Source organism: Rhyacophila brunnea, unplaced genomic scaffold (genome assembly GCF_057557595.1).
Source record: "Rhyacophila brunnea isolate RB1 unplaced genomic scaffold, BYU_Rbru_1.0 scaffold_13, whole genome shotgun sequence".
NCBI classification, from domain to species: domain Eukaryota; kingdom Metazoa; phylum Arthropoda; class Insecta; order Trichoptera; family Rhyacophilidae; genus Rhyacophila; species Rhyacophila brunnea.
The window spans coordinates 33974779-34046867 of NW_028232785.1; the positions used below are offsets into that span (position 1 = coordinate 33974779).

The 72089-nt window shown below is 34.0% G+C and overlaps 4 protein-coding genes and 1 long non-coding RNA gene across 6 annotated transcripts; 2 read left to right on the forward strand and 3 right to left on the reverse strand.

The window, feature by feature from the left end:
- Positions 1-659: 659 nt before the first annotated feature.
- LOC147077346 (uncharacterized) lies at positions 660-3937 on the reverse strand. Its single transcript, XM_085941061.1, has 3 exons — positions 3749-3937; positions 3318-3473; positions 660-665 (listed from the first exon to the last, which is right to left on the reverse strand). The coding sequence occupies exons 1-3, from the start codon at positions 3893-3895 to the stop codon at positions 660-662; spliced, it is 309 nt and encodes a 102-aa protein (XP_085797187.1). The 5' UTR covers positions 3896-3937.
- A 2743-nt stretch (positions 3938-6680) lies between these two features.
- On the forward strand, positions 6681-17308 carry LOC147077347 (uncharacterized). The gene is made up of 4 exons (XM_085941496.1): positions 6681-6872; positions 7171-7329; positions 12533-12689; positions 14316-17308. The coding sequence occupies exons 1-3, from the start codon at positions 6681-6683 to the stop codon at positions 12536-12538; spliced, it is 357 nt and encodes a 118-aa protein (XP_085797622.1). The 3' UTR covers positions 12539-12689; positions 14316-17308.
- A 9288-nt stretch (positions 17309-26596) lies between these two features.
- On the reverse strand, positions 26597-31359 carry LOC147077348 (uncharacterized). Its single transcript, XM_085941062.1, has 3 exons — positions 30909-31359; positions 30499-30651; positions 26597-26767 (listed from the first exon to the last, which is right to left on the reverse strand). The coding sequence occupies exons 1-3, from the start codon at positions 31020-31022 to the stop codon at positions 26597-26599; spliced, it is 438 nt and encodes a 145-aa protein (XP_085797188.1). The 5' UTR covers positions 31023-31359.
- Positions 31360-32485: 1126 nt separating this feature from the next.
- On the forward strand, positions 32486-39484 carry LOC147077349 (uncharacterized). The gene is made up of 3 exons (XR_015069811.1): positions 32486-32689; positions 33001-33153; positions 37900-39484. It is a non-coding gene; the product is annotated as an uncharacterized LOC147077349 (long non-coding RNA).
- An 18110-nt stretch (positions 39485-57594) lies between these two features.
- Positions 57595-65081, reverse strand: LOC147077350 (uncharacterized). Of its 2 annotated transcripts, XR_015069812.1 has the most exons (5): positions 64865-65072; positions 64456-64602; positions 62363-62500; positions 59624-60563; positions 58076-59539 (listed from the first exon to the last, which is right to left on the reverse strand). XR_015069812.1 is itself a non-coding variant. In XM_085941497.1 (4 exons), the coding sequence occupies exons 1-4, from the start codon at positions 65054-65056 to the stop codon at positions 60264-60266; spliced, it is 777 nt and encodes a 258-aa protein (XP_085797623.1). In that variant the 5' UTR covers positions 65057-65081; the 3' UTR covers positions 57595-60263. The 2 variants fall into 2 exon arrangements, 1 of the variants encoding a protein (XP_085797623.1); XM_085941497.1 differs by having other exon boundaries at positions 57595-60563; positions 64865-65081.
- Positions 65082-72089: the final 7008 nt, after the last annotated feature.

The window sequence follows — 72089 nt, forward strand, 5'->3', positions numbered from 1 at the left end:
TTACCGGACAATATTTTTTCAAAATTAGGCTGAAGATTGCGTTGTGGAACATTAATCAATAATATTTTTGAAAAATATAATGACAAGAATCCGGACGAAATATGCCATACCACAAACAGCACTCATCGAATATAAATTTAGGGGATAAGTTTGTTCCATAGATGGACCTGTTAATTGATTTCTAAAGTCATGCGATATTTTCTGTGGGGATTTAAGAATTCACTGGCTGATGCCGATAGTTAACCAACAATTGGCGCATTGAAAGCCAACATTATTCGTGTTATACAACAGGCAGTGCACGAAAAATGTGTTCTAAATAAGGTGACCAGTATATGCTTCGATGAGAACAGATACGGTGGCAATATGCCCTAAACCATTTAAAAATGTTAATGCCATGCACGTGTCTTTCGAATTAAAAAAACTATCAAAATTAACTAATGCTATATTTTTACAATTCATTTATTTAAAGTTCTATCGGGCTAAAAAAACAACCTTTATAAAAAATTGAACGAACCTATTCTAATAACATGTATTACTACTCCACAGGCCATAAATGAAAGGAGTTCTCGCACGTATTTTAAAATGACTTCATTAAGAAGTAAGTGCCGTTTCACACGAGACACTAGTATCTGGACACTGGTGTTTCTCTCTGAATAGTCTCAACACTGCACAATTTATAAAAATTCAAATTTATTTATTTTACATATAAAAAACATAACAAATTTTAAATTTAAAACGTTCATGATTGACATAAAATAAGTGTTACAAATGAAAATACAGAACAATGTGAGTTAAAAATATAATGAATAATAAAAAAAGAAATAAAATAACAAAAATATAAAAGTAGAGTAAGCAGCACACAGAGTGAACTATCGATAGACACTATCTTAAAAATTGATATTACAACGTCCACCTAAATTCACTCACACGTAAGTGGAATATATCAATATCCGAAGCAATATCATTAAACATGATTATTGCCCTCTCAATTGGCATTACTAAAGGCAGGTTAGTTCTGAAACTTGGGAGAACAAACAACGGATGCCCTCGACTCCAAAGATAATCATCAGAGACACACAAGCCAACACCGTCAAGAATGGCAGAGTTTTCATTTACGCTGCGTATATGTCAGAAAAAATATGTAGCTAATTAAAGAACCCTTCTAAATTTTAAGTTACAGTATGAAAGCATTCCTAAGAGAAAGTCAGTCGGATAGACTTACGGATAATATCCATACAGCCGAAAGTAAAGGAGTCTAAAATTTTTCTTCTAGACCCTCTCCACCATAAGGCTGTACGTACAACTGATGCGCGGCCCAAACGATAGACCCACTCTCAAGTCTGCTTCTACTATATAGAATTTTTAGTACCATAACATCGGAAAAGACCCAGGAAGTACGCAAGACAAAGAACAGTTTTAGCGCCTTTTCACAAATGGTATCCATATGACCACTAAACGTAAGTTTATTGTCAAATGTAATGCTAAGATCCCTTACAGATGATATTTCCGAAAAAACTCTGCCATGCACAAATACTGGAACAACAACACTCGCGAGGCTTTAGTAAACCATCTCCAATCTAATATATTATCTATATCAAGTTGGAGTTGACGAAAATCGTCCAAGGTGACAACTTTCATGAAGAGTTTCAAGTCATCAGCAAACAACATAAACATAGCATTTTGAATTACGAATGCTATGTCATTTATAAAAAACGTGTACAGCAATGGACCCAACTTTGAGCCCTGAGGCACACCAGAAAATGTTTTAAGCGTCTGTGACTGATAGAGGGTTTACGACACGTATTGTTGACGATTCCTAAAATAACTCCCGAATAACGAGAGAAATCATTTAACGGCCTGCTCTAAATTCATGCTGCTCATTCATTATAGATGACCAGCGCCATCTAAAGATTAATACTTGAGTCAGCAATGAAATGACTCAATCCTCGGAGAAATCATGCTGTGCATGACCATCTCAAGAACTTTTGCTGGTGCATAGAGAATGGCTACCGGCCTATAGTTTTCCACTGATGACTCCGTACCACCCTTATGAATTGGAGTAACCTTCGACATCTTCCATGCTTCCGGAAAGATACCCGTCCTCCATTGTCAGGTAAAATATATATGAAAGTGGCCCTTGACAAAGTCAATACGGCCCGTTAAAAAAAATCTTGGGACATATGCGGTCCCTAAAGGCCGGGTACACGCTCATGCTTCACTACGGTGTTGCTGCTCAAACCGGTTTGCGTACTGTACACTGCGAAAACTGTACACTGCGCAAACCAAAAAGTGCGGCCTGCGTAAAATTCTATTTGCTTGATATTTTAACTGCGCAAACCGAGTTTTACAAGCCGCGATCAGTTCGTCGAAGGGTACGGTCTTTTCTCATTCATACTTATTTGTTTTCGTTGGATTAAGAATTCATAATATTACACATATTATTGTTAGTACGTTTTTTAAATTCATTAAACTCTGCCTAAACAAAATCACAATAGATAAAAAAAATATTATATCTATAAAATATTCATATTATGACTATTATCTATTATGGCTTGGTTTCGTAGGGATTAATTGAATTTTAAAAACTAACCAACACCATCTGTAAATTGGAGTCTTATTTCAATGAAAACAAACACGTGTGACTGACAAAGTTTAGTGTGCACCATTTATGGCGGATCTTAACAGCGTAACTCCACCCTTCGCCACTAGTATATATTATATTTAAGCAAAAAATGCTGATTTATATGCGAGTGTATGTTTCTACTCCAAAGACATTGTTTGGTTCACTTGGATCTGGAGGATTTATGTCTCTTTTATTAACCAATAAACAAAAGAAAACGCTTGTGACAAAAACAAATCGTCACTTTGATGACATTGCTGCGATTCCGAAGAACAGTGTTATCACGAAGACGACTTCTGTCGTAAAGTAATAAGGTTTGCGCAGTTTTACTTTTGCCGTGTGGCCATGCGAATGTTCCGTATTTTTTTTTTGCACAAGGAAACCCGAGCAGGCAAGTCGCCCCCGTGTAGCGCATAAGAGCGGGTATTCTTATTTTTTTTTTTAATAAATCTAAACACGTCACCCTCATTAATTGGGAAGATGTCAACGGATTGGCACCGCATGATCGTTTTCTCTACATATATATGAACGCCACATACTTGTTTCTCCATCGTAACATTCCCATTCATGCAGCGTCTCGAGACAATGGTGTCGCGTGTGAAACGGCTCTAAGATTAAAACATGTTTTGCTAATTCCAACCTTCGATATAAGACTGCACCGAGGGAAAAAAAATACACATTATACAATTGAACGAACCTGATGTATTGGCCTGTATTCTGAATAAGAACAACCCGGTTTAGGATCTTCAACATCACATAATGGGTCTATTACATCTTCAATAATCTCGCGCTTGATGACGAATAGTTGATCACCCGTCTCAGGTTTTATATTAGAGAGGTCAGCTAAAAGATACTGAAAGAAACATAATGGTTAACACAGTAAAACCACTTTCACTTTCAATGACTAATTATAGTCAAAATGAATTAGAAGATAACCTGCCCGAACCTAAATCACAAATGTATCGTAGCTGTCAAAATGTATAATCGAGTTATTTTTTCAATCAACGTTTTATATCATTGTATGTCTCTACGGAGTTTATAAAAAAGCAACATATTATATTAATATATTAATCGTTGTTAGTCACAATACAGAGTGATTGTAAAAGAAATCAGTTTCCAAAAACTAACCTCGAAATTGCAACTTGAAACGTCGGCATACTCCTGCTTTATATGAGTGCGAACTTCCGGGCTGATTTGGTGGCTAGTCTGCGTATCAAACAAAGGCTTGCCTTCTGTATCAGATTGTTCTCCATCACACTCTTGCTTTACATCCATTTTAATGGAAGATATGTCAGGAAGAACGTGACAAACAGTATCCATTCAAGGTACATTAATTTACGAGAAGTGTTGCCACAATACGTAATTATTTATTATGTATGGCCGAATTACTGAAAAGTGTATTCCGTGGAAGCGATCAAACAATAAACAGTGTATTAGTGAATTTAAGTTTTGTATTATTCTATTTGAGTAGGTAGTTTTATTCCACTCGGATTTTGCCTTTCGATATTTTCAAGCACTACGAGTATTCACCAATGGCAAATTCACACTAACAGCGTATATTGTTCCACCCATGACTATTGGACCTCTCCCGATAGTCCAAATTACAATTATTACCTATTAGGTGTAACCATGTCACCTGACCTCCTAGTCAACAATGGGCGTACGTACGTCCAAAATTCCTTGATGAACTGTCAAAATGTTCAACATGTAGGTACTTAGCACGTAGGAATTGTCACTAATTATATTAATAGTATGTCAGGGAAGAATGTGACTGTGCCGAATAAAAGAGCCAAAAAAGCCAAAGAAATTTATTATTAGGGAGAAAAGAAAAGATGGCATCGCTGCTCAATATAAAAAGAGTGGAAAAAAATGCATAGGTAGTCGCGAAAGGACGTGGTATTGAGTTCGCATATTCCCGCGCTAAAAACTTAACAATTAAACGAATTCAGAGGATTAATAATAATTAGAATATAAGCGATATAATTAACATTAGGAACGTAACAATATACGATTAATTTGGATACTGTTACATATTATTATATATCTTTTGTAAAAATAACCGTTGAAAATATTATAAAGACACGTGATCAACAAAGAAAGACGTTTCATTTATTAGGTATTTAATTTTTTGAATCCCAGCTCCAACCAACATCCCGAGCTAGCCACAGGACTTGGGATATCTCAATACCTACACTGTTATTTTTAACCTATATAATAAAATCTATTAATTAATACAATTAAGTAGGGACACTTAATTGCCTACCCATTTAGTCAAGGATCAAGTAGTAAGCATAACGAACAAGTCATTGTCAAAGGACCATGTCTTTTGACTTTGCCTTGTCTATCCGTGCATGGTGCAAAACACACCAAAAAATGTCCGTGTGTCTGGCTCAAAATACGGGTGGCATTTTGTTTATATTGCACTGACAGATATGTTCTTTTGCCACGTTGAAGATTAATAATGTATTTAATAACGCCTGTAGAATAAAACTTGAAAAAAAGAAAAAATGCAGATGGGCTCTTTTGCCATTTGAATACCGAGATGCGCGAATCTTGTTATGATTGAGGAAATGCTGATTTTCATTTTCACTCCATTGTTTTATTTTGACAAAAAACATACATAATTATTATTGAATCGTGTGGCCTTGTCAAGTGTTAATGTATCTATAATAATAATATTAGTTTCGACGGAAAACTCTTTTCAGAATTGTGGCAACACTTTTCTGACATTAACCTGAATCAGTGTTGCCAACCGTACTATAATTATAGTATTTGTACTATAATTTTCGTCTGCGTACTATGTACGATATAAAACAGGTATAGTACGCCCAAAATACTATAATTTTGAGAAATCGGAAAAAGGTGCCAATAGAAGAAAAACAACGTCAAAGTAATCCGTGAGAAGCAAAAAAAAAATAATCCCCATGTTTAAAAAAGGGTGACGTTAGCCACAGGTTTGCAGTTTGCAAAAGCATAGTTCATAAAACGGCCGCTAGTTATAAACTACATAAAAAACAGTCCTATAAAAGGTTGTTTGCAAACCTTTCTGCAAATATGGAGACTAATTTTATAATTCCTCACTTCTATACTATTGTGAAGCGCAATGGCTATCTCGTAAAAAAATGAAATAAATGGGTGAGATTAATCATAATTTAGGATAATTAAATAATTAATTAATCATAATTAATTTAGCTTAGGAACGATAATTTTGTTGTTTAACTTGTCTATTTGGTTGAAATTTAAAAAAAATTGAGTGAATAAATCAATCCAAGCACCACTAATGCATTCACTGATTTAAAACGACAAAGTGAAGGCATTCATAACAAATTGGAGCTTAGGAAATCAAAATGACAAAAAAAAAGTTCGCCATGTCTCCACTTTTAAATGATTTCTACGCCAGATATATTAAAGCAAACAAAAATCTATTTACTGAGTTCTTGGTTAGTTTGCTAATGCACTTTTCACATTGTTTTATTAATAGCAAAAAAAGTCGCCTGCGGCGCTGCTTTGTTTCGGAACTATTAAATATTTTAAATATGTGGTTTAAAAATCCTGACCCGGGGGTCTGCTTCAGGATGTGGAGTCCATGATAGAATCCATTTGTCAATGAACGAAGTGAATTTGGATTCACTTATATTGAAATTGATTGTGCTAATAATGTAATATAAATATAAGTAGTAAAACCTTGTTATTTTTTTTTTGTATTCGTAAGTAGGTACATTGTTGACTATTTAAAAAGGTGTCTATATTATTTAATGAAATACGGGGGGAGGGGAGGCGCCTAGATTAGATTTATTTAAAGGGAGGCGTAGTAACATAAAGTTTGGAAACCACTGACTTAACATTTGAATTTTGTCTAAAAAAACAAGACGTTAATTACTTACCCTTCCTGGATATTTTGTCTAAAAAAAACAAGACGTTAATTACCCCACGTTTAATTTTTTGAAAATGCAGAATATTATTGGTCTTTCAACGCGTACTATATTTTTTGCTGAAATACTATAATTTTGAAGTCACTGTACTATAATTCCACTTTCAAAATATGGCAACACTGACCTGAATGTATCCAGTCTGTCACGTTGTTCCTGCCATTTTTACACTTAACATGGATGTAAAGCAAGAATGTGATGGAGAACACTCAGATATAGATGGTAAGCCTTTGTTTGACACGCTGACTAGCCATCCAAACAACCCGGACCCTCGCACTCATGTAACGCAAGAGAATGCAAACGTTGCAAGTTGCAATTTCGAGGTTAGTTTTTGGAAACTAAATTAATTTAAAATAACATTAGATTTAGAATAACAATGATTAGTTTAACATTATAAACTGCGGCTTTTTTACAATTTGTGTAGGAACATAAGGTGGATATTAAACTTTGTTTCAAAAAATTACCTGTTTATACAATTTGACAGCTATGATACACATGTGATATAGGTTAGGTTATCTACTAATTCATGTTAAATATTATTATTACACATCGCTGCATGGACGTTACATGAACTGAAATTGGTTTTATGGTGTTTATAAAATATAATAATGCTTTTTTCAGTACCTTATGGCGGACCTCTCTGATAAAACATCTGATAAAACATCTGATAATCAACCAGCTGTCGTCAAGCGCGAGATTATTGAAGATATATCACACCCATTATATGAAGATGATCCTCAACCAGGTTGTTCATATTCAGATTACAGACCAATACATCAGGTACGTTGAATTGTACGTAGGTACATGTGCCGTTTTCTTCTCTCGATGCCGTCTTATATTGAAGGTTTGATTTTGTAATGCATCTTTAAAACTTCATAATGAACTATCATAATATAATTCGGTCAAAATTGTTTCATTTATTGATTGCGGAGTAGAATCGAGCTATTGGCGATTGCTAAAATAGATCTTTTGAGTAGGTATATAAATCTTATGTTAAATCACGTAAGAATATTTAAATACGGTGATTTATACATCACAATCATTATAATGTAAAGCAATAATTAATGCGATTATCTAAAATTGCGATCAATTGAATGGTGAATAAAATTAATCGCCCGTGAGATCTTTTTAGGTAGATAATAAAAGGTAAGCCTATTGTCTATAAAAAAAACTACTTACAACCATAAAATACCATAAACAGAAGCAATATCTACATGAAATGGGATGAGAATAGACCAATAATTCTATTTTCAAAACTTTTTGTAACAATTTTTGTAAAGCCTCAAATTTTACTTAATTATCTACCATGCTGCATGACAACATAAATTTAGGCGTTTCAGCTAAACAGTTTGACAGGTCAAAATTGGCGCACTGCGCATGCGTTATAAGCAAACCGGAATAGTTTTACAGCCCCTCCATGGAATAAGCCAAACCGAATCGTTTAATACCCTCATAACTTACGCTGTTTCCGTTTACAGCCATGTACTAACTAGTCGAGTGTTCATAGAGGTGCTTGCGAAACTGTATACAGAAATCGCTTCGTGTTCCATAATGCTCCATTCAAATAACGGTATTTGTACATGCACGTCTATTTGAAAGAAGTATTCCTTATGCTTCAAATACACTCCATGACGATCCGTCATATATATCGACTGTAAAAAGGAAAAAGGGCGTAATCCACACAAAGCAAATTTTACAGGAGGAGCAAAAAACGTTTTTTCAATGATTTTCTGTCAAAATCAAAATAAAAAATATACACAGACTTAAAGTGCATAATGATTAATAATTTGGTGTATTATTTTCCCAATCTGACATTAATTACGTAAGTTATTAGAGAAAAACCGATAAAAATGATGGTAACATCCTTTTTCCTTACCAATTTCAAATGTCGTATTCATAAAATACAGTGGACTTACGCAGCAAATAGCCTTTTTTCACACTTATTTTTAATTAAATTCTTGGGAATGTATTTCTTTATAGTGTTTCACTAGGTGTTTATTTAATATTTTTTCATTTCCTATGGTTTAATTATATTATGTTTAAAATTAGAACAATCATAATTTATTATTTTCAGAAAAAAAGTATTTTATTAAACCATAAATGACACATAATCATTACATAATAGTAATAATGATAATAGTAAATATAGCAAATATTTTATTATATATAGATAGACATAGTATATTGATTCAAGCTAATCTTAGTTATTTACAATAATTATAACAAATAACCAATATTTGCGGATGTATTTGGTTCTTGACAATCACTTGTCACTTTGATCAGTGGCTATTGACAACAAATTAAAACAAAACGCATTTTACTCGAGATTTATGTTATTACTATAAATAATACGGTGCATAATTATAATTTTTGTCCATTAAAATGATTTTAATCGTAAATATAAGCGTACATAGGACCAAGTTCAGTTTAAAATTGTGTTTGACATGTCACATAACCTATAAACCGCACGGCGGTGTTTGAAGTAAATATAGCAAATATTTTATTAATTTTATCATCTAATATGAACAAGAGATCATTAACCAATGATTAAGACACAATATAAGTTGTAACATAATGTTTTATAACAATTTACAGAGAATTAATGATGACGCTTCACTTGTGCGGCATAAAAATTTCAAGGCGTAATTTTAAGGTCTTACCATTTTTCTTTGTGTTGTTTATTCCATCCATGTTAACACCACACATTTTAAGAATATTTTAACTTCTTTCTATTGCCATTTTCACTGGATTAGTATACTTTAAATGAATTTTAATGGAGAGAGTGTCGAAAAACGTGTTGGACTGTCAAACGAGCGAGCGAAACTATTAGGTGGCTTAATCTTCATTATGGTTCATACCTGAGCCAGCCGGCGGTCAGCGTTTAGTAAAACTGCCATTATCCTCATACATTTACGGATTAAGTTGCTTACCGCCCTTTTCCTTACCACAAAAGATTGCTTAAACGACTTATAATGTCATTAACGTGGTTTGAGCCCCTTTTCCTGGACGTAAAATTCACACGCCCTTCATTTCTAAAAACTAAAAGCTAAATTTTCATAATAATTCGTCATTTGCAGCTTAAATCCTTTGGGCATACCATGTATTGAGTTGAATACTTTGCTAATAACAAATAAAACCCACTTTGCAAAAACTGAGGCTTACGCCCCTTTTCCTTTCCACAGTCGATATGTCGAAAAACCCGTTTCTTATGTTGGCGTCCTGTGTCACAGAGTGTAAAAAGGATGTCATTGCTATCATACAATATGTGTGTATAATATGTCGGAATGGCATAGATTTGATCATAGACACTAAAACGCTATTAGCATATATGTGCCCGATTGTCATATAGTCTATTTGAACCTTTATACATAAACAGAAAATATTTTCCTCTATGGCTACTTTTTGATGTCTATGGGCGCTTAACTGTCAAATAAACGATAAATATTCGCATTTTGCCGCTAGATATCACTAAAGTCTCTATATGTTGAACTCGCTATTACATACTTTCATATTTCTTTTATTTTTAGATTTAATACTACATTAGGTTACGTTATTGAATAAATATATAATCATTAAAATATATTTTATTTATAGGAAATCTCTTAACGTGGAGGGTAAACAAATAAAAGTAAATGGTTATCGTGATAGTATAGGTACCTACCATATAATTAGTATGCATAAATCGATTCCAGCACAATCATGTGAATTGAGTTGTTAAAAATATAATATTATATTTATTAGATTTCATGAATCTGCGTCTGATGTGTATTTACTAACGAAATTCTTGAATTCGAAAGCGTCGCCGCTTTAACGAAATTTGCGGCATTGTAGATTAGTTTCATCTAAGAAAGCAAGGTTTAGTATAAATAAAGCAGTCATGATTGAATAAAATGAAGCACCAATTATAGGACCAATTGTAAAATAAATAATACCATTAGACAAAAACAAAATAATTCACAGAATCATAATGAAATAAGGAAGAAAACAAGCACCTATGACAATTATCAACAAACACTGGATGTCAGTTGCAATCTGTCAAACATCGACTCTGCCAAATTTTGCAATCGGTTCGCTAAACTTATGGTAGAGGGGCATTCTGTGCACGGATTCGGCGAGATGCTTATAAGTATACAAAATCTGGATGAACGCAATTATACGTTTTTCACGCCATCTGGCGTAAAATGGCATTCAAAAATATTGGATGAACAGGGTATTAGTTTTAACGTTTAGTTCACTGTACCAGCAAACTTCAAATCAATTTCTGAACGTCAGAAGTGGTTTGGTCTGAAACGTCAAACCACTTCTCACGTCTTTCAAAGTAATAACTCTCCAGACAGGACGTAACCTAAAAATGAGAGTCATTAATTTATTATATTCCGTATCTCTGTCATTTTCTCTACATAATATTGCGTCACATATGAACATTATAATATTTTTAGGATTAAGTAAAATTGAGATTCTTCTGTATTTATATAGCGTGAGATGTTCATATTAATATTTTAGACATTTACACAGTAGGAGTTCAGTAGAATTAGGTAGGTATATTATAGCGTAGTAACCGATACCTTTTATTCTGTGCAGCGACACAGCAACGGACAACTTAACTCTATTATAGGAAATCGACGACTGACTTGTATGGAAAAACGCGTTCCTTTATACCCTTTAGAAGGAATTTCCCGAAATTTGACGTCACAGATGTAAATTTCCCCCACTCTAAATTTATGTTTTCTTTGAATAATGAAAGAACCGTCCATAGTTTCGATTATGAAATTATGTCAAATACATGTCATTGAAATATGTAGTTTATTAACTTAAAATACAAAAAAGGATCGGAAAAGATATTACATGACTTTTCGGAGTCGTAGACCAATGGGGCAGTTTTTATACCTCATCCATGAGACCAAGAGCCACACTCTTGGACCAATTACAGAAAAGCTGTTTATTTCCCGGCTTTTCCGGAAAATTATAAATATTTGAATAGGTAAAAATAAGCGGCCTATAGATGTCTATAGGTGGAATAAGTTTCGTAACAATCGCAAAAGTCCCTCTGGTACTTTTAACACAGATTAGCTAAATATCTTCTGGTTCATTTATCAGGATCGCGATTATGGAAAGTGAAAAATTATCCATCCAAAACGGTGCGTATTGCTGATACGAATAATAAAATCACCCGTTCGGATGTGTTAGTGTAAACGAATGAGGCAAAATTTAATTCAGTCGTTTCTTTTATACCGAGACTTTCCGCGCTAATTTTACTCAGCTGGGAAGTAGGTACAATTAAAATTAATATAATTACATTTATAAGGTACTTTAAACCAGGGGTACGACTTTAGATCCAAGAAAGATTCCTACGACAAGTATCGACTTATAAGGTTTGAAATTTACCCGTTTAGGGAAACTTTTTACAATTCGAAAATGATCTGTCGGGTTTAATTGACAGATCTAAGAAATAATTTTTATTCGGACTTACATTGTTAGAATTTTGATTTTTGAAATTCCTTTATCTCTCTTTTACAAAAGTAGGTACTTTAACTTGTACGTACCTTATTATAATTGATAACATTAATATTTTATTTAAATTAAGTGTGTGCAATCAATACACAATCATTAGATTTTAATTACGACGTTATCTGATATCATAATTTATTTATTTAAGATATTTTACAATTGTCAACGGGAAATACATCGCGACTCAAATTCAAATTGTTTCACGCAAATAAAATTTGATTTTATATAATTCAAAATTGGATTAATTATGAATGGGCATTTGTTTACAACATTTAGCACATGATATCACATAAGTCGTTTACATTTTATTATTTATTTTTAACCTTATTTCTAGACATTTTAATTACTCACATTTTATCTTACAAGACCGTTCGGTCTTCCTGAAAGAAACTCATCCATAGTTCACTCTGAGTAGCTGGAAGTCGCTCAGACTGTACTATTGGACTTATTACATGATCATTATATTTTTGTTTAGAGGTAGGCCGCGTAATTTCTTACAAAAATCGACATTTACGATCGGACTGAAAAGCTGTGACGTCAAAAATTTATCGCAAGAAATGCCGGCTGAAGGCGTGCATTTTGTGGCCATATCACTATCGCAGTTCAGCTCCCATTTTCTACGACATATCTAGGTGAGCGAAAGTTTTTGAACTCTTGTTATAATTAAAAATAATAAGCAATCTTGCTTGAAGGGTCTTGACCGAGAACTTCGTGTTGCTCTTTCAAGTATCAAGCCAAAATATATAAAACTTTTACGTTCATTGAAACAAGCTCAGTTACCACAAGAATTAGTTATTATATTGATAATACAAATACATGGAAATATGTACATTTAGTTCTTCGTCGTGTGTTATGATGTCTGTATATTTAATTGTTTATCAAATAAAAAAACATAAATCAATGTAATTTAGGTGCAAAGCCCCATAAGGGAGAGCTGACAGGTCTCTAGCCTGGGGGGTGGCGTGGCAGGTCAACCAGATAAGTGAGATAAACACAAATTACAAATTTGCGCTTATAGTAAAAAAAAGTCACCTGCGGCGCTATTTTGCTACGCTGCTATTAATATTTTAAAACATGCAGTTGTAGAAGAAAATTTATTATTATTATGTCAATACTCATCAAATAATTATTCTTAAACCAACAACTAATCATAACTCAAGTGGGTGTATTAATAAATACAATTGCTAAACATACAATCAGTACCATTAATTTTACCTCGAATACCATTTGAAAATCGCTATTTTAGAGTATCACACTGTCTTTAACCTTAGCGATAGGTTAGGGGTTTCCTTTCAGGATGTGGGGTCCAGGTTTTGGTGTATAAATTGTTTAACGTGCGGTGTGTCGCGGAATTCTGGGAACACCTGTGGTATGCCGTGGGTGAAAAAAGGTTGCGGAGCACTTGTATACATGATTTAATTTAATTTAATAAAACACATGTTTTTATTACTTATTTCACTTTTAATAAATAAATCTAGACAGGTTTTGTCCGAATTAGAGGGACATTTTCAACTGTTGAAAACAGTTGGCAGAAAAACAGACGCGGACGAAACCGGTCCAGATTTATTTATTAAAAGTGAAATAAGTAGATACTAAAAAATGTGTTTTATTAAATTAAACCAATAATAATAATATGAAACTAATCAGTATTAACACTATTAACCCTCACATGATTAAATATTTTTTTTAAATATTTCATTCTTGATTTTTTAGAAACATTGAAGTCGTTTGTTAATAGGTAAATAATTAGTCTGAACCTTATTAAAAGTTTTATTATGATTAAAAAATAACAAAAATATATATTCTTTATTTTATTTATTAAAATTATAGTTTTAGTCATACTATCTACATTTCGATTTTTTCAATTTTGCAATAAAAACAACAAAGGTCCAAAAATTGTGTAAAAACAGCATATGTCACACTCATTCTTTTTCAAATATCTATTTAACCAAAATAAATTTAATATTTTTTTTACATTCATATAGTGCATATAAGGTTTCTCTATAATTTCCCATTGTCAAATTAATAAAAAAAAATTGACAACCAAGATATTACGTTTTTGCCCTCTCCTGCAAAAAAAGTGTTTTGTGACATTTGCTGTTTTTATGCCAAGATCTTCGATTATATTTGGAAAACTTTGGCACGCGTGCCTACGTAAAAAGGTTTAATAACACCGTGTCTAGTTATCATAATTCTAACTGGATCTTAATCTTTAATGAATCTCATAATATATTAATACTCTAATATGTTTTATTTAGATTATCGCTATAAGCACTGTACCAGCCAATGTTGTGAGTCTCATATCGTCATGGGACGTGACTGAAGCACAAGCGTCTAGCGAAGACCTTGACATTGAGGAACAAGACATGAAGAGAGACCTAAGGGAATATGTTAAAAGGTTCAAAGATGTCGCCTGTCGCAATAGTAAACGTAATATTTTTCAATCGAATATGGTAAACACAGAATTATTAGTGGCTGTTATACAACTGGAAAAAAAATCGTTTCATAAACAAAATTATGTGTGCAGTATCTGTTTTGATATTTTTTCGTCTTTACACCGAATGTTGCTTCACAAAGCGATACACAAAACCACAATTGCGAAAACTGCCGATTCAGTTGCAAGGCTGGTTAAATGTGACGATAGTCATTTTTCAAGATTTCGTTCTGGTCACGTCATGAAGTCACTCAAAATGGCTTATTCTGAAAAAAAATCATTTAAATGTGACAAATGCAATTATTCATTCACGACGTCTAGCAGCATGAAACGGCATAAAAGGACCCATTCCAGTGAAAAACCTTTAAAATGTGATAAATGCAATTATTCCTGCAGACGTCCAAGTCACATGAAAATACACAAAATGGTTCATTCTGGTGAAAAGCCATTTAAGTGTGATGAGTGCAATTACTCATGCAGATATTCAAGTAACATGAAAACACACAAAATGATTCATTCTGATGAAAAGCCATTTAAGTGTGATAAATGCAATTACTCATGCAGACAGTCCAGTAGCATGAAAACACACAAAATGACTCATTCTGGTGAAAAGCCATTTTACTGTGATACATGCAATTACTCATGCAGACAGTCTAGTTGCATGAAAACACACAAAATGAATCATTCTGGTAAAAAGCCATTTAACTGTGATAAATGCAATTATTCATGCATACGATCAGGTGACATGAAAAAACACAAAATGCTCCATTCGGGTGAAAAACCATTCAAATGTGATAAGTGCAATTACTCATGCAGAAATTCAAGTAACATGAAATATCATAAAATGACTCATACTGGTGAAAAGCCATTGAAATGTGATAAATGCAATTATTCATGCAGACATCTAAGTCACATGAAAACACACAAAATGATTCATTATGGTGAAAAGCCATTTTAGTGTGTTAAATGCAATTACTCATCCACGACGTCTGGTAGCATGAAAAGACACAAAATGACTCGTACTTGTGAAAATGTTTAGTGTGATAAATGTATTTACTCATGTATAACGTTAAGTAGCATGAAAATACATGATAGCACCCATTGAAAAGCCATTTCGTGTAAATTCTTATACGCATGCAAATTGTCTGTTAATGACAATAAAATAAAAGACACTGGCTGTGCTTTTAAGTGAGCTGGAAACTGAAGGATTATTTCTGATGCTGGGAGAGGAGGGTATGTCTAGGATCCCAGGCTGTTTAATGTGATAAATGTATTTACTCATGTATAACGTTAAGTAGCATGAAAATACATGATAGGACCCATTGAAAAGCCATTTCGTGTAAATTCTTATACGCATGCAAATTGTCTGTTAATGACAATAAAATCAAAGACACTGGCTGTGCTTTTAAGTGAGCTGGAAACTGAAGGATTATTTCTGATGCTGGGAGAGGAGGGTATGTCTAGGATCCTAGGCACTGACCTTTTGTGCTATTGAGGCTAGCTCCATGGTCTGGTTGTCAACCCTGGTCGTCTCGTTCGCTATTGTTCATTGGTTCATCCGGTGCGTGGCACTTGACGGTTTAGCTTAGGTAAGTGTTTATATGCGCACGGTTGATAAATGACTGACCGGTATTTGTCGCGCCTGGTTGACCGGTTGACCTGATGACCGTTCTGATAGCTTATTTCACAATGACTTAGTTATTTGTAAAAATTCCTGCATTTTTGGGACATAATTTCAATATAATATTTATTATACCAATAAAGGCGTTAGCTACCCGTTCACTAAGTAGCTTGGATAAAGTATCTGTAGTAAAGACTGTGAAATAGTGCTCAGTCGAGAAGGGACCGAACGTGCGTACGTCAATTTTATCATCAACCGATAACGTAAACAATTAATATTTTCGTAGCCCATTCTATAGCGACATAATAATATTATGTAACCGTATGTAATATTATTTTAAACCATTCAATAATAATTATTATCTCTGTGCTTAATCCAGTTTTTGAATACTTCGAACCCACTTGCTCTGAGAAATCTCATTTGTTGTATTTTGGATTTGTGTAAGTGGACGTTAGGTCTTAGCGACATAAATTGAAGTGTATCGAACTCCACTACCGTAAGCTAGTTGTTTTTTTTTTAACCATATCCGATCCTAATAGGAACACATGGGCCTCCAACAGATTTTGTTTTTACGACAAACAAATGTCATCCACTCTCTCAACCTATTAAGTCCATACTCTGACCCTACACAAATTGATATACAATATGTGTACATGCCAGACCCAGGATTTGAACCTGGGGCCCACGACGCTATAAGCCGACGCTTAAGACGTGCGGTCATCGTGGGATTAGCTAGTTCATAGCTTTGTTGAAGGGATCCGACAATATTAGCGAGTGGTGCAAGACTAGTCAATGAGCTCCCCAAACACGTAGATATTTTCGAAGACGTGATATGTTTTTTGTTTTAAAATTTTTATTTCTCTAGAGTCTAGAAAAATTGTACTTAGGGTCTGAAGTAAGTATGTTTTTATTTTTATTATTTTATATAGGTAGGTACCTATTCTCTTCTTCTCTCTTGTAAGGGTACCTAATATTTGTTATATTAAAAATCTCATGTTGTGTACGTCTTTAATTTAGATAAGTTATGTCACAATGTCTTGTTTTCTTAAAAAATTAAATAAGCATAAAATTATATAATTAATTAAAAGTTCCTACCTACGTACCTATTTATAATGATTTACAGTTAAGAATTTTATCAATGTCTCACATTTATAAAAATAAATCGCCTGTATAAGAAATATAACTATAAAACTAGTTAAATAGTGTGTTTAATTACTGCACTCATTAAAACTATTACATCGTCCCCTTATTAACATAAAAATGTATAACAAAAAGTCGATTTTTTTGAGGAGTGGCAAAACAAACTTTTTTTTTGTTTTAACAAGTGTTTTTAACAAAACTAAGAATCGTAGAAAGGTGAAATTTTGATTCGTATAATCTGTGATCATTTCCCTGTTCAACATTTTTTTTTGTTTTTTTCTCATTATACATATTTAAAAATCTGATTATAAAATAAAGTCGATCTACTTACGTTTTCGTGTTGCCAACAAATTTTCAGTCCATCACTGGTAAATACTACGGTTTCGAAAAATGATAGTCATTATTATTTATTTTTCTTAAGTATGTGGATTCTTAAAACTAGATTGCAATTATTTATATAGTTTTCTTATAAATAAAGTTAAAAAAATAATATAAAACATCATCAATGGTAAAAATAATGAAAAAATTGAGCTGTTCGAAATAATTTTACTATAATACTTATGGAATTTTGGTTCATACAGATTAATGAAAAGTTTATTTAGATGGAAAAACATTAATTTCAATATACAGAGAAACAAATTAATACAATCACAATAATATAAATAATAAATCCTATCAACCCAGATTAAACTCCTGTAAGGATATTAAAAGACAAATGCTGATCGAAAAGGAAGACATTATGGAAAGATGGAAAGGCCACTTCACACACTGCAACACTTTTATTGCATGCAATGCCTTCCTTAATAATTTGGATAATGAAAATAATGGAAACGTACTAAACTGATGACCGTTAAGAATAGACCTGCTGGAAAGATACGTCTACGTCAATTATTTATTAAAAAGGAGAGTTTCCGATATTTCTTATTTGAAAGATGACGTCATAATGTCACGCCTTCGAATTGCCCCAATTTGGGGATGTCTCCTCTGGGGGTCTAGAGAGGCCGTGTGTGTTTGTGTACACCGCTTTTATGGTGGGAGATCGCTTGCAGTGCTTAAGCGCATCTCGCTGACAGCAGTATCAAAAAGCGTTTCTCGCTGAAAAGCGAAAAAATTTAGGTCTCCAGAGATAATATACATCTCGCGTTCCGAAAAAATGGTAAAAATTTAATAAATAGTAAAAGTATAAAACAAATTAAAATCGCCATTTTAGTCCATTCCGAGGTATTTATTTGTCACTCCCAAGTCCAAATAACAGACGATGGCCAGCAACCAGCATACCGAGAGAAGAAAAAGAATCTATATGGGTTACAATAATAAATCTCATATTAATGTAGTTTCCTTGTGCGAACAGGTGCTACTTATCGCCGGTGTATTGTAAAAAGTGCGAATCAACCAAAATGCTATTTTACAGGAGGAGGATTTTTAACTTTTGACATTTATTTATTAATTATCTATGGATGATTATAAATTTCTAACAAATACATAATAAAGCTTGGAGGATCTACTGTCTTGATGGTATAAAAAAATGTAAAAACTTGTATAAAAAGGTCAGAAAAATTATTTTAAATGGATATTCGCCCTTTATGTGTGTTAAAAATCCGAAACAGTTGCACGTTCACCCTTGAGTGTGTGGGTTTATTAGGGAATAATTATAAGGAAAGTAATTTTATTATGTTTATAATATTTTTTTTAAACTCTTACAAAACAAAAAAATATAATAGTGAAAGTTAAATTAAATAAAAACCATATTCTAGTAAAAATTAAGAGTGTTTTTGTCCTTAAAAGGCATATTATACCTAATCAAAATAATTATGGAACATCAGATTATTTTTTATTTAGTAAGGATAAATTAACTGGACTGGAGATACAAAATGAATAAAGTTGTGTGAAATATTGTTTACACGCTGCCTTTTGGGGTTTTCAATAGTTATACTGTCTGAAATATATTGTCTCTGTTCATCTTGGTTGCCATCGTTTTCACAGAGTTTCCAAAATTCCCCAAAAATCATGTCCTTTTCTTCCTCTCAAATTCTGTCACTGCAAATGTACATTTTCTGCAGAAAAATTAAATCGTTTCCTATGTTGAACAACATTTCCCGTCGCAGTTTTATACTCTTTTCTAGTGGCTCTCAGCTGTTTTTTTCTTTCCATTTCCGGTATTTTATCTTAATGTGTATTTTCAAAAGCTTATTAATCAAATGATTTTTTAATTTACTTTTATAACGATATTTCTGCCCACGTTCATTACAAATAAATGCGGACACAAAGCTCTCTGTTTTCTTATCCAAAATCAAATAGTTTTCAGCACTTCGACAAAAGTGATCACTTGAGACTAGAGTTGGGTTCCATGAATTTCCCGACGGGAATTCTTGAGAAATTTTCAAACCCGAATCTCGAGAATAGAAATTTTAAACGTCTCGGGAAATCCCGGATCTCGACAATCTTTTCTCGTGATTTGGGATTTCTTTATTATCAAATATTTGAAAAAACGATTTTCTATATATATGAAAAAGTGGACAGAAAACGCAAAACGTTCAAAGACTGATCGGGGCATTTAAGACGAATAAGCCAACGTCGACTCCAAATGAGCGCAATTTTTGCAACATCAGGGTATTTTGTATCTCAAAATCGTATGCGATTGTCAGACGCAGCGATTGACAGTCTGTGTTTTGAAATTCTATTTTAATAAGTAGGTAATGTTTTTAATTATTTTTGTTTTCGTACTTTTATTTTTTTTGTCTTACATAAATAAAATAAATCATATTTTTTTGGAATTTGTCTGTTTTTACACTGATTATAAGATTTTTACAGGTTTTTTTTTAAATTTCCCGATATCTCGAAAATTCAAAATTTTATCATTTCGGGAAATTTCGAATCTCGAGTTTGAGATTTTTTCGGGAAATACCCAACTCTACTTGAGACAGCAATTACTTGGTTGGATTGGATTTCTGAAGATTTCTCAGGTAAAATCGCCAGCGAATTAGTGTAAAAAACGGTAGCGTAACTCAATCTTTCTGCAGTAATTACACCTAATGTGAACTGAACTAATTTAACCACTGTTGTCCTCGAGACAATCTGAAATACAATAAAATAACGAGTAGGTATCACTTTTTCGTAATTTTAAGCGTGTCAGAAAGAAAGAAAGTAGAAAGAAGGAAGTGTTAAAAAGAATGAATATACTATTAATAAGTAGGTATGTTATGTATGCATACGCAAACAATATTAATATGTTAATGTAAAATTACAATATTACATAACGAAACAAAAATTGCTTAACAACTGTACAACACGAAAAATTAAACAAGAAAACTTAAATCTCGCCCATTTTGAGGTAAAGTATGTTGTCTCACTCGATGAATACTTAATATTGAATACAAATGCTGTCCTATTAGTAGAAAAAGCAAATAACTATATTTCAAACTAATGTTTAACAAGTTGTCAACTTAAACATTCTTTTATCACTAATGGCTCGATGACATTGAGCTACTTTACAAGCTGCTTGTTGGCGAATTTACAATCTGCTTGTAAACTCGCCAAGTGTCATCATCGAACAAGCTAACAAGCAGATTGTAAGCAGTCTACCGAGAAAAGTTGAATGCCGGGCCACTTTACACGCTACACGCTGGCGTGTGGGCCGATCTGCGTCTGCGCAGTAGAGCGATAGTGGTTAACCAGCCGGTAAAAAAACGAACTATTCAATACATCCTGTCAAAATAGTACCAAAAATGATGGTTTCTAATCACTAGCTTGTTGGCTTCTGAGCGAGTGGAAAGTTTTGTGTGTCATCATCACAATCGCATTAGCTGACTCGTCCGCTTTGCCGCGAACACCAGAAATCTCTTCCGATGTCACCTGTGTGGAACCAGCCGACGGCAGAAATATTGGGTAATATTATCCTGTGAAGATTTAATTGTCACCCTCACATCCGATTTTGCCCATTGATATACCTCTGTCCAGTGTCGCAGCTCAATTGTTGTTGTGCAGAGGATGATTTTCGTTCCTAGGAAATAGTCCTTCGACCATTTCTCAGATGTCTGAAGAGTTAACTGGAGAAATCTTGAAACAGGCAACCATTCCCAGAATGTCTCGTCTCTTTTTATGCATAAATTAAATGCCTCCGGTGCATTATTAGTCGATGGAGTTCGCTCGGCAACTCCTTCGTACCAATTGTGGCGAGTGGTTAGCCACTGCATATTAAAATACGTAATAATGTTCGATTCACCTATGTCAAGCCATTTGTTTATAAAAAGCGGCACTGCATTTTGAAACACTTTTGTATTAGGCGCCAACTGCAGCAAATCAACGTCCGCCATGACCGCCATCCTGTAACGGGCATCGACCAAAGAGTCCACTTTCTTGTTAGTATTTCGCCGCATGTGGGCCGAGCACATTATTTGTAATTTATCGACCCCAATTACATGACAAATGCATTTTGTATGGCAGGGGATGCATCCGAGATGAGATAATCAGGATTAATTATCTGGTTTACATTGCAGACACCCGTAACTAGGGCTCGAAAAATGAAAATAAAGTCTGCAATTTGCTCATGGGAGCAGACTGCCATTACAGTAACATTAAACTGCCGACCAGCATCAGTGCACCCTTTAACCAGTACACGCATCCCTTCCCATACCAATTTGTATGTTGCATCTGTGTGTATATTTTTACCTTTAACAGCATTTTTTAAGAGCCGATTAGTTATGCTATATTTAAATCTATGTGCAATCACATATGCGGTATCATCACACCCTGGTACCGTTGCATGGTCCAAGCACCACTGCTCTAGTTCGCCCAGACTAATCTGGCTTGGTCCATAAATATCTTTCTTCATTCTAGATAAGTAATTATTCAATTGTGTTTTTTTAGAATTGATATCCTTTTTCTAACAAAATTTGCGTCATTTTTTTCGGTTTCACTTTCAATTCGAATAGTGCATTTATTTCCAATTTTAATTCTTCAGAGAGCCTTACTGGTGCCAAGTCTTACGCATGGGTATGGGGGTCAGTCGCTTTAAATAAAAACACATTGTCGGACCTGCTATCAAAAAGTAAACATACTCCAGCATCACATTGCTGCGCCCTCTTTTTGACTGCATTACAGCGATAATAAATTTTACTTCCTTCAATTGTTGAATTTCTATAGTGAAAGCTCCAAATTTTTTCAGCTTTCACTGCGGTCTCGGCATCTTCCTTGCAGTTATACGTCATAATTTTCTCCCAAGTTCTCTCCCTCTTCATTCTTCGATGTGCATTGTTAAATGTTGGATTAAGGGTAACATCTTCCGTCAATTCATCTGACATATACATCTCCAAGTACCCTTCCATTTTTTTAGATACAAACAGCAACTAAAAGATTAAAAAAATATATTGATATAGTTATAGTACGTATTAATGCTTACGTCAAATTTTGACAATAAATATTAACCTGTTCAGAGTTTAAATTACGATGATAAATATAGATGTGCGAAAACCATAAGCGATTTTGACACATTTCAGCGGTAGACCGCCGTAAAATGTCTCTGATGCTTGTCACGCCGCGCACCGTCAATGGCATTTCAAACAAATAAACCCAACTATCAGACTTTCAATGTATGCCATCGTTTTAGCCAGTCCACTGAAGGTTTTTAACCATTGGCTCCAGCTTAGGGCCGGTAAGGTAAAACAATTCTCAAAATCCTAGCTTCTGTCAAGTACACGCCACGTAAATGCAGCAGTCATTTCATTAATGGAAAACGACAAAATGGTTACAGCAAAGCGAATGGCGAGAAATTAGTGGCGATAGCTTTCACTTAATCTCCCAACGGGCAATAATGTTATTCTTACTCAATATTGATAAAAGAATAAAAATTTTACATACCTCTACCTCTTTGTAGACAGCGAATGAATCTATTGTTTCTCGACTTTAGATTCAGCCCGCATTCAGATTAAATTTTGATAATTAATATACCACGTGATCGTAAATTAAATATATTGCCACGTGATATTATAACAAAAACATTTTACTTCAGAGCAAGTCACAATATTGTTTACACGACTCGACGATGGGAAGACGATGGAAGGAAAGAATGATAAATAGAAATTGAAAGGACGCTTGGCTTGTAAGTATGTCAACGGTGTGGCCAGGTTATTGTAAATTTTGAAAAAATGTTAATTCTCCCCAAATCAAAATGCCTAGCCAGTGTCGATCATCAATGAAGATACAAAAGGGTAGGTAGGTACCTACTGTAAATAAAACTATTTGGTATAATAATTAATCGATTTCTGTAATTTTGAAATAGGCAGTAATATGTACTATTAATATGCCTTAATTGTCTCGATGTTATTAGTTTCATTACCTACATATTTAAAAGATCTTTATTATACTTAGTTAATTATTGTTTTCTCAGACATGTAAAGCAGAAAGCAGCTACCTACCTATTTTATTTGAATAATTAATATCATTATCACATAAACTCGATTTATTAGTTCGATCAATCATATTAGCTATTTCAATCTCATTCAAAATGTATGAAAAATTTGGTTGTAATAGTAAAATGAACAATATTTTACCGTATAACATTTTTAATAAAATTAAACATGCAATGAGGTATAATTCTTTCATTTTTACATACCTAGATAGGTATGTTATTTTAAAAATATTTATATTTTATGAAAATATACCTACATAATTATGACAACGGCTAAAATTGTTGGGTTCATTCATTCAAAACATAAACTTCCGTCGGCTGACATTTTATTTAGACATACCTAACCAATTCCAATCTCTTCGGACATAACTATTATTACCATAACAAGGCAAACTCTAAATAATTAAGAGGAGCATGCACAGAACATTAAATAACACCTATAATTATTGACGGGCATAAACGAGAATACGATGACAATTGAACATTTTTTTGTATTTAGTGACGTCACACGTATTACGATTCAATTAAGTAGATCTGTTTATTTACCAGAGCATCTATTTTATACACAAGACTGATATCGGCCGCTATCGGCAACTATCGAGGGAGGTTTTCATTTTATTTTGTCGAAGTATTAGCAGTTCTTGTAACAATAACAAGAAGTTGGTTGTAATTGTTACAATGCGTGCTAATACTTCGACATAAAAATGAAAAACTACCCTCGATAGCAATCTTGTGTAAAGAATAGATGTGCAGAGGCACCTAGCGCAAAAGTACGAAGCTTGCACACATTTATATTTTTATAAAAATCGATGTTTTTTAAAATGAATATAAAAAATATTAAAACAATGAATAAGTAAAAATCACTTAAGCACATCATAGAAAACTTAATAAACTAATACCTTAGTAATATGACATTAAAATATATGTCCCTTAGTAATAATAAGACGGGGTCCTTTGACAAATTCACATGTTATAACATTTTTTTTAATTGTAAGTTTATCTTTGACTTTAATGTTTTCAGATAGGTAGGTACTTACATATTTATTAATTATTATAGTTAAAATTGTGAATAATCAAAAATATGTATATCGCCTTAAACCCTGCGAAACCAAACCGTAACAGAATATACTTTGTCCTTTGAGTCCTTTTGTGCAATTTCATGCTACCAGATTTTATGCATCAGTAATTATTACATAAATAACATTTAAAAAGGTTTTCACCAGATTGCGTGTTTTTGTGTTTTTTCATGGTACCTGACTGTCTGTAAAGTAATTTTGTTAATCACATTTCATTGTTGTTTAATTTATTAAAATGCATCCCTCTAAGTCGGACGAAACCGGACCTAATTTATTGATTAAATGTGGAATAAGTATAACAAAAATTAGCGTTTTATTAAATTCAACAACAATACAATGTAGTTCAAAAGTTTTTCGCCAGAATGAGTCTTTTTATGCAATTTTATGCACGAGTAATTATAATAAAGTAGTTTTTCTCGAGATTGTGTCATTCTGTATTTAATGCTACTAGACGTTATGCACGAGTAATTACATTTATCACATTATAACTTTCCAACAGTATGAGTCAATTTGTGCCTTTTCATGCTACCAGACGTCGTGCATGAGTAATTGCATTTGTCACAGTTAACTGGCTTTTCACCAGAATGAGTCATTTTGTGTGTTTTCATACTACTAGACGTCGTGCACGAGTAATTGCAGTTACCACAGTTAAATGACTTTTCACCAGAATGAGTCATTTTGTGTTTTTTTATGTCACTTGATTGTCTGCATGAGTATTTGCACTTATCACATTTAAATTGTTTTCCACCAGAATGAGTCATTTTGTGTCTTTTCATGTGACCAGATTGTGTGCATGAGTAATTGCATATATCACATTTAAATGGCTTTTCACCAGAATGAGTCATTTTGTGTGTTTTCATACTACCAGACGTCGTGCATGAGTAATTGCATTTATCACATTCAAATGGCTTTTCACCAGAATGAGCCATTTTGTGTGTTTTCATACTAGTAGACGTCGTGCACGAGTAATTGCAGTTACCACAGTTAAATGGCTTTTCACCAGAATGAGTCATTTTGTGTTTTTTTATGTCACTTGATTGTCTACATGAGTATTTGCACTTATCACATTTAAATGGTTTTTCACCAGAATGACTCATTTCGTGTCTTTTCATGTGACCAGATTGTTTGCATGAGTAATTGCATATATCACATTTAAATGGCTTTTCACCAGAATGAGTCATTTTGTGTGTTTTTATTTGTCCAGGTTGATTGCAAGAGTAATTGCATGTATCACATTTAAATGGCTTTTCATCACAATGTGTCATTTTGTGTTTTTTCATGCCATCTGATCGTTTGCATGAATAATTGCATGTATCACATTTAAATGGCATTTCACCATAATGACTCATTTCGTGTATTTTCATGTGACTTGACTGTCTGCATGAGTAATTGCATTTATCACATTTAAATGGTTTTTCACCAGAATGACTCATTTTGTGTCTTTTCATGTCACTTGACTGTCTACATGAGTAATTGCACTTATCACATTTAAATGGTTTTTCACCAGAATGACTCATTTCGTGTCTTTTCATGTTACTTGACTGTCTGCATGAGTAATTGCATTTATCACAGTTAAATGGCTTTTTTCCCGAATGAGTCATTTTGAGTGATTTCACGACTTGACCAGAACGTATTCTTGAAAAATGACCATCGTGACATTTAACCAGCCTTGCAACGGAATCGGTCGTTTTCGCAATTGTGGTTTTGTGTATCGCTTTGTGAAGCAACATTAGGTCGAACGACGAAAAAAAATCAAAACAGATACTGCACACAAAATTTTCTTCATGAAACGATTTTTTTTCCAGTCGTATAACAGCCACTAATAATTCTGTGTTTACCATATTCGATTGAAAAATAGCACGTTAAGTATTGCGACAGGCGACATCTTCGTACCTTTCAATATATTCCTTGAGTTCTTGCTTAAGCTCTTGTTCCTCTATGTGTATGTCTTCGCTAGACGCTTGTGCTTCAGTCACGTACCAGGACGATATGAGACTTGCGACATTGGCCGGTACAGTACTTCTAGCGATAGTCTAAAAATACATTTAAAAGTATTAAAAAATTATGAGACTTTTAAATAACCGGTCATAATTACCATTATGTACCATGTCAGTCTAGCGATTCTAATCATGCACACAACACTTTAATCGGATTTCTTGTTTAAATTATTACAATATGTATTTCTCCACCGTTGATCCATTCAATAATTCACATGTTTTGTTTAAACGCTCTCCACAATTTTGTATATATAGATATAAATACCTATATATTTCAAAAATATGTTAATTTTTTGTCTTTTCATTAGTCTTCCTCAATTTTCTTAGGTAATTTCTTTATATTTTTTACTTTTTATATTGTTATGCTTAACTATATTATAATTTATATATGGAAACTTTGTTGCTAATGTCAAATACTGTCGGGGAGATGATATCAGTAAGTTAAGACCCAACCATACACCAATGGTAAATGCACATTGATCATTCATTAATAATATAACGTTAAAATATTACGACGTAAATGAGCAAATAAAAAACAAAATTAGAATTATTTTAAAAACACACACATGATGCATCAGACCTATAATAAAGTAAAGTCATCTCAATTCACCTATTGCGCGGAGCAGCGCCATCTTAATAAATAGAAATGCTCTGACAAGTGAACACGACAAGAACTCTATAGAACAGTGTTACGTTACGTTCGCGTGCCAAAATTTCCCAAATATAATCGTTCGACTGTCTGACGTGCCGAGCAGTTTTTCATTAAAAAATTAAAAAGTAGTTTTTAGGAATTCTATTAAAAGAATATTATTTCGGCCACATTATGAGAGGACAAAAATACAGCATTCCCCAACTTGTCATTCAAAGAAAGATCAATGGAAGCGTAGCAAAGGACGGCGCCGCATTTCGTGGCTTAAGAACCTCCGTGATTGGTACGAGTGCAGCTCCACCGAACTGTGCCGGGTAGCAGACGACAAAGATAAGTACGCCTTGATGGTGGCCGACCTCCGCTAGGGGATGGCAGAATAAGAAGAAGAATTAAAAACGGTTAAAAATCACAATGAGAGATTCTATCTTTCACCGTGTTTCTAGAAGAAGGCATATCTTTTGTTCTTCGAATATATTTTTCCTTGTTTTTACATTTTACAAAAAGGTCGTGGGAGCATTTTAACCACGCTTCTTTTATAGCTTTCCCAAAACTGAACGGTTTTCCATTTTCACTGTCTGTCAGAATTACTACTACTAGCTCCACCAAGTCTTTGTTTCTTATTTCGGGCAGGCATTTTTGTTGGTACCAATTAAATTGTTTGTTACTGTATTATTTAGCTTGGTTCTTTACACACAACATGACACCAGAATTGCTGCGATCAGATGAGGCATTCTCTCGCTACAGTGAGCTCAAGCATTTTAAATCGATCAAAATCAGAAGTTCGCGGAGCTGCTTCCTACGCCGCCTGATGAGTGCGATAATATTATGTGTCATGCATAACGCATTAGGAGCGATATGTTCAATTATATATTTATGTTAAACATAAATTCTTGAAGAGTATTTGCCTATTATTTTTTTATAAAATATGATCTGTCGTTTATGCACGAATTTCGTCGGTTCCGTTTGCGCATCTATTGGTAAATAGCACTGGTAAAAATAATATTAAAAACTGTAGAAAATACGCAAAGCTATGTCGTCATTATTTTTTAATAGTGTATAAGTACTTATATTTATTTTTATCAGTTTTTGTATTTTTTTATTAAGTATTATAAATTAAAATTATTTTTATTAAATTTAATTATTATTAAAACATTCACGTGCCATATTTCATCACTGCTATAGAATAATGATTGGTCAGCAGTGGGAGGAGCAGGAAAGGTGAGACCACTCGTTATCGACAAGTTTCCGAATGCTTAGGCTTGTACTTGAGTCGGCGTTGCACGGAGTGATCGATCGATTAAAACCGACTGTGGTACTGGGTGATGTAAATTGGTACATAATCTTTGTTTTTACTTCGATTTTTGGAGTCCCGAACATACTTCAATTTAAATCAAGCACAATCTTAAAAAGCTTGACATAATCATTATTATTAATAGATACTTATGTCATTTTATAAAACGCGTTTTCTATCAGAAACCTTGTTTTTTCAGATTTTTAATTCCATCGTGTACAAATTAATTATTGTAATGTCATTTAACACTTTCTATAAACCTACTCGATATATGTGAGAACGTGACTATGGTGTGGTACTTTATATAATTATGAAAATCGAGAATGAGGTTCTCGTTGACCTCATGTATGCCCATCCCTAATTTATTGTCTGCTGGTTTGCAGCTGTCTTGAAAATGGGATTAGTTTGATTTACATAGATGATATACCTGACACTACGAAAGGTGGAAGATAGAATTTTGTATAGAAAATAGAAACGCACGTGGTTCGTAGCACAGAGTTTTATATTTATCGGTTGGGTTCACAACAAAAAAAAACATACACCACACAATATCAATACACATTAACACAATTATGAAGTTTTACACGGTTTATAAATTTTTAACAGCCCTAAGATGGGCGCCGTAGGCTGTCAATTATAATCTAAGGTTCAACGGGACACAGTCCGTTGTGTTTCGGAGACTCCGGCTAGCTGCCTCGCCAGCCTGGACACCTACCGTCTCGCGGCCAGGTCTCCTTTTTTGGCTTTATCGCTGTCCCTTTCAATCTACCCCTGAACGTCCACCCCTCTCTATCATTCTTGCCCGCAGCAGAATGCTTGGCCTTTGCCTGGGTGTTAACGTAAGGGTCGTCCAGGTCACCTTTTTTTGCTAGGTATTTGAAAGTTACAGCGATTTCTAAGAATTGAGCCCAAAAGAAACAACATTTATAGTTAATTAATACAAAGCATCGTATTCATACGGCGGCGATAAAAGGACTTTGGCTTGGCGGAATACAAGAAACATGAATGTGGCATCCATATCTTCGCTCGTACTTCCTCAAGGGGTCCTCCATGCACGTAGAAACGTGGAGGTATCATGCCCATATCATAATTACTTCACTAACGTTAACACATAACAAATCGATAATACCAACGTTTTTTGCATAAAGAAATAGTTTGACTTTGATAACTGATGAAAAACAGGAATGTATATTTATAACAAAAACACTGAAATTTGATTTGCGATTTTTTTATTATTCAATACGAAACGAGAAAGACCTTATAATTATGTTGATTTGCAGACAATATGGGATATAATTTTGACAGCTGAACAGTGGGATCACTCGTTTGAGAAATGCTTGTACATAAAGATATTATGCTCAGGCTTTGTATCGTAAAATGGCGCAGATACTGTTCACAATATTATGTATGGATGCAATATCGCAAGTAATTTTAAAGTACGCACACGTATAAACTGTTAAAGTTCATTGAAATTCAATATATTCTCAGGAATGACAAAACCACAGACTTACTTATGCCAGCATGTGACGTGGCATAATGTCATCACAGCATTATTCTGCTACCTACAAACAATAATGTTATGACAAAAGTACTTTCTGAAAGAATCGGTCGATTGGTCATCATCAGTGACAGACATCACATTCAATTATTGTAGGTCAATGCACCCACTCACACTACACCAGATAAATAGGTAAGTAAGTGAAATAGTTGTACGAAGCGTGTATAACCGAGACGAGGATAATATGTACTTACCTTTTGAAATTTAGTCACAAAGGTGTGATAGGGTACATAGCCAATGGAAGAAAATATCGCATAATATACAATTACCTGCTGTACTGGTCCGTTATCTGAATGCGAACATCCAGGTGTTGGATCTTCATCGTGGAATGGGTGTTTTGCGTCTGCAGCGAACTCTCGTTTAACGTAAACCAGCTGGAGGTCAATCTCGGGATTAATTTCAGCGAGACGCGTTGCCGGTATCTGAAAGAAACGTTATACATTTTTGTTATCATATAAAAAACAATTTTGAGCACGCGTACTTATTTTATGACAATACTTACTTATATAATTGAGGTAAGTATCTAGCCGTCATAATGTATGTCAAAAGGTTTTTGAAAGAAAGTTTGACATCCTCGTATGTTCTTAAGCAATTTGTAATAAATATAAACCTATCGTAGGTATTCTGCTAAAATAATTATAAAAAATCGCAGGAAAGGACTTAATAAATAAAAACTAACGTTCTCCTGCTTTATATAAGTGCGCGTGTCAGGGTTGTTTTGATGGCTAGTCGTTACATCAAACTTGTCTTCCGTACCAGATTGGTCTCCATCACATTCTCGCTTGACTTCCATGTTTGCGTATCAACAATCGTATGCAATGTGCTAGACTGTTCTGTTGTAAATAGGTTCGTTTCTTTCAACATGAACGAAACAAATCAAATTAAACCATAGACAATATACATACAAATATTAGTTGACCGGAAATGGTTTGAGATTTGACGTTTGGTTCAGTGTATCATTGAAAATCAAACCGTTCTCGGACCATCAGAAATGGTTTGACATGAAACGTCAAACCAATTCGGACGATCCATAGACTAATGGCAATCTGTCAAAGTGTTGATAAGCATTATTCGGCATTTATATATCGTGAGGTGTTCATATTAATATGTTAGATATTTACACCATAGGAGTTCACTTGAATTGTATGTATAATAGATTAATAATCAATACCTATTATTCATAAGTAACCATACGCGAACAAGACGCCGCTTTTGGTGTTATTATCTCAAAATCCAGCACTATTTTCTATGCAAGTTCGATTTAATATCATTACTATAATTGTTATGTCAGACAAAGAATTTATTTTCATTTTATTTATATTTTGTAACGGAGATTCTAAACTACAAACTGTGTTTAATCAACCCGGAATGATCTTTATATTACCTAACGAATTTAATATGTTCGATTGTCGTCTAAGTCACAATATCATACTGTCGACATGAACAAGTGGTCAATAATTATGAAAAGCTCTAATCAAAAGTAGTTTTTAAAAACTCGTCATACCTATAAATCTTATAAATTAACTAAATGGCTACCTATTTATGAAGCATTCTTTATATTTTGTATATTTAAAATGAATGAATACGACAGTTTGTTAAATTTGTATTATTGTAGACCATGATAGGAGGTTAGAATTTCATAACAAGTTGACGTTTCAAATATGTTTCTGTTTTAGAGACTAATATAAGTATTATGAATTAATTTTAAGTACTGGCAACACTAATTAGTTGTCAGAAAAGCGTTTCCGTGGACATTCTACCAAACGGTTCCAAATCAAATAAATCCAACGGTGCCATTTGATTCGTTCAGTTCAGGTTCAATGATACGAACTTTATAAGTGTTGCCGAAAAACAGTTAATAATATTCCATGCAGCATTTATCTGAAAAAAAAGAATGTACATATGCTAATGTCAAGAACACCGACTAAACGTAGAACTTTAATCGTAACTAAAACGTATGTCCTGTCGCTGGAAATTAGCAGAGAGAGGAGCCGTCACGAAAAAGATATCGTCAGTGTTGCTATCATAGGAGAAAAAAAAAACAATTGGATTAATTTGTTATTATATACCGAGATGCGATGTTCTCGTTATGATGGAGGAAATGCTGACGATCATTTTCATACCATTGTTTTGTTTAGACAACATAATACTTAAACCTATTATTAAATTGTGTCACCATGTTAAGTGCGTATTTTTATTAAGGTATTGCTCCCGGAAATACTTTTCAGTATGTCGGCAACACTATTCTAACATTACCTTGAAAGGATCCTGTCTGTCACGTAACACGTTGCTTCTGGAATATATACACTTAACATGGATGTAAAGCAAGAATGTGATGGATAACACTCGGATATAGAAGACAAGCCTTTGTTTGACACGCTGACGAGCCGTCCAATCAACCCGGACCCTTGCACTCATGTAACGCAAGAGAATGCGGACATTTCAAGTTGCAATTTCGTGGTTAGTTTTTGGAAACTAAATTCTTTTACAATCACTTTAGATTGAGAATAATAACGATTGGTATACTATTATAATAATATGTTGCTTATTTACAATCTATGTAAGGTCATTCGATGACATTAAACGTGGTTTCAAAAGAATACTTTATTAAGCAATTTGGCAGCTACGATACATCTGTGATATTATAGGTTAGGTTAGGTTATCTACTAATTCTTGTTAAATATAAATATTATACAATGTTATATTATGGTGATTACGAGACCCGAAACTGTTTTCACCGTGTTTACAAAATGTAATAATGCTTCTTTCAGTACCTTAATATGGCGGACCTCTCTAATATAAAATCTGAGACAGATGATCAACCAGCTGTCGTCAAGCGTGAGATAATTGAAGATATAACACACCCATTATATAATGATGAATACCCTCAACCGGGTTGTTCGAATTCAGATTACAGGCCAATTGTAAGTAGTTATAGTGTGTGCTGTCTTATATAGAAGGTTGGAATTCGAAATTCAACTCTGAAACTCATTTCTCCGTTATTAATTCGCTCACACTGATATTTTTAAACAATTTATGTGTACCTAGGTTTATAAATCTTTCGTCAAATCATGAGCATTCATTTATGATGATTTATACATCATAATTATTCGAATGTAAAGCAATAGTTAATGCGATTATCTAAAATTGCGATTAATTGTATGGTGAATAAAATTAATGGCCCGTGAGTCCTTTTTAGGTAGGTAATACAAGGTAAGCCTATTGTCTATAAAAACTACTTGCAGTCGTTAAATACGTGAAATGGGGTGAGAATAGACCAATTATTCTATTTTCAAAACTTTTTGTAACAGATTAATGTTGTAAGCCTCAAATTCTACTAAATTATCTACCATGCTACACGACAACATAAATTCAGGCGTTCCAGCTAATGGGTTTGACAGGTCAAAACTGGCGCACTGCGCATGCGTTATAAGTAAACCGGAATAATTTTAGATTTAACGTTTAGTTCACTGTAACAGCTGACTTCAAAACATTTTCTGACCGTCAGAAGTGGTTTGGTCGGAAACGTCAAACCACTTCTCACGATTTGTCATTGTAATAACTGTCAAGGAGGACCTAGCCTAAAAACGATGTCATTTATTATATTCCGTACCTATGGTATGTTCTCTACATAATATTATTGCGTTACCTATGAACATTTTAATAATTTTAGGATTAAGAAAAATTGAGATTCTTCCGCATTTATATAATTCGTGAGATGTTCATATTAATATTTTAGACATTTACACAGTAAGAGTTCAGTAGAATAGGGTCGGTTTATTATAGCGTAGTAACCGATACCTATTATTCATTAGTAACCGTATGCGAACAATAAATCGATTTTGGGCGTATTTTCCCATGATTCCACACAAATTTTGTACCTACCTATGCATAGAGTTCGATTCGATATCATCACTTGTTTGGTATTTAGTGAGAGGTGGTAGGATTCGCTACTCGACTGAAAAATTACAACAAGATGGATTAAACTAAAATACCCGACTTAATTTGTCTGTTCGTACACGTTTAGTTACTAAATTATTCGCCACTCGACTAAACTACTCGCCTGACCCGGAGCGGGCTTAAGGGTGTTTCCATTAGCGCAGCGACAAAATTAAACCGCATTGACGTGCCTATTCAATCGTGAAGACTCAACACCTGAAGGGCAAAATGAAGCAGTACGCAAACAAGAAGCAAAACGCAACATTATCTTCAAAGGAGGTATAGTGCTTCGAACGGTATCCAATAATGCAACAGAAATACTGAATGGATATTTATGATCGTGTAACAGTTTGCATTATATTTTTGATTATGCTCACATGACATGATCAACCCAACTAGCGGGTTGACATTAGATTTTCCAGCCTGGAAATGACCTGCCAATGGTTTCGATAACCGGAATCGTTTCACAAACGCCTCGTCTGTCATTTTGAATGGATCCGTCCGGTAACCAGATCTTAACAACAAAATTTCAGCGTGAATCACTTCCATTTTGGGTACGTGTATAATAACCTTAAATGTAGTAATGACATTTTAATATTATTTAATCAGTTCTTATTAGTTATCATTGAATTCTTAAAACGATTGATTGTTAAAGTACGTAGCAAATTTATCCTTAAAGAAGCTACTTACTTCACAATTTACCTTATAATAGTGTTATTACAATATTCAGTACCTACGAAAATGTGAACGGAACTTCCAATGTATTTTACATTTGCCACTCTTTGACTGTCGGCGGCTACCTTACTACATGGCACTGGTGTCGTTAACTTTGGTTGGGAAGAAATAATTTATGATATACCTATACATAGATTTTATTCTTGCGCGCCCGGCAAAACGTAACTTCGTTAATATAAAATTTTAACAATTCAAAACTAAATACATGCAATACTATCTCAATAACACGAAATGGAACGCAATTTTTAATGAACCCACGAGCCGGAACGGTATCTTGTAAAATTTTACGAACCAGAATAGCGCCCCGGTCTATTTCGAGCCCTGATTGGACCATCACTGATTGTAACTTGGGAACTATCTTACATTGATCATTCATTTGTTGAACTTTGATTTATTATAATTTAACCATGTTGCGTGTTCGCAACACATAAAAATAGTATTGGAGGGCCATTTTAGAAAAAATACGTATTTTTTATAGGAGAAAAAGGTTGCATTTAATTTATTTTGAATAAAATGACAGTATTCTCCGATCGTATATATCTACCACATCATGCAGACTGCATTGTATATAGGTACGTACTTGTTGTATGTTATCAATGTCATCCATATATGCAATGTGTTTCATTTATGCTTCATTTTTTAATAAATTAAGATCGATGATTTCACTAGAATGTGAATCGCAAAAAAGCAGTGCATTTATTTGATGTAATTGAGTCTGTAGGGTCTCACCTAGATTGGACTCCATGTACGCCAATTTTGTCTATTATCCAATCCGTATAGTCAAAAATGAGCGTCATCGCATAAGTAAAAGATTATTTTGACAATTTGGAATCGGTGAGCGATCGTTACTCTATTCATGGTTGCCTGTCTAAATACTGTTCATAAATGTCAAAAAGCATGCGCAGTATCAGCTCGGTTTGACAGCTAACCCGTTCGTTGGTTCTATCTAAGCAAACAACAATCAGAAAGGCAAATGACATTTAATGAAAATCGGGCTCAATTTACCGAGAGTACACCGCAGAGAAACGGCAGATTTTTTTTACAATACTTGAAAGCATCTAAGCGACACCTTTTGAGCATAGACAATCATTGAAAAAATTGGTATTATATGGCTAAATCGCTATTATAAGCGTAGACAATAAGTACAAACATAAAAATCTTTTACAACGAATAAAATTCAAACATTTTCAATTAGGTATCTAATAAAATACGCCGTTTTCAAAAATCAGTATAGCATATTATAGTTCGTCAATGCATTTCATAAAATTTTAATAATTATAAAGTTAAATTTGACACAAAGACACACGTGCTTAAACTTTCGTATAAAAACGCTCTAAATAGGTAGGTATGTATGCAAAAATAAGGAACATTTTTCAAAATTACGTTATAGATAACAATATTTTTTATATAAAATTTAGCCGTGTTAACTAAACGATATTGTTATTATTTCAGATAATTCCGACTTAAATTTAATCAATAAAATAAGAAATACGAGTGAAAATGGCTCGAATGGCTTTTATTTACTCTTTGATTAGTGATTGTTTTTATAAGATAATATAATATATCCATAGTCGGTATTCCGTCTTTATTTTGTATTCATTTAATTAAATGTATAATAAATAAAACAGGATCCAGTTTATGAGCCCCACGAAAACATTTCGCTTCCACAAACAAATGGCCCGGTCAAATAGCCTCGATAAACGGCTCTCACTGATTGAAATTAAACGTCAATGGTTTTCATTAAAATGCCACCTTTCCTACTTAAAACTTACCTTTCGGCATAATTTACCAATCATAAATATTCATGAAGCGTGTTATCTCTTATATTAAATATTATATTAAACTAACCTTGTATTTTTTTTAATCTCAATTTTCTCGGTTATGCGTTAATACGGAATACTGAATATAGATATATATTACAATCTTATAAGAACAATCACTAATCAAAGAGTAACTAAAAGCCACCCAAGCCATTTTCACTCGTATTTCTTATTGTATTGATAAAATTTGAGTCGGAATTATCTCAACTTATAAAAATGTCGTTTAGTTAACACAGCTCAATTTTATATATAAAATATTGTTCTCTATAACGTAATTTTGAAAAATGCTCCTTATTTTCGCATACCTACCTACCTATTTAGAGCGTTTTTATACGAAGGTTTAACGCTCGCACAAACCAACGCAAATATTCTCCAAGTACTCCGTCAAAATATCCCGAAAAAAGCACCCACCATCGGTACGGAAGGTCCGGTCAAAAGAGTTTCAAAAAAGCCAACGCCGCTGATTCTCCCTACTTACCTGTTGTTAATGAACAAACGTAACATTTATTTACGTAGGGGATCAAAAGATACAATGAAAGCCATCAATTTGTCATATATTTGGCTATTTTTTGAGACTCTTTTGACCGGATCTTCCATATCGATGCAGGTGCTTCTTTTGGGTTTTTTGACGGGGTAAATGCGAATGGATGGCAGTGTCAGAGACAAATTATAACTTGATGAATTTTTTTATGAAATGTATGAATTAACTTTGGCGAACTCTATCTATACTGATTTTTGAAAATGGCGAATTTTATTAATTTAAAATGTTTGAATTTTATACATTGTAAATGATTTTTATATTTGTACTTATTGTCTACGCTTATAATAGCGTTTTAGCCATATATTAGCGGTTTTTTTCTATGATTGTCTATGCTCAAAAAATCTCGCTTAGATGCTTTCAACTATTGAGAAAAGAAATTTGACGTTTATCGAGGGTGTACGGTCGTAATATAGAGCCCAGAACACGATATAATTATTGTTTTCTATGATGATGTATACACACATATAACTGCATTGCTTTGAACCACCTATGGATCTTTCCGTAACAATATTTGACTCTCACTTCGCTATTTAATAATGTCTGAATTAGCTGAAAAACAAAAGCGTCATAAAAACAAATTGAATGTTATAACTAATAATTGATAATATTGATTTCGACTTTTACGATTTTTCTAGGTCTCTTCCAAGGGATTTTTTACAAGGCATCACGATACAGATGAGAGTCAACAATCCTCTGACGATGGTATCCAGGATAGAACGATACAGTATTCAGAAGTGACTAAAGAAGAGAATCACATTAAACAAGAAATCTTAGAACGAGATGCGCCAAAGGAAATTCGACTTATTCTTAGAAGAGTAATCCATTTCTCACGTAATTTCATTTGTTGCATTTGTAACGAAGTTTTAGGATGCGGAAATGCTCTAAAAACTCACAAAATGGTGCACATGGAGGTGTTTCCTGATCAAAATCAAAGCATAGTAGTCTCACAACATAGCAATGTCAAAGTACATACAAAGACAATTACTGGTGAAAAACCTTATAAATGCAAACTATCTTCATATAGAAGTACGATATCTAGTAATCTTAAAAAACATACAATGACACATACTGGTGAAAAACCTTATAAATGCAATGTGTGTTCATATAGATGCTCGCAGATTAATGATCTTAAAAGACATAAAATGACACATTCCGGTGAAAAACCTTACAAATGCAATATATGTTCATATGGGTCCTCGAGACTCGATGATCTTAAAAAACATAAAATGACACATTCCGGTGAAAAACCTTACAAATGCAATATATGTTCATATGGGTCCACGAGACTCGGTGATCTTAAGAAACATAAAATGAAACATACTGGTGAAAAACCTTATAAATGCAATGTGTGTTCATATAGATGCTCGCAGATTAATGATCTTAAAAGACATAAAATGACACATTCCGGTGAAAATCCTTATAAATGCAATGTATGCTCATATGGGTCCTCGAGACTAGATGATCTTAAAAAACATAAAATGGCTCATACCGGTGAAAACCCTTATAAATGTAATGTATGTTCATATGGTTCCTTGAGATTCAGTGATCTTAAGCAACATAAAATGACACTTACTGGTGAAAAACCTTATAAATGCAATGTGTGTTCATTTAGATTCTCAAAATCTGGTTATCTTAAAACACATCAAATGACACATACTGGTGAAAAACCTTATAAATGCAATGTATGTTCATATAGATGCTCGCAACTTGGTAATCTTATAAAACATCAAATGACACATACTGGTGAAAAACCTTATAAATGCAATGTATGTTCATATAGATGCTCGCAACTTGGTAATCTTATAAAACATGAAATGACACATACTGGTGAAAAACCTTATAAATGCAAAGTTTGTTCATATAGATGCTCACAACTTGGTAATCTTATAAAACATGAAATGAGACATGTTGGTGAATAACCTTTTTAAAACAATATTATTCATATTAGTTGTATAAAATATTATTACGAAAATGTACGAAAATACTATTCATACTAAAATAGTATTTTCAAGTGACCCACGAAATGTTAGTATGATTTGGAATTATGCTAAGAGACTTCAGAGCGACATTTTTTCTTGAAGGCGCAGTGTCGTGTCTAGCTAACAAGGGAAAACAATTTACATATAATGAATTATGACAATTACATATTGAAATTTCTCTTAACGTGTTTACTGTCAACAAATGGTGATACTGCATTGTATTATTAATTTAATAAATCGCAAAATAATAAATACATATTTTACTTTTACTTTTTAATAAATCTGGACCGGTTTCGTCCTCTTCAAAAGGACATTATTAACTTTAGAATTGTCTCTTGAGGAAGTACTATAAATTTTGCGTTTTATTAATTTAACCAATAATATATATAGGAATATTATATAATTATTTTTTAGGTTCATTATCTTGAGTAACAATGACCCACCTTTTTAGTTTCACCGTCTGCTTGAAGGGTGGTTATATGGATTATTATAACACAAAAGGATTACACTGGTTTATAATGTTGAAACAAGCGTTGCTTTCTGTTGGCATGGTATATCCGCCGCGTGGGCAGTGGACCCTTGCGTGGTACTACCGCTTTCGCATTTTTTTTTCATACTGATTGGAAAATATCTCTAATTATTATCTTGTGAAGAGAGGGAGGGAGATGCGTAGGAAGTCTGAAAAGTATAGCTAAATTCCCGAATATTCTCAGGTCTTTTTGGGTTTTGAAAATGTACCGTTGCTTGGGATCGAAGCGACCTTGGCTCGGCCGAGGCTAGGGGACAGAAAATAGCCTTGGGCGCAGGCAGGTATTCGAAGATCGCCTTCCGCAGACATCGTTTGCGAAATGTTATTTATTTTATAATATTTTTCAAGGATTGCAAACTTTTATCAGCGGTATGTTTGTTATTGAGGTAATGTTTGTGATATGAAATTGGTGACGTTTTTATAAAGAAGAGTTTTACCTCATCACACAGTTCTTATTTTAAAAGCCAACATTGCAAAGATCAGATGCTACATTCATCATAATAATAAGTATATATTGTATTTTACTGCAGACAGGAAACATATTCAAATACACTGACAGAAACGCTGTGGCCATGTTTACTCTTTTTAAAGAAGAATTAACGCGTGCCATGTGTTAAGACGCGCAAATAACCTACGACGTGAATTGTCCACACTTCATTTAATATGATAATATGACCGAATGATTACACGCATTTAGTTTCAAACAATTGGTACTGCGCCTTTATTGGTATGCGTCAAACACTGTACAATTAGACATTATCTACCTACTTAATGACACGACCTTAAAATGCGTGCCTTCTGCGAGCATTTCTTACGACGATTTTATGACGTCACAACTATTTTGGTCCGATTGTGAATGTCGATTCCGTGTTGAATTATAAATATTTTATTACATAATATAAGTAAAATGCTTGCGTGCGTATAAGCAAATATATTAGTGAATTATGATAATTTCATACTCTAATCACACTATGAGTCATCTAGCATATTTCACGACATATGAATTTTAAAAAAATCCCGCATTTTTGGGACATAATTTTAATATAATATTATACCAATAAAGGCGTTAGCTACCCGTTCACTAATTAGCTAGGATAGAGTATCTGTAGTAAATACTTTGAAATAATGGTCAGTCAAGAAGGGACCGAATGTGCGTACGTCATTTTTATCATCAACACTGATAACGTAAACAATTAATATATTTGTAGCCCATTCTATAGCGACGTAATATTATTAAAGTTTCAAACCCACTTGTTTGTTGTTGGTGTATTTTGGATTTGTGTTAGTGGAAGTTAGGTCTTATGACATAAATTTAAGTGTATCTAAATCCTATATTATCTATTTTTTAACCCATGGGCCTACAACAGATTTTGTTTTTATGAGAAATGGCAAGAGTCAGCCACTTGCTCATCCTATTAAGTCCATACTCTGACCCTACAAAAATTGAAAAATAATATGTGTACATGCCAAACCCAGGATTTAACCTGGGACCGCCGGTGCTTTAACCCCGCATCCATCGTGGGTGTTAGCTAGTTCATAGCTTTGTTTTAGCGACCCGACAAAATGGTGGACACTTTTTCATCATATTTATTTATTTTAGTTGAATTATAAATATATTCCACTCGTGTAACGTTGTTTTTTTTTTTTTTTTAATTTTCATGCCATGCCTAAACCAAACTTTAGTCGCTAAAAATATTATTCTATCTATAAAATATCGTATTTTATGTATGATTAAATGGCGTCTTTTTTGCGCTCTCAGCATTTTTAAAGAACACGTATTATCATTTGTTGGTATTAACAGTCAGTCAACAATGCCAACTAATGACAAATATGTTCAGTGTGAGGATGTGTCGGTTCCTGAGAAAACTTTGCTTTTGGTGGAATTATTAATGAAAAAAGTGGAACAGCTGGAAGAAAAAATTAATAATTATTCGTGTTTGTGTCAGTGCGTACGTCTTCCCCCGCTACCGCCTGCCACTCCGCAGTTAAAACCGAAGCCACTAATTGCACCGACGCTAATCGGCGTAATCGACGTTAATGCAGCTGTTAATGAGCCCAAACCACTGACAGCTCAAAAACACTCAAAGACCCGTGCAACAACTATAATAACAAGATCACAAAAAATTGCCGGAGATTTGAAGGACACAACTCGTGCAAAGGAGACTTCAGCGGGAAAGCGAGTTGTCACTCCCAAGGCCTCGACGTCTCAGAAATCTGATGGGACACCGGTATCAGCAAATGATGTGTCTCTTGGAAACTCCACTACCGGTGAGGAATGGTCAACGGTAGTGAAGAGGAAGAGGGCAGCCATTGCGATTCGTGGTAGCTTTGGTGGGGCGGTGAGGGGGGCGGAGGTGGTTAAAAATTATCACTTCTACCCCTTTCATCGCGACACCACAGTTGCGAACTTGAACGACTATATTAAAAAAAATTACAAATTGTACTGCTGATTTCACAGTAGTTAAACTGAAGTCAAAAGGTGATTACGCTTCATTTAAGGTAGGGATCCCTACTAAGCTAAGTACGTTGGTTTTGAAGGCGGAAAATTGGCCCCGCCATTCATTTATTAAGATCGGACATGGTCTAAAAAAGATTTTTTCCCATAAATTCTCGGAAAAAATATTTAGTAGTGGATAATATATATATATAACATTCTCAAGTTTTGTGTCTTTTTTGTTGAATAAAATAAATAAATTATTGTTCCGAGTGACACTTTTCAGTTCCCATTAAGTCTGTGTTCTCTGATTAGCCCTTATCGACTTATAAAGTTGGCTAGGTATTTCATCGGCTTTGATAGGTATGACATATTGTGAAGCTTGGGAGGTCGTAATATGACAGATCGATCAATCCACGCAATAGCTGGTGAAAAGAGGGACCGGAATGTTTTTTTGATCTAATACGATAATACTGATAAAACTACGAGGAAATTTAATACTTATTAGAATTTCGGATCACTTGGCAACCGAAACACTTGGAAAGGATACGTCAACATTATTTGCGAACCAGAATTATTAAATACATTTGACATTGAAAAGGGTTCACAAAATATTTTTTAGTCATACGGGTGATAATAAATATTTCTACTAAGAAAGATTTAAAATATGAAATGTATACCTACGCTGTTACCTGTAAATGTATTCCGAAAAATGAACTCACTGTTTCCGCCGTAATCCGCGTTGACAATTGTCAGCACGTCGCCGAGAAAAGAGTCGTAATGACGATATAACTTACCCACAGAACAGATAATAAATAGAATACCGATAGGCTATATTCAATACGCCGCATGTTGATGGCGGGTTTTGAATGTGTGAGTGTTCTAAAAAAATGAAGCACGCATTATGCACGTACAATAGTGTCTGTACACCTTACGTACATATTACATGAGCGTAAATGCATAAACCGAGAGCAGTTTTCAGTATTCGACGAAAAACGTATTCTTGACACGTGTGTAAATTAAACCCGAATTCTTACTTACTCGAGTCCCTTGCCTGCTATCGCCTTACCCGTTATGTATTTCAGTTCCCATTATTTCTGAGTTCCTGAACCTACCTCATCTGCAACACTTACCAGTCCGGGAGGGGTACCAGATCCTACATCAGATCCCCGCCTCATTCGGAGATGGCTGTTAGTGCATGCATACTAAGAGGGTTATTCGAATTTTAATTTGGGTGACCCAGAAAAATGCTGGGTACTTTAAACACTAAACTTGGATATTAAATCATGTGCATCGCCAGTGAACGTTAGTGCGTGTTTGAGCAGGTAGGTACCTACCTAATAATTATTGTAATCGCAATATTAATCAATGAAGTATAGAATTATGGCATTTTAATTAGATTTAGTGGTACGTATATATTTTGTTAGTAATGTATACAACACCATTCTCAGATACCTATACATTGAAGTCATGAAAGGAAGATAAAAAATACTGTACTTACAAAGAATGGAGCAGCATTTTGTCTAGGTATGTCACTGAAATCAACACTCTTGTTGTACTCTGAACATTAATAACAATAACTGCTTACCTACATATTAAAAGCGCCCGCGATGGTCGAGTGGTAATGTATCCGCTTCTTAAGTCGATGGTTTCGAGTTCAGATCCCAGGTCTGGGAAAATTAACATAGGTATTGTTTTTCAACGTGTGTTTGAATCTAGAGCATGTTTCTAAAAGGTTGAGCAAGTGGTTAACATAAATTTCTCGTAAAAAACACCGTTATGAAACACTCTTAGTGGAGCGGCCATGATCCACACCGGACTGTGGAGCCAAATAATAATATATTTAAACTTTTCTTAAAGTATTATTTGATAAGTATGTTAATTTACAGTGGATTGTAATAAAAGAATAATATTATATAAGTAGTAATATCTTTTATTATCCAAAAACCATAATATAACAGGCTGCCAACTACATTTTCAAAACAATATTTTTTTTTCAATATTGAATATACACACATAAATTATAAAAACATCAGAAACAAAACCGTCACCATGAAAGACCCTCCTTTTCCCCGCAGCGATGCTACAAAAGAGATCTACGCGCTGCTTGTCTCACATATCGCAAGACGTGGCAATATAACTAGGTAGGTAGTACGACCTTGTTCGTGCACTATGCCCCATCAGTGGTTAATCAATGACAGGGTGAAGTACGTAGAAAACTACAATAATCAGTAAGTATACCAAATTATTTTATGAGCACATCCAATAATTATATATCCAGGTATATCTATACTCGTTTTTTTTATCAAATTTCTAAATAAAATGATAGAGGATAAAACTTAAATAATCATAATTTACGTGGGAGCGTACTTTTTAATGTGGGTAATTATGAAAATATACATGCATGAACCGATAAATTAGTGTTGGTTAATTTCACACTCCTAATAATTTTAAAATAACAATTCAGGTTTATGTAAACATAATTTTTTTAATTCTCCAGATGTTTGATAATTTTAGCAGGAACCAACACGTAGTTTTAATTTATTCCGGTAAGAAAATCCAATACAATTTACAATGTCACAACAAGAAAAACAACGTTGATTTTATAAAAAATAAAATATAGTCACAGGCAACTTCATACAAAGGCGGCAAAATCAGTAGGTATAAATCAGATGGCATTATAAAGGTAGTCGTTTGAGGCGCCGTCCGGGAAAACAATAACTACTCGCAAATACTCTTAATATACAATATGTTCTACCCCTAGGGTCGCTTGACAAGATAGCATATATACACTCCTAACCTACATTTAAAAGGGTATTACCAGTATGAATCTTGTCATTTATATAGGCATAGGACATCCACATTATGGATTATCTTATACGATGGCCACGGCATAAGCGTCGACCTATAGCATCGTGGGTCCCAGGTTCGAATCCTGGCTTACATTCATTTCTCGTAATTATATTTTATAAGATTATTTACCATTATCTGTTATTTCATGTTTTTTAAGATAACCGAGTTGCGAGAATCTATATGAACAAACGTTGCATTTATATGGTTTTACACCTGTGTATCATTTCATGTCTTTTAAGACTAAAAAGTTGCGAGCATCTATATGGGCACATTTTGCATTTATGAGGTTTTTCACCTGTGTGTGTCATTTCATATTTTTTTAATTGACTAAGATGCGAGCTTCTAAATGGGCATATCTTACATTTATAAGATTTTTCACCTGTGTGCGTCATTTCATGGATTTTCAGATAACCAAGTTGCAAGCACTTTAAAGGGCACACGTTGCATTTATGAGGTTTTTCACCTGTGTGTGTCATTTCATGTTTTTTTAATTGACTAAGATGCGAGCTTCTATATGAGCATATCTTACAATTATGAGGTTTTTCACCTGTGTGTCATTTCATGGTTTTGAAGATTATTAAGTAGCTAGCATCTATATGGGCATCCTTTGCATTTATGAGGTTTTTCACCTGTGTGTCATTTCATGTTTTTTAAGACTAATCAGTTGCGAGCATCTATATGGGAATACCTTGCATTTGAGGTTTTTCACCCGTGTGTGTCATTTCATGTCTTTTAAGATCATTCAGTTGCGAGCATCTATATTTGCATTTATTGCATATATGAGGTTTTTCACCGGTGTGAGTCATTTCATGGAATTTAAGATGGCCAAGTTGCGAGCATGTATATGGGCATACCTTGCATTTATGAGGTTTTTCACCTGTATGAATCATTTCATGGAGTTTAAGATTACTAAGTTGCGAGCATTTATATGGACATACCTTGCAGTTATGAGGTTTTTCACCTGTATGAATCATTTCATGGAGTTTAAGATTACTACGTTGCGAGCATCTATATGGACATACCATGCATTTATGAGGTTTTTCACCCGTGTGTGTCATTTTATGTCTTTTAAGATCATTCAGTCGCGAGCATCTATATTTGCATTTATTGCATTTATGAGGTTTATCACCGGTCTGAGTCATTTCATGGATTTTAAGATTACCAAGTTGCGAGCATGTATATGGGCATACCTTGCATTTATGAGGTTTTTCACCTGTATGAATCATTTCATGTTTTTTAAGACTAATCAGTTGTGAGCATCTATATGGGCATACCTTGCATTAAGAGGTTTTTCACCCGTGTGTGTCATTTCATGTTTTTTAAGATCATTCAGTTGCGAGCATCTATATTTGAATTTATTGCATTTATGAGGTTTTTCATCTGTGTGTGTCATTTCATGGTTTTTAAGATGACCAAGTTGCAGGCATGTATATGGGCATACCTTGCATTTATGAGGTTTTTCACCTGTATGAATCATTTCATGGAGTTTAAGATTACTAAGTTGCGAGCACCTATATGGACATACCTTGCATTTATGAGGTTTTTCACCTGTGTGTGTCATTTCATGTTTTTTAAGACTAATCAGTTGCGAGCATATATATGGGCACACCTTGCATTTATGAGGTTTTTCACCTGTGTGTGTCATTTCATGGTTTTTGAGATGACCAAGTTGCGAGCATCTATATGGGCACACCTTGCATTTATGAGGTTTTTCACCTGTGTGTGTCATTTCATGTTTTTTAAGATTAGTAAGTCGCGAGCATCTATATGGACATACCTTGCATTTATGAGGTTTTCCACCAGTATGTGTCATTTTATGTGCTTTGAGATGATTTATTTGCGAGAATATATTTTCTTGATGTTGATCAGCAATAAAGCCCGTGTGAATTACTTTGTGACTTTTAAGAGTACTTCTACATCCAAAAACTGCGTTACAAAAGCTGCAAATCAAATTACGTGAGAAATGTACTACTCTTTTCAAAATAAGTCGAAGTTCCTTCGGAGTCGTTCGTTCTGAGATTTCTATTTTAATCTTTTGTTCATCTATCGTCACTCCTGAATACTGTATCATTCTATCTTTGAATCCACCAGGCGAGGATTGTTGACACCTGTCTATATCGTGATGCTTTGAGAAAAAGCCTTTAGTAAAAACCTAGAAAAAACAAAAATATTCGAAGTCAATATTATTCTCAATTAGATTTTAAACTGTTCCATTTGAGTTATTTTTTATTCTTTTGCCTTTCAGCATCTTCAGACATTATACGTATAGTGAGAATGAAAATTACATTAAGAAATGGTAATAGTACCGACATAGATATTAAATACAAACAATGTTACGTTACGATCCGTTAATAGTTTAAAAAAATGCACCTACATGTAACATCAAAGGAAAATGCACAAAACAGACAATGACACAATTGTGGTACTGCTTTTGGTAATAATGTATAAATCTTATATAGTTTTGAATGCAAAATTTTAGATTGATGTGAATAAGATAGTTTCACTTTACTGTGTTTATTTATAATATTTCTTGATAAAATAATTTATGATCACCAGAATACCGTACATACTATGAGGCAGTTTAAACCCTGTTCGAAAAAAAAATTGTAAGCTTCGTGTAGTAACTAGTAATTTCTGTGTCACTGTATCATTGAAGAGTGTGCATAGTGTCGGAAGATGCCAAAAGGCATAACCAATGTCACAAACAATATTTAAATTGAGAGAGTTTATATTCAAATTTCATCAAGCGACCTCGTTCAAAAGTATAAACAATGTTTTAATATTTACTAGAACGATCGTATCTTGGCTACGATTATAAAGTGTGTTATGCAGTGTTACATACTTTATCGAGGTTCGGGGACATAGATTTATACCTGAAAGTGCGGGAACGAATATATATTCAAATTTCATCAAGCGGCCTCGATCAACAGTATAAACAATGTTTTAATATCTCATACTTTAAAATTCGTGAGGACACGCATACTAAGCGTCGCATAGGGACGGCAGTTATCCAAAGAGCGACACTCTCGAGAAGGAATGAATCGGTTAATATAATTTACACATATAAAATGTTATATCATACATATCTATCTTTTTCTAGTCTGAGCGAAACAGCAAGTCGTATTTTAAAATAAATCAATAATAAATCCGTTTTGTTTTGGTGAAATGAACTATTCTGATGAAATTATTCGTCAATGAAAAACACTAATAAGTTATGTATTAATTTGTTGATGCTATTGTATAGATTGATCAACTTGCTCAACAATAATATCTACAGGTAGTAGCGTAAAGCCTACAAAAAATAAGAAAAATTCAAAGGGGAAGACAGAGGTTAACGCGATGGGAGAAATTATGAAAGTTTGCTGAAAGGGGGAGACTGGCAGCAGATCATTAAACAACTAATAATTAAAGCAGTGGACTGGGTATGCAAACAATTCAAAGAAGGACACTTAAAGGAAATTCTAGGGGAGGTTCTGGAGCAAAATGGATAATAAAAAACAAATTAGGATTTTACAATGGAATGCCAGAAGTATGAAGCAAAAAAAGGATGATATAGAACTCTACTTAATAAGACAAAAAATTTCAATAGCATTAATCTCAGAGACTTGGCTGAGGTCTGAATTAGACTATCTGAAATTCAATGATTACACGATGTATCGAAAATACAGAAGGGATGGATACGGAGGAGAGCGATTCTGGTGCATAAAACACTGGCGTCTAAAGAAGAAAGAAAGAAAGACGGAAGAGCTAGACAAAATAATTATAAAGCCATTTAACAGAATAGGGGTGAGGACCTGATCGAAGGATCCCCTTCTAGAAGAGAAGAGGCGATATGACAGCGAGTCGCAGTCAAAGCCTCGGTAAAATCACAAAAAAAAAAAAAAAAAAAATGACGCATTGTGGGGAAAAACTACATTAATGCGATGTATGTTTTGAAAAATTCCTTTAAAAATCCGTACAAAGTTTTTATCGTGAAGAAATCCTGCAGATAAAGACTGACGATGCAATGCCTTTCCAAACAAACTAAGAGGGCGATGTAGAACCATACTAAGTCCGCGCGTTAGTCATTTATATATGCGCCCTACTTTAACGGGCTGATGTCGACGACGAATTCGGTGACTAAAACATAATATATAATTTTTATTAGTATGCTCAAGTGGAAGAGAGAAGGGAAGTGGGACGTGTTTTTTTGTTAGCACAGCTGCTAAACGTCAACGGTTCTATGTGGCGCTCAAAGATTACAACTACCTACTGGTGGTTTATAATAACTTTTTTTATAAACTTAGGATTGTGTAACGAAGTCAGAAATAATACTTATGTATTATATTCGACTGTAAGATTGTTGCCTTTATATTCACTCATTAACCCAACGCCATAATATTAAAAACTTAAATAAATAAAGCAGTAAAATACCATTCTATTTTCACTAGATGTTTTACTTGCAGTAGGTACATCACTGAAAAATAAAAATGTGTATAACTTGAAATTATTTTATTTATATCAGTAGTCATGGTCACATAATTGTAGTTTGATTTGATATAAATAAAAAGGTTTGCTGCAAAAGAGATAAAATCATAATTCCGGTGTAAATGAAAACCATGGAACAGATTAAGAAATAGTATTACGATAGGCTATACCCCAAATCCACTACATTTTAACGCAGGGATTCGAATGTATCCTACGAAAATAAACCACACATTATAGACGCGCAATAGTGTGTGTTGCAAACTTCAATTACACCAATATTGAATGACCGTCGGTGAATTAACCATGAGTCGTTTTCAGAATAAAGGACAAGCGTTTTTTCGACACGTGTTTAAGTTTATACCATATTTTTCCACACTGAAGATCAGTGGCCACTTACTCTATATCAATTAGGTGTTTCAGTTTCCACTATATGAGTTCTCTGTGTAAAACATAACCATGAAATAAATTTTAATAATAGATGGTATCATTTATTTTAACAAATTCGCATTTTATAAAAATAAAAAAATGTGGGTTTATCTCTCACTTAAATAATAAATATAAGTTGGTAATTACTATTATTCTTTCCAATATTTTTAGATACGTATTGACACACACGGTGGCCGCGCGGCTTAAGCATTGGAACATCACGCCGTGGGTCTCAGGTTCTAATCCTGGATCTGGCAAGTACACATATTGTTTTTCGATTTGTGTGTGAGTCAGGGTATGGACCTAATATGTTGAGCAAGTGGCTGACATCCATTTCTCGTGAAAAACAAAACCTGTTAATACAAACCTCTACTTTGTGGAGGCCCATATGATCCTATTAAGATCAGACATGGTCTAAAAAAGATTTTTTCCCATAAATTCTCGGAAAAAATATTTAGTAGGTAGTGGATAATATCCGTACCTATATGGCAGAAGCATATAAGTCATTTTTTCGCATTTTACAGGAGAAGGTTTTTAAGGTTTAAAGAAGTGTCACAAATCAGGATATGATGGAAATTGGATTGTTTAATGTTATTATTATAAAAAAACTAGTATATTTTTAAAATATATTTGATAAAAAAAGATAATCAAGCAATTCAATGAGTTATTGAGCATTTAATGACATATGAGGTTTTGGCATAAAAATATTTTCAACATTTTGACATATCATTTACAATAATAGATGTTTTGTTATAGAAAAACTTATGAAATTAAAACAAGAGCATCGAAATTAAATGAAAACATGATAAAATTAAACTAACAGTGATAATAAATATTGGTAAACAGTTGTTTATGAGTATTACTTATATTACTTATAGTAGAGGAATGAGTGGATAAGGAAGCAGACAAGGGTTTGCGATGTAATAGAGTTAATTAAAAGCCTTAAATGGAGATGGGCTGGACACATAGCTCGAAGAAGAGACAATCGTTGGACAAATCTAGTCATCCAGTGGTATCCAAGAAGTACAAAACGTCCACAAGGTAGACCTAGAGGTCGCTGGATCGATGAAATGATAAAGTTCTGCGGAAGTACGTGGCAACGCAATGCACAGGACCGAGAGAAGTGGAAGCAACTTGAAGAGGCCTTCATCCAGCAGTGGATAGATTCAGGCTGATGATGATGATTATGTATATAAAAAAATTAACAAGTATTTAAATTTATATAAAATGTATGATAAACTGGATCTATCAATGGCAATAAACTGATGAGGTCATCTTTCTTAGATTGATTTATTGGCAGAGGACCGTTATAGTATTGCTTAATGTTAACAATGTTCCTTCTTCCTCTTGTTGTACGTCGTAAATGAAGTTGAAGAAATGGGTCATCTTCATGTAATGAATATTTAAATTTTATTAAACCAAACTCCTCATAACTGAACGATCTAATTTTGTTCCAAACGACATTTTCTCCAACTGTATTAATTTTTCGCTTCACCAGTTGATTAGAAAGAAGTCTTGAATAATTGTAAATTTCATCCTGAGACATCTCTTTACCAATAAAAAATTTCTTACCCCTTACTGTTCTAACAAACTGATACCAATCATGGGGAATATTAATTTCTATGTTGGAAGTTTTCTTGGCTTTTTCAACACGTGAATGGTCAGTGTCACATTCAATTTGCGTATGGCCTGGGAGCAAATATTTATGGTCCATGACCTGGATAGTTGGTGATGTACTTACAAAGAAAGATAGAGCTGCAGTTATTATGTTATTTTTATTTTGTCCCGGACAAGAATCAGAGGATGCAATAACATTTTCAACAGTTGGACTTAAGGTATTCAGAAGACTTATCACATAAAACGCTATTTCGTTGGCTCCCCTTGCAGCTATTCCCTCGTTCCACATATAACATGAGGTTTGGTTCGATGTGCAATTTCTTATGGTCAAATTATATGTGTACAATTGCCTTTTATAGTACACTATACTTGAGTTAAGAGAAGGCGTTGGCAAACACTGCTGCAGGTCGAATGCTAAAAAAGCAATTTTACCTTAAGATTGGAGAGCTTTGGTCTTATCGTTTTTTTTTTTAATTCATAGCCTTCATCTGCCACTTGCAAACTTGTGGGTTTCCAATATTTGTCTTATTTGTAAATCTGTAGCACATTTTAATTGAATATTGTATGTATCACAAGTTATTCATGTGTTTTTGTAAAGTACTTTAAATTTATATCCGGTGTTTTTAAAAATTGAAGCATACATAACTATATGACACAGGAATCATATTTTTTCTGTTTGCATATAACAATACATTTCAAACATTTTGGATATGTTTAGCTGCCCAGATAGGTATTCGTTGGATGTGCGACGACGTGAATAATGACTTTCATGTTTAGGAAAGCTTTCTATGTGTGCAGTAACTTCTTCCCGTTCGTTTGTTTTCTTGTTTATGGGATAGTGTTCTCCACGGTTATCATTACCTTGTGTTTTTATTTAATAAAAACAACGATACAATGCAGTTCCACCATGAATTGACAGTTAACAAAATAAAAGAAATTATCATTACCAATAAATCCTGTATCTTTACTTTGTTTGCAGTGATTCCAAAGACATGTTGAAACATTTTTTTGCAAACTTTATATTCCAGTACCTCTGTATTGCTAATTTTATAAATTCAATAAAGACAGCTGCCAAAAATGCAGAATACCATAGATAAGTCTGCGCATGTGTAATTTTATAATATGCCAAAAGCGTATATGTCAGACATATATGCTTTTGCCTTGTTAGAGTTTGAAATTTTATATTATGCAAAAACGTATATGTCAGAGATATATGCTTTTGGCTTATTAGAGCTTGACATTTTATGACATGTATTGTTTTTCCAAGTCGTTTTACGAGAAATCTATAGGTTTTAGAGATATATGCTTTTGCCATAACATAAAGTAGGCATTTTTTGATATATTGGCATTCAAATCTCAAAATCGCCAAAACACGACTTATATGCTTCTGCCATATTGGTACGGATATATATATGACATTCTCAAGTCTTGTGTCTTTTTTGTTGAATAAAATGAATAAATTATTGTTCCGAGTGACACTTTTCAGTTCCCATTAAGTCTGTGTTCTCTGATTAGCCCTTATCGACTTATAAAGTTGGCTAGGTATTTCATCGGCTTTGATAGGTATAACATATTCTGAAGCCTGAGAGGTCGTAATATGACAGATCGATCACTCCGCGCAATAGCTGGTGAAAAGAGGGACCGGACTGTTTTTTTGATCTAATACGATAATACTGATAAAATACGAGGAAATTTAATACTTATTAGAATTTCGGATCACTTGGCAACCGAAACACTTGGAAAGGATACGTCAACATTATTTGCGAACCAGAATTATTAAATACATTTGACATTGAAAAGGGTGCATAAATTATTTTACAGTCATACGGGTGATAATAAATATTTCTACTAAGAAAGATTTAAAATATTAAATGTATACCTACGCTGTTACCTGTAAATGTATTCCGAAAAATGAACTCACTGTTTCCGCCGTAATCCGCGTTGACAATTGTCAGCACGTCGCCGAGAAAAGAGTCGTAAAGACGATATAACTTACCCACAGAACAGATAATAAATAGAATACCGATAGGCTATATTCAATACGCCGCATGTTGATGCCGGGTTTTGAATGTGTGAGTGTTCTAAAAAAATGAAGCACGCATTATGCACGTACAATAGTGTCTGTACACCTTACGTACATATTACATGAGCGTAAATGCATAAACCGAGAGCAGTTTTCAGTATTCGACGAAAAACGTATTCTTGACACGTGTGTAAGTTTAACCCGGATTCTTCCTCACTCGAGTCCCTTACCTGCTATCGCCTTACCCGTTATGTATTTCAGTTCCCATTAGTTCTGAGTTCCCTGAACCTACCTCATCTGCCACACCTACCAGTCCGGGAGAGGTACCAGATCCTACATCAGACCCCCGCCTCATTCGGAGATGACTGTTAGTGCATGCACACTAAGAGGGTTATTCGAATGCAAAATGCCCTGCAAGATGCTGGATACTTGAAACAATAAACTTGGATGTTAAATCATGTGCATCGCCAGTGAACGTTAGTGCATCTTTGATCAGGTAGGTACCTAATAATTATTGTAATGATGATTATGGCTTTTTAATAAGATTTAGTGGTAGGTATATATGTTGTTAGTAATGTATATGTTACGCCAAATGTGCGAAATCGACTATTACATGAAATGGGCTAAATTTTGGCTAATTCATGTAATAGTCAAGCCTGTTGCCTTATTCATGAATAAGGTAAATTTTGTGCCGAGTACATGAAGTCGCCAGGGCATGGAATTCTTAAACTGTCAACATGACAGCAGAAAAAGTAAATTTAATACGGATGATTTTATTAGTTATAATTGGACATAATATAATATTATTAGGTTAGGTTGGGTTAGGTTAGGTTAGTGACAAGGCCATAAAAATGCACGTCTTCAGCTGGCATTTATTGCAATAAATTTGTGACGTCACAACTTTTCAGTCCGACCTTAAATGTCGATTTTTGTTTGAAAATACGTGGCCTACCTCTAAACAAAGCTATAACAATTATGTAATGAGTCCCATAGTACAGTCTGAGCAGCTCATAGCCACTCAGAGTGAACTATGGATGATTTCTTTCAGATAGACCAAACGGTCTTGTAAGTAAAATGTAAGTAATTAAGAAGTCTAGAGTTTAAGGTTAAACATAAACCATTTCATGTAAATATGATATCAATAGCTAAATGCTGTAAACTAAAGTTAATTTATAACTATGATCTTCTTTGCACTATACAAAATCATTTTGCGTATATACGTATTATTTTGAATCCGCGCGACAGAAAATAAAATCAATAACGTAATTGATCTATTTTGGGTAATGTAAAATCTTTAGTACCTAGCATGACATTTTTATAGCATTCAATTGGTCGAATACGAAGACACTTTTGACCAATGGGCATCAGTATAAAATTAAACAAGAATGTCATCATTTAACTGGACTATGATTCGCCAGAAATGTTGTCATTTTTTCCGATAGCGTCCAGGATCTTAATTTAAAAATTTTATTTTGGGAGTGGGAAAGTACAATCCGCAGAGGAAGGTTGTGTTGGTTCGTCTGCCGGGAAAAAGTTGAAAATATCCACTCGGGAAGAAAGCTGAGATTTAACTGCGTAAATAGTGTGCATTCAATGCATTTATTAGTTTGCCGTGAGAAAGCCCTTGCTACGAATTGAATTCGAGAGGCACTTAAAGTGTAACGAAATTGTAATTATCTCGATTATTCCGCGTTTGATGTAAACAATTGCATCACTTTACGATGACATTATTCATCATCAGCCGCGTATGACAACCGGTTTGCAGTACCCTTACGAGGATTTAAGTGCTAAAATCAATAACCCTCAATCTAGAGGACGTTGACTATCACCTCATGAATATGTGTGACGTGTGTAATTAAATAAGTATTAAAATAAATACTTATATAATAAAATTAAGTAACTAAAATAAGTTTATAAAATAATTAAGTAATTATTTGAAGCTAAGATAAATTGTGTAATTATTGTTAATAAACATTTGAATATTATAATAAATCTATTTACTGAAATTAATTTAATAAACAAATAAATCAGTATTATCGAAGAAGTTATTTTTTTTATTTAAAACAATAACCCGCGATGTATTCTACGGAAAACATCTGATTCAAAGACAAGTGACAGGAGATCAGCTGTAATTGGTGATTACGTAAATATTTACGAAAGTAAATTTGATTTGAAGGTCAATTAGATAATTAATGACCTAGACGTCAACCTACTACTAGGTGACGATTCTAAGCAATAAAAAGTTAAATAATATTGTCACAGTGCATTCATATAGTGTCGGACAAGAACTTTAGGTGACCACCCTCTCTCAAATAAGATTGAGCTAGCTAAGCAAAGGTTCTCAATCGGTCTAAGGGCAGGGCCGGTTGAAGATTAAATGCCTTTGAGATTATTCCGGGACCGGGGTGTACGTCATTAGGTTAGGTTAGGTTTTGAAATTCTGAATTATTCAACTGAATGTCCATTTTGAGGTTTGCTAACAAGTGTCAACAATACAATGGACCATTGCATGTACGATACCCAAGCACGAATCAAATCGCGAAAATACCTTTTAATAAAATTCATCCGTTATCATATTATATTTCTAGTTTTTTTGCGCATAGTAAATGGACATGAACGTCATTTTAGTTATTGATTGGTATATTTTTATATTATAATCAATGACATTTGACACAAATTTGGTTAGTTTCTAGTTTGATTAGTTGCAAAAAATACCACCGGAGCGCGACCACCTATTTCGACCATAGATAATATACGTATATTTTGACCAATCCACGAGCATTTCACACATTTAGCTTAGTTGCAAAAAATACCACCGTAGCGCTACTATCTAATTTGTCCAAGACATGAAGTAGGCAGAAAAATTACCGCCGATTTCACGCATTATCTTGATATTTTGTCTAATTCATGAATAAGACAACGGGCTTGCATTTTTCATGATTTAGGAAAAATTTTGCCCATTTCATGTCATATTCAATTTCGCACATTCGGCGTAACATATGCAACACCGTTCTCAAATACGTATAATATTGAAGTCATGAAAGGATGATAAAAAATACTGTAGAAAGAATGGAGCAGCATTTTGTCTAGGAATGTCACTGAAATCAACACTCCTGTTGGACTCTGAGCAATAATAACAACTGCTATATTAAAAGCGCCCGTGATGGCCGAGTGGTAATGTATCCGCTTCGTAAGTTGAGGGTCTCGAGTTCAAATTCAGTTTGCGCATGCACAATAAGAGGGTTATTCGAATTTCAATTTGGGTGACCCAGCAAAATGCTGGATAATTGAAACACTGTACTTGGATGTTAAATCATGTGCATCGCCAGTGAACGTTAGTGGCTGTTTTTTTTTAATTTTTCACGTATAGTTAGGTAGGTATCCGTGGCTCTATCCGACTGATTTTCTCGTAGGGATGCTTACATACTGTAGCTTAAAATATAGAAGGGATCTTTATTTAGCTACATATTTTTTCAGACTTTTACGCGGCGTAAATGTGAACTCTGCCATTATTGGTGGTGTTGGCTTGTGTGTCTCTGATAATTACCTTAGGAATCGAGGGCATCCGTTGTTTGTTCTCCCACGGTGCAGAACTAATCTGCCATTAGTAATGCCAATTGGGAGGGCAGTAACCATGTTTAATGAAATCGCTTCGGATATTGATATATTCCACTTACGTGAGGGTGAATTTAGGTGGACGTTGTTTTATAAGTTTTTAAGATAGGGTCTATCAAAGTTCACTCTCTGTGCTTCCATCTACTTTTATTTTGTTACTTATTTTATTTATTTTCTTATTTTATTTCTTATTTTGTTTTAGGTGGACGCTATTTTATAAATTCCTAAAAATAGGGTCTCCTTAGAAACTCGGTGTACTTCTTTGAACTTCTATATTATATGTTTAATTGTATTTTCATTGCATTTGTATGTTTATATTATGTTCTCTTTTTATATTTTCATTTTTATCCCTTTTATTACATTTCTTTTTCTTTCTTCTCTATAATAACGTTTCATATCATATTGTGAACGTCTTAAACTTATAATTTGTAATGTCCACAATATGTTAAAAAATAAATAAATTGAATTGAAAATATATTGAAGTTCATGAAAGGATGATAAAAAATACTGTACAAAGAATGGAGCAGCATTTTGTCTAGGTATGTTACTGAAATCAACACTCTTGTTGGACTCTGATCAATAATAACAACTGCTAACATATTAAAAGCGAGTTCAAATCCCGGGTATGGGAAAATTAGCATAGGTATTGTTTTTGAATGTGTGTTTGAATGTAGAACATGGACCTAATAGGTTGAGCAAGTGGTTAACATATATTTCTCGTAAAAAACAATTTTATGAAACACTCTTTATGGGGTGGCCATGATCCACACCGGATTGTGGAGCCAAATAATAATATATTTAAACTTTTTTCAAGTATTATTTAATACGTATGTTAATTTACAGTGGATTATAATAAAAGAATAATATTATATAGTGATATCTTTTATTATCCAAAACCCATAATATAACAGGGCTGCCAACTACATTTTAAACTCTATATAATTTTTTCTATATCGAATTCACACACACATGTAAAAACATCAGAAACAAAACCGTCACCATGGAAGACCCTCCTTTTCGCCGCAGCGATGCTACAAAAGACATAAACGCTCTGCTTTTCTCGCATGTCGCAAGACGTGGCGATGGAACTAGGTAGGTAGTACGACCTTGTTCTTGCACTATGCCCCAACAGTGGGTAATCAATGACAGGGTAAAGTATGTAGAAAACAAAAATAATCAGTAAGTATAGGTACCAAATTATATTATATCATATTATAAGCATATCCAATAATTATATATCCAGGTATAACTATTCTCGTTTTTTTTATTAAATTTCTAAATAAAATGACAGAACATAAAACTAAAATAATCCTAATTTACGTGGCAGCGTATTTTTTAAGTAGGTTATTATGAAAATATACATGCGTGAACCGATAAATTGGTGTTGGCTAATTTCCAACTCCTAACAATTAAAAAATAACAATTCAGGTTTATTATATGCATAAATTTTTCTATTCTCCAGATGTTTGATAGTTTTAGCAGGAACCAACACGTAGTTTCAATTTATTCCGGTAGGAAATTTCAATACAATTTACAATGTCACAACAAGAAAAACAACGTAGATTTTACTATCAATAAAATATAGTCAGAGGTAACTTCATACAAAGGCGGCACAATCAGTAGGTTTATATCAGATCGCATTATAAAGGTAGTCGTTCGAGGCACCGTCCGACAAAACAATAACTTCTTGCAAATACTCTTAACATACAATATGCCGTACGCCTAGGGTCGCTTGACAAGATAGCATATAATCACTCCTAACCAACATTTATAAGGGTATTCACAATATGAATATTGTCATTTATTTAAGCGTAGGACATCCGTATTGTGAATATAATAATATATTTATCATTTTATACGATGGTCGAGGCAAAAGCGTCAACCGAAAGCGTCGTGGGCACAGGTTCCAATCCTGGCTGGACACCGTTTCTCGTAAAAACTAAATCTGTTAAAACAACCTCCACTCTATGGAGGCCTATATGTTCTTATTAGGATCGGAAATGGTCGATAAAAATAGTGCATTACGTCGTGAGCATCTATATGGACATACAGTGTATTCATATGGTTTTTCACCTGTGTGTGTCATTTCATGTTTTTTAAGATCACAAAGATGCGAGCATCTTTATGAGCATACCTTGCATTTATGACGTTTTTCACCTTTGTGTGTCATTTCATGTTCTTTAAGATGACTACGTTGCGAGCATATATATGAACAAACCTTGCATTTATGAGGTTTTTGAGGTTTTCCACCGGTGTGTCATTTCATGTCTTTTAAGAGCACTAAGTCGCGAGCACCTATATGTGCATTCCTTGCAATTATGAAGTTTTTCGCCTGTGTGTGTCATTTCATGTTTTTGAAGACTACTAAGTCGCGAGCATCTATATGGGCAATTTTTGCATATATGAGGTTTTTCACCTGTGTGCGTCATTTCATGGTTTTTAAGACTACTAAGTTGCGAGCATCTATATGTGCACACCTTGCATTTATGAGGTTTTACACCTGTGTGTGTCATTTTATGGATTTTAAGATTACTAAGTTGCGAGCATCTATATGTGCATAACTTGCATTTCTGAGGTTTTTCACCTGTGTGTGTCATTTCATGGCTTTTAAGACTACTAAGTCGCGAGCATTTATATGGGCATACCTTGCATTTATGAGGTTTTTCGCCTGTGTGTGTCATTTCATGTTTTTGAAGACTACTAAGTCGCGAGCATCTATATGGGCAAACTTTGCATATATGAGGTTTTTCACCTGTGTGCGTCATTTCATGGTTTTTAAGACTACTAAGTTGCGAGCATCTATATGTGCACACCTTGCATTTATGAGGTTTTACACCTGTGTGTGTCATTTTATGGATTTTAAGATTACTAAGTTGCGAGCATCTATATGTGCATAACTTGCATTTATGAGGTTTTTCACCTGTGTGTGTCATTTCATGGTTTTTAAGAGTACTAAGTTGCGAGCATCTATATGTGCACATCTTGCATTTATGAGGTTTTTCACCTGTGCGTGTCATTTTACGTGTTTTGAGATGATTTAGTTGCGAGATAATATTTTATTGACTTCGACTACCAATAACGCCCATGTGAACTATTTTGTGACTTTTTAGAGCACTTCCGGATCCAAAAACTGCGTTACAAATGCTGCAAATCAAATTACGTGAGAAATGAACTACTCTTCTCAGAATAAGTCGAAGTTCCTTCGGAGTCTCTCGTTCTGAGATTTCTCCTTTAATGTTTCGTTCATCTATTGTCATTTCAGAATACTGCATCATTCTATCTTGGATTCCATCGGGTGAGGATTGTTGACACCTGTCTATATCGTGATGCTTTGTAAAAAATCCTTTAGTAGAAACCTAGAAAAACCAAAATAATCGATCTCATTATAATATAAATTAGATTTTAAACTGTTCCATTTGAGTTATTTTTTTATACTTTTGCCTTACAGCATCTTCAGACATTATAAGTTAAGTGTGAGTGAAAATGACAATAAGAAATGGTAATAGTTCCAACATAGATTTTAAATACAGACACCATAAAAAGCACCTGAATGTAACATCGAAAGGCAAATGCACAAAACAGACTATGACACAATATTGTGGTACAACTCTTGGTAGTATGTTTAAATCTATTATAGTTCCGAATGCGAAATTACAGATTGATGGGAATAAAATAGTTCTACTCGGCAACTGTGTGTACTGTTTATTTCTCATATATATTGATAAAATAATATTATAAAAACACCAGATTAACGTAAATCCTATGAGGCAGTATTGCACCCTGTTCGATAAAAAAAACATTATAAGCTAGTAATTTCTGTGTTAGTGTGTCATTTGGGAGTATGCATAGTGTCGGAAAATGCCGAAAGGCGTAACCGATGTCACAAAAAATGTTCAAATTGATAGAATGTATATTAAAATTTCATCAAGCAATATAGATCAATAGTATAAACAATATGTTAATATTAACTAGAACTTACTTATCTTGGCTACGATTATAAATGTTGTATGCAGTGTTACAGAATATATTGGGGACGTGGATTTATACCTGAAAGTGCGGGAGGGAATTTATATTCAAATTTCATCAAGCGACTTCGATCAACAGTTTAAACAATATTTTTATATATCATACTTCTGAATTCGTGAGGTCACGCATACTAAGCGTCGCATAGGGACGGCAGTTAACCAAAGAGCGACACTCTCGAGAAGGAATGACTCGGTTTATATAATTTACACATATTAAATGTTATTGGATAAATATTTTTCGAATTAATAAAGTTTACCGGTTGAGCACATCTGATATTTAAATAATGATCTGAGCAAAACAGCAAGTCGTGTTGCTAAACACCTTAAAAACTGACCTGCGCAGAAGCACACGTACTTTCGTGCGCATATAGTAGGTGTGTAAACGCTGTGTCTTTGTGTGAAAAGTGTGTTTTACACGTTACAATAGTATATTTTCAGTTTACAATGAAAACCTCATCTCTATCGCGGTATGACAAAAATCCTTTACAAAGATAAGCACGAGAAATTAATGTTTTTAATTTGACCCGATATTTACAAGTGATGAAAAGCAGTACAATTTTATGATAAGTAGATATATATTTATAAGTAAAATGATATTCACAGTTTGCGTTTTATAACAACTGTACTAAAAAAAACAATAAAGACATTTGAAAATTATAAAAAAAATGTGATTGGGCATCGATATAATATTTAATATGTATATTGATTACTTCTACTATTTAAGTGATAATTTATGTTCTCCTAATTATTTAATAAATACATACCTGCAGCAATACAATCAGTTAATATGGCCTTAAAAAGCGTTTTCTTCAAAACTCTATAATTCCCCTGTATTAATTAACCTATCATAATAATTAAGAAGTTGAGATTCTAACTAGTGGCTCTTATAATACTCTCTGAAGCGCTTTCCAAATTGAGTTACCATAGGCGTATTAGTTAATATTAGCTTAATAGTTAATCGGCTTTTGTATTTTAAATCAAGGTAGGTAGGTATTGATTACTTTAATTACTTTTTTTCAATACGACTGGCTAGGAATGGTACGGAGATTTATTGAGATTTTAAACGTCAACCTTCGATAAAAATCGGCGAATAGAGAAGCAAATGTTACAATATATAAAATTGAATATACCCCATGTCTTGTTGTGTAATCTGAATGTGAACATCCGGGTTGAGGATCTTCATCAGAAAATGCTGGCATTTTATCTTCAGTGAATTCGCGCTTTATGTCAGTCTCAGCTTTGCTACCAGTGACACCCGTCGCAGCGAACTGAATTAAACAACGTTTCATATAACATGCTGTCAATAAGTACATATTATTAATATAACATATTAAAACGTTATTATCTAGGTGGAAGTAGCCTGTTGAAATCCGACATAAATAGTGCACACTAAACATTATCAGGCATACTTATTGGTTTTCATAAAATTAGTATTTAAAATTCAATGAAACCCTGCCTAAACTAAGCCATAATATCGCGGTAAATAATAAGAGCTTTCCAAATTGAAGTACTATTGCCAATCGGCTTTTGTATTTTAAATCGAAGTGGGTTTTTTAAAATGTAAATTTAAAGGTAATTTAAAATACACGTAAATTATTATCGATATGCCGCCTGATTATTACGCACCAGGTGCGTCTATAGCGTCCAATGACTTTATAAAGTTTTTCCAAAAAAAGATTTCTTCAGTCGGTTATATATTTTCTAAAAAGTGTTTTCAAAATTATGTATGTTCCATATATTATATAAAATTCCATAAAAATGTTAAAATTTTATAAAGGAACGTCTCTCAACAATTTACGTCTGAAACGAATTCTACAGTTTTTTGACAAATTGTTCAGCGCAGAGCGGATACTTTGGAGAGACTGGTAGTTTTGGGTAGCCTCCAAGGCAGGTGAAGCAGAGGAAGAGCGTAAAAGTAAAAGAACTGACTGAGAGCAGCCTTCACTCTGTCCTGATAGAAGCAGAGGATTGAGAGGAGTGGGAATTCTTGATCACTTAAAAGTTGATAACATCCCAAGGTGGCACCATCCTTTACCATGAGGGAACGACCAAGAACTAATGGGAAACATTGAAAATGTACAGATGTATTTAACGATAATAACTGTTCACACGTAAGATTGCTGACTGTCGTAAAAAGTAAGCGAGACGCCATGTTGTCATTTTATGATAGGTACTTTTTGACAGATCGTGAAAATCGGTTAACCTCAAAATGAGACTGCGCGGTGTAGGTTGTTTTTTTTTCAGCAGGTTTTCCAGTGTCGCTCTACTGCGCAGGTCCGAATATCGAACAAATCCCATCTGTCACGTGAAAATTCAGAAGCGAACTTTTTTGATTCATACAAGCAATCTTGCAACTTGCACAATAATACGTGTGTACACTTGGATTTTCTTTTTATGGCCTCGGTAATACGTACTGTCTGCAGTAATTTTTAATTACCAATGCAATGTCATTTATAAAAAAAGTGAACAGCAATGGCCCCAACTTTCAGCCCTGAGGCACACCAGAAAATGTTTTAAATGTCATGTCTGCGACTGATAGAGGGTGAACGATACGTATTGTTGAAATTCTTAGAATTCTCCCGAATAACGCGATAAACCGTTTAACGGCCTGCTCCAAATGCATGCTGCTCATTCATTATAAATGACCGGCGCCATTTATAGATTAATACTTGAGTCGGCAAAGAAATGACTCAATCCTCGGAGAAATCATGCTGTGCATGATCATCTCAAAAACTTTTGCTGGTGAATAGAGAATGGCTAACGGCCTATAGTTTTCCACTGATGACTCCGTACCACTCTTATGAATTGGAGTAACTTTCGACATCTTCCGTGCTTCCGGAAAGATACCCGTTTCCATTGTCAGGTTGAATATATATATGAAAGTGGCCCTTGACAAAGTCAATACAGCTTTTTAAAAAACATCTTGGGACATGTGCGGTGCCTAAGAGCGAGTATTCTTATTTTTTTAATAAATCTAAACACGTCACCCTCATCAATTGGGAAGATGTCAACGGATTGGGCACCGCATTATCGTTTTCTCTACATATATATGAACGCGACATACTTGTTTCTCCGTCTAAACGCGCCCATTCATGTAGCGTCTCGAGACAATGGTGTCGCGTGTGAAACGGCTCTAAGATTAAAACATGTATTGCTAATTCTAACCTTCGATATAAAACTGCACCAAGGCAAGAAAAATAACACATTATACAATTGAACAAACCTGATGTATTGGTCTGTAATCTGAACCCGGTTGAGGATCTTCAACATCACATAATGGGTCTATTACATCTTCAATAATCTCGCGCTTGATGACGTATAGTTGATCATCCGTCTCAGGTTTTATATTAGAGAGGTCCGCTGAAAGATACTGAAAGAAACATTATGGTTAACACAGTAAAACCACTTTCACTTTCAATGACTAATTATAGTCAACATGAATTAGAAGATAATCTGCCCTAACCAAATCACAAATGTATAGTAGCTGTCAAAACGTAAAATCGAGTTATTTTTTAAATCAACGTTTAATATCATTGTATGTCACTACGCAGTTTATAAAAAAGCAACATATTATAATTCCACACTAATCGTTGTTATTTAAAATCTAAAAAAATCAGTTTCAAAAAACTAACCTCGAAATTGCAACTTAAATCGTCGGCTTTCTCCTGCTTTACTTGAGTGCGAACTTCCGGGCTGATTGGGTGGCTAATCTGCGTATCAAACAAAAGTTTGACTTCTTCATCAGATTGTTCTCCATCACATTCTCGCTTTACGTCCATTTTAATGGTAAATATGTCAGGAAGAACGTGACAGATAGGATCCATTCAAGGTACCTACATTAATTTAAGAAAAGTGTTGCCGCAATACGTAATTATTTATTATGTATGGCCGAGATACTAAAAAGTCTATTCCGTGGAAGCGATCAAACAATAAACTGTGTTTTATTGGATTTAAATTTTTTCTATTCTATTTGAGGAGGTAGTTTTTTTTCACTCGGGTTTTGCCTTTCGATATTTTCAAGCACTACACGACGTATTCACCAATGGCAAATACACACTAACAGCGTATACTGTTACACCCGTGACTATTTGGCCTCTCTTGATAGTCTAAATTGCGTCTAATTATTAGGTGTAAACATGTCACCTGACTTCTAGTCAACAATGGGCGTACGTACGTCCAAAATTACTTGATTAACTGTAAACATGTTCAACATGTAGGTACCTACTTAGCACGTAAGAATTGTATCTAATTATAATAATAGTATGTCTGGGAAGAATGTGATTGTGCCGAATAAAAGAGACGAAGACAAAGAAATTCGGGAGTATGTAAAAAGAAAAGATGGCATCGCTGCTCAATATAAAAAGAATGGAAAAAAATACATACCTAGTCACGGGAGGACTTGGTATTGAGTTCGCGAATTCCTGCGCTAACAACTTATTCATGTATTATAAAACGAATTCAGATAATAATAAATAATTAAAATATAAGCGATATAATTAACATTATTAACGTAATAATATAATATTAATTTGGATAGGTACTGTTAAACATAAGTTTCTTTTGTAAAAATAACCCTTGAAAATATTATAAAGCCACGTTTTCAACAAATAAAGACTTTTCATTTATTATTTAATTTTTGTGAAACCCGGGTCCTACCAACATCCCGAGCTAGCCACAGGACCCGAGATATCTCAATATGTACCTACACTGTGATTTTTAACCTATATATTAAATCAATTAGGTACCTAATACAACAAAGTAGAGACACTTCATTGCCTACCCATTCAATCAAGGATCAAGTAAGTAGGTATAACAAACTAGACATTGTCAAAGGGCCATGTCTTTTGACTTTGCCCTGTCTATCCGTGCTTGGTGCAAATCACACCCAATGTCCGTGTGCCTGGCTCAAAATATGGGTGGCATTTGGTTTGTATTACACTGACAGATATGTTCTTTTACCACGTTGAAGATTAATATTGTATTTAACAACGTCTGTAGAAGAAAACTTGAAAATAGGAAAAATGCAAATGGGTCCTTTTGCCATTTGAATGCCGAGATGGGCTAATCTCGTTATGATTGAGGAAATGCAGACGGTCATTTTCATGCCATTGTTTTGTTTAGACAAGAAAACACTTGTGGCAACACTTTTCTAACATTAGGTACCCTGAATGTATCCTGTCTGTCACGTTGTTCCTGCCATATTTACACTTAACATGGATGTAGGTAAAGCAAGAATGTGATGGAGAACACTCCGATACAGAAGGCAAGTCTTTGTTTGACATGCTGCCTAGCCGTCCAAACAACCCGGACCCTCGCTTTCATGTAACGCAAGAGAATGCGGACGTTTCAAGTTGCAATTTCGAGGTTAGTTTTTGGAAACTAAATTCCTTTACAATCACTTTAGATTGAGAATAACAATGATTGTTTTAATTAATATTATAAACTGTGGCCTCTTTACCAACTATGTAGGAACATAAGGTGATATTAAACGTTGTTTCAAAAATTACCTGTTTATACAATTTGACAGCTATAATACATACATGTCATCTAGGTTAGGTTATCTACCAATTCATGTTAAATATAATTATTATACATCGTTGTATGGACGTTACAAGAACTGAAATTGGTTTTACAGTGTTTAGAAAATATAATAATGCTTTTTTCAGTACCTTATGGCGGACCTCTCTGATAAAACATCCGATAATCAACCAGCTGTCGTCAAGCGCGAGATCATTGAAGATATATCACACTCATTATAGGTATTATGATGATGAATGCACTCAACCAGGTTGTTCGAATTCAGATTACAGGCCAATACAACAGGTACGTTCAATTCTACGCAGGTACATGTGCCGTTTTCTTCTCTTGGTGCCGTCTTACATTGATGTTTTAAATTTGTAATGCATCTTTGAAACTTCATAAGAAACTATTATATTATACGAGGGTGGGTCAATAAGTCCTTAGAAAAGCCGACAGGTGGCGCGACTAGTACTGTAAGCGGTTTGTTTTCATGCAGCGGCACTACCGATTCAGTATGCTGCGAAGTTTCAATCAGATTGGTCGGGTTGTTGTTTTTTATTTTGGTACATTTAAAAAAAAAATTTCCTTGTTTACAAAAATGGAGAAAATTGAGTTTAGAGCTGTTATTAAACATTTTAATATAAAAGGGTTAACAGCAAAGGAAATAAAAAATGAGTTGGATTTAGTTCACGGCATATCTGCTCCTTCACTTGCAACTATTTATAACTGGTTAAATGTATTTAAACGTGGTCGTACATCAACAAAGGATGAACCACGCTCAGGACGTCCTGTAGAGGTGACTACACCAGAAATGATCAATAAAATCCACGATATGGTGTTAAGTGACCGAAGATTAAAGTTGAGTGAGATAATTGAGGTTACAGGGATCTCAAAAGGTAGCGTCATTTCTATTTTACATGACAAATTGGGCATGAAAAAAGTTTCTGCAAGATGGGTGCCGCGTTTGCTCACAGTCGACAATAAACGCAATAGGGTGGTGGCCTCTAAAGCCCTGTTGTCGCTCATGCAACGCAATCCGGATGAATTTTTTCGTCGCTTTGTGACTGTAGATGAAACATGGATACACCACTATACTCCCGAGACGAAAGAACAGTCAAAGCAGTGGATTGCGAAAGGCGAACCATGTCCAAAGAAGGCGAAAGCCGTAAAATCAGCTGGTAAGGTTATGGCTACTGTATTTTGGGATGCACGTGGAATTATTTTCGTTGACTATTTGGAAAAAGGAAAAACAATAACAGGGGATTATTATGCATCTTTATTGGACCAGCTAAAAAACGAAATTGAAGAATAACGGCCTCATTTAAACAGGAAAAAAATCCTCTTTCATCAGGACAATGCCCGTGTTCACACATGTTTACGATCAATGGCTAAAATTGAAGAATTGAAGTTCGAATTGGTCGACCACCCACCGTATTCGCCAGATTTAGCCCCCAGTGACTTTTTCCTTTTCCCAAACTTAAAAAAATGGCTAAGTGGACAACGTTTTTTTTCAAATGAAGAAGTCATCGATCGGACAAATGCTTATTTTGAGGACCTTCCAAAAACTTATTTTTCTGACGGTTTAAAAAAAATTGAGAAACGTCTAACCAAGTGTATTGAGCTCCAAGGAGATTATGTTGAGAAATAAAAAAAAAATACAAAAATTAAAACTGTTTTAATGCTTTTTTCTAAGGAATTATTGACCCACCCTCGTAATTCGGTCAAACTTGTTTCATTTATTGATTGCTTAGTAGATTCGAGTTATCGGCGATAGCTAAAACAGATATTTTGAGACAGTATTGAGTAGGTACCTATATAAATCTTTTGTTAAATCAAGTACCTAAGTATATTTATATACCTATGGTGATTTATACATCACAATCATTCGAATGTTAAGCAATAATTAATGCGATTATCTAAAAAAATTTGGTGAATAAAATTAGTCGCCCGTGAGTCCTTGTTATGTAGGTAATACAAGGTAAACCTATTGTCTATAAGAAAGCTACTTGCAGCCATAAAATACCTACCATAAACGGAAGCAATATCTACGTGAAATGGGGTGAGAATAGACCAATAATTCTATTTTCAAAACTTTTTGTAACAATTTTGTAAGCCTCAAATTTTACTAAATTATCAAACATGCTGCATGACAACATAAATTTATGCGTTCCAGTTAACGGTTTGACAGGTCAAAACTGGCGCATTGCGATTGCGATTGCATACCAGTAAACTTCAAATCATTTTCTGACCGTCACAAGTGGTTTGGTCTGAAACGTCAAACCTTTTCTCACGATCTGTCAAAGTAATAACTGTCCAGGCAGGACCTAACCTAAAAATGATAGTCGTTTATTATATTCCATACCTATGTCATTTTCTCAACACAATATCGCGTTACCGATGAACATTATAATATTTTTAGGATTAAGGAAAATTGAGATTCTTCTGCATTTATATATCGTGAGATGTTCATATTAATCTTTAGACATGTACACAGTAGGAGTTCAGTAGAATTAGGTAGGTATATTTTAGGGTAGTAACCGTTACCTATTATTAATTAGTAACCATATGCCAACAATAAACCGATTTCGGTCGTATTGTTCCATGATTCCACCCAAATTTTCTATGCATAGAGTTCGATTCGATATCATCACCTGTTTGGTTTTTAGTGAGGTGGTGGGGGTCGCTACTCGACCGAGAAATTACACTGACTCGAGTAAATGATTTTACTAACGTACTCGACTCAATTTGTCTGTTCGTACACGTTTAGTTACTAAATTATTCGCCACTCGACTAAACTACTCGCCTCATCCGAACCGGGCTTAAAGGGAGTGGGACGACTGGACTCCGGAAAATTGGACGCCGCACTGTAGTAGACACGTCTACAGAACGTAGACGTGGTATTCTTATCAGTTTCTATCTACTACTTAGTTAAAATAAAAAACTCTTTTTTCGTTGCAACTTAAGCATATGCACAATTAAATCATTATTTAAGTCTGCATATTTACATTCTCACCAACTTTTAAATCATAATAATATAATCATTTAAATACAAATAATAATATTATATATTTTTAAGTACCTAACGTCTATTTATTTTCGAATTCCGTGGCGTCCAGTTGTTCCGGCGCCAAATCGTCCTAGATCCGGCTTAAGGGTGTCTCCATGAGCGCAGCGACAAAATCAAACCTCATTGAAGTGCCTATTCAATCTTGAATACGCAACACCTGACGGGAAATTTTTGAACGAAGCGGTACGCAAACAAGAAGCAAAACGCAACAGTATCTTCAAAGGAGGCATAGTGCTTCGAACGGTGTCCAATAATGCAACAAAAATACTGAATGGACATTTATGGTCGCGTAAGATTTTGCATTATATTTTTGTTTATGCTCACATGACAGCTAGTTGGGGTTGACATTAGATTTTCCAACCTGGAAATGAATATATCTGCAAATGGTTTCGATAACCGGAATCGTTTCACAAGCGCCTTGTCTGTCATTTTGAATGGATCCGTCCGGTTACAAATCTTAACAACAAAATTTCAGCGTGAATCACTTCCATTTTGGGTACCTACATGTAAAATAACCTAAAATGTGGTAATGTCATTATCATATTATTTAATCAGTACTTATTAGTTATCGCTGAATTCTTAAAACGATTGATTGTTGTACGTAGATAATTAATTCTTAAAGAAGCTACTTACTTCAATATTTACCTCATAATAGTGTAATTACAATATTCAGTAGGTACCTACGAGAATTTGAACGGAAATTTCGATTAATAAAATATGTATGTTTCTGTATAACAACACACGATAAATACTTAATTGAGAATTTAAATACAAAACAACACTTCCAACGGTAATATGTAAAACACAAAAAACAATAAATAAAGAGCCGTTCAACGTTACCTACGTTTAATCTGTCAAAATTAGCGCCTCAACCGTCGAAGCTTATAACGCTCAAAAGCCTCCGCCACTTTCAGACGCGTTTGTCAAAATCTAATTAGAAATTAAATTTCTTATACATTCTAATCACTTTCTCATACAATGACTTCGATACAGCTTTGTCCAAAAATTGCCTTTCTAGGTGGTCATAGTCCAGAAACTTTGCAATCTTTATGTTGGTTGGTTTTCTATATTGTTAGTATAAATGTTTTGATTGATTTATGTTTGTATTTTATTTCTTGACAGATTCCGCTCGTAAACCGCGACATGGATTGTATGATTGCACCTGATATCTTTGAGAGACAATCTGCACAGTCGTTTGGTGAAATTGAAGTGCAAGAAATGGTCATCAAAAAGGAAATAGCAATTGCTTCTGCGAAAGAAGTCCGTCTGAGGTTGAACAGATCTTCATTTTTCGTTAGAAATTTTGTTTGCAACGTGTGTTGTAATTTTTTTTCATCAGCGCACATTTTAAAGTGCCATAAACGTATGCACGATGCGTCGCTGACTTTCGATGAAGTGGCTTTTCCATGCGACCAAAGCAGTCACTTGTATGAAAAGTTTGATGCGTCGACGTTTGCAAGTGATTCACAGGTAACTCATATGATATACATGCTCATTTGATTATTGTTGTTCGGTATATAATGTATTATATATGCTAATATGCAACATAATAGTACACACAAAACTTTGTCAGTCATACATATTTGTTTTCATTAGATTAAGGTTACCATAATTTACTGATGTGTTGGTTAGTTTTTAAAATTCAACAAAACCCCGCGAAGCCAAGCCATAACAAATAATAGTCCAAAATTTTTCGTCTATCTAGATAATATCTTAAATCATGTTATTAAATCATACAGATCTTTGGATATTTTATAGATCGAAGAATATTTTTTATTAGTTATGGTTTGGTATAAGCAAGGCTTAATGAATTTTAAAGCCATCTGTGAAATGTACTCCTAATTCAACTAAAACAAATAAGTATAATCGAAAGAGTGTGCACTATTTTGTCGAATTGCCCATAACATTGGAATGTCGTTCGGTGATTATACATTCACCTGCCAAATTAAGTCAAATATTGGCGACCAATTATTGAATAAAGAGCTCTAGGAGACCTTCACTGGCTTATCGTAATGATGATACTGTTACTTAATATTTATAATGTTATTTTCAGAAGCGCGAAAACGGTCTGAATAATATTAAGTATGAGAATAATGATGAGGCAGCCATCATCAAAGAAGAATTAGTTGAGAATACAATTCAGCAAATCAATGATAAATTAACTGAACCTGGCTGCTCTAATCTTCAATACAAGCCATTAGACCAGGTATGTTTAAAAACAAATGCGGCTTTGTCCGATAGGCTGACGTCAAATTCAGGGCGCCCAGTTC

What these genes read in the sequence shown, in the direction of transcription:
- LOC147077346 (XM_085941061.1), bottom strand. Translation starts at nt 3,895, where the DNA reads ATGGATGTAAAGCAAGAGTGTGATGGAGAACAATCTGATACAGAAGGC. An exon ending in TTTCAAGTTGCAATTTCGAG is followed by an intron (nt 3,474 to 3,748) that starts GTTAGTTTTTGG and finishes TGTTTCTTTCAG; the next exon opens with TATCTTTTAGCTGACCTCTC.
- LOC147077347 (XM_085941496.1), top strand. Translation starts at nt 6,681, where the DNA reads ATGTATCCAGTCTGTCACGTTGTTCCTGCCATTTTTACACTTAACATG. An exon ending in TTGCAAGTTGCAATTTCGAG is followed by an intron (nt 6,873 to 7,170) that starts GTTAGTTTTTGG and finishes TGCTTTTTTCAG; the next exon opens with TACCTTATGGCGGACCTCTC.
- LOC147077348 (XM_085941062.1), bottom strand. Translation starts at nt 31,022, where the DNA reads ATGGAAGTCAAGCGAGAATGTGATGGAGACCAATCTGGTACGGAAGAC. An exon ending in CTTATATAAAGCAGGAGAAC is followed by an intron (nt 30,652 to 30,908) that starts GTTAGTTTTTAT and finishes CGTTTCTTTCAG; the next exon opens with ATACCGGCAACGCGTCTCGC. An exon ending in ATAACGGACCAGTACAGCAG is followed by an intron (nt 26,768 to 30,498) that starts GTAATTGTATAT and finishes ATGTATTTTTAG; the next exon opens with ACTATCGCTAGAAGTACTGT.
- LOC147077350 (XM_085941497.1), bottom strand. Translation starts at nt 65,056, where the DNA reads ATGGATCCTATCTGTCACGTTCTTCCTGACATATTTACCATTAAAATG. An exon ending in ATTTAAGTTGCAATTTCGAG is followed by an intron (nt 64,603 to 64,864) that starts GTTAGTTTTTTG and finishes TGTTTCTTTCAG; the next exon opens with TATCTTTCAGCGGACCTCTC. An exon ending in ATTACAGACCAATACATCAG is followed by an intron (nt 62,501 to 64,455) that starts GTTTGTTCAATT and finishes TGTTTAATTCAG; the next exon opens with TTCGCTGCGACGGGTGTCAC.